Source organism: Eretmochelys imbricata, chromosome 13 (genome assembly GCF_965152235.1).
Source record: "Eretmochelys imbricata isolate rEreImb1 chromosome 13, rEreImb1.hap1, whole genome shotgun sequence".
In the NCBI taxonomy this organism is placed as follows: domain Eukaryota; kingdom Metazoa; phylum Chordata; order Testudines; family Cheloniidae; genus Eretmochelys; species Eretmochelys imbricata.
Genome location: NC_135584.1, coordinates 32,754,916 through 32,815,863, shown reverse-complemented (window position 1 = coordinate 32,815,863; position 60,948 = coordinate 32,754,916). Strand labels below are relative to the sequence as shown.

At 51.9% G+C, this 60,948-nt stretch overlaps 2 protein-coding genes and 2 non-coding genes across 4 annotated transcripts; 2 read left to right on the top strand and 2 right to left on the bottom strand.

Moving 5' to 3' along the window:
* The first annotated feature begins 8,790 nt into the window (after positions 1-8,790).
* On the top strand, positions 8,791-9,832 carry LOC144273751 (olfactory receptor 11A1-like). The gene has a single exon (XM_077832456.1). The coding sequence runs from the start codon at positions 8,864-8,866 to the stop codon at positions 9,830-9,832; it is 969 nt and encodes a 322-aa protein (XP_077688582.1). The 5' UTR covers positions 8,791-8,863.
* Positions 9,833-12,098: 2,266 nt separating this feature from the next.
* TRNAK-CUU (transfer RNA lysine (anticodon CUU)) lies at positions 12,099-12,171 on the bottom strand. Its single transcript has one exon. It is a non-coding gene; the product is annotated as a tRNA-Lys (tRNA).
* A 38,073-nt stretch (positions 12,172-50,244) lies between these two features.
* On the top strand, positions 50,245-51,286 carry LOC144273903 (olfactory receptor 11A1-like). Its single transcript, XM_077832616.1, has one exon. The coding sequence runs from the start codon at positions 50,318-50,320 to the stop codon at positions 51,284-51,286; it is 969 nt and encodes a 322-aa protein (XP_077688742.1). The 5' UTR covers positions 50,245-50,317.
* Positions 51,287-51,739: 453 nt separating this feature from the next.
* Positions 51,740-51,812, bottom strand: TRNAK-CUU (transfer RNA lysine (anticodon CUU)). Its single transcript has one exon. It is a non-coding gene; the product is annotated as a tRNA-Lys (tRNA).
* Between the last annotated feature and the right edge of the window lie 9,136 nt (positions 51,813-60,948).

The window sequence follows — 60,948 nt, the reverse complement described above, 5'->3', positions numbered from 1 at the left end:
AGTCCCAGCTCCTGGCAGTCAGAAATTCAGGGACACCCACAGCATGGGGTTGTGTCCCTGACCCTCTTGGCTAATAGCCATTGATGGATCCACCGTCCATGAACTTATCTCGTCCTTATTTCAACCCTGTTATACTTTTGGCCTTCACAACATCCGCTGGCAATGAGTTCCACAGGTTGACTATGCGTTGTTTGTCTGCCTAAGGTCAGACTCCGGATGGTCTCGGCAGTGTTACCCCAAGGGGGTAAAGTTCAGGAGACCTGAAGATCACAGGGTCTGCTCCTTGCTGGTTGCCCAGAGGGGGGAGAACCACCACTTGCTCCATGCTTTTGTGGCTTCCTCTGCACCAGTGTGCGGACCAGGTGAGCCACAGAGGGCTCCAACGATGCAATCTAGCCACAATTTGGCAGCTTCACATTGTCCCCAACATGGGCCCTGCTTGGCATCGTCTGGCTGGCCCAGAATGGACTGAACTGGGTCCCATCCCCTCTGAAGCTGGGGCTGGGAAGGCAGATGAACAATTGTTCCAGTGACAATTTTCCAAGCAACTCTGCTTGCTGTACAGTCACTGTGGCCAGCCAGCCACCCCCGGCATCCTTCTGAGGTCACCCCCATCACTTAGATTGACACTCGCTTTGGCTGGAGGGAGCTGGCCAGAGCTGGGGCGGGGGTGAGGGGCCCAGGCTGGAGAGAGCTGGCCAGAATGGGGGTGGGGGTGAGGGGCCCAGGTTGGAGGGAGCTGGCCTGAGTTGGGGTGGGGGTGAGGGGCCCAGGTTGGAGGGAGCTGGCCAGAGTATAAAATAAATATAAATTAAAAGGTTTCAGAGTAAGAGCCGTGTTAGTCTGTATTCGCAAAAAGAAAAGGAGTACTTGTGGCACCTTAGAGACTAACCAATTTATTTGAGCACTGTAGCTCACGAAAGCTTATGCTCAAATAAATTGGTTAGTCTCTAAGGTGCCACAAGTCCTCCTTTTCTTTTTATAAATTAAAAATCAATTAAAAGAATATAAAACAACATTTAAAAGCATAAAATAAAAAAATACATAATGATATTTTTAAATTTAAAAAATCTGCCGGGTGAGAGTCAATGGGACGTGTGCTGCTCTCCTCACACTAGAGGGGTGTCTGAGCACCCCACGTCCAGGCCCTCAAGGACAGGTCTAGACAGCAGTCTCACCCCGGCCCTGCGGCCACCCCAGCCCCAGTTGGCAATGAACTGTGAGACCCTCCAGCCTAAGGGAGTTAGACACCCAAATCCAATTAAAATCCCAGCCCTATTGAAAGTTAATGGGGGACTTGGGGTCTTAAGGTTCCTTGAGACCCCCTCCCATACAACCTTGTTGTCTACATGGGGGTCTGTCCAGACACGCTGGATTGGTTGGGTTGCCTTGAAATTTGACCAGCTGATAGGATTTTAACCTGCGTTAACGAACGTGATGAGACTGTCAATCCAAGTGACAACGGGGTGTCCGCAGAATGACACGGGGGTGGCTGGGTAGCTGAGCTCAGAATCTGGCCCCACTGCCTTCTACAGCAGAATGGCTCAGGTAACGGCCAGTGGAACCATTTTCCTTCAGACTTCAAAGCACCAGTTTCAGAGGGGCTGAGGTTCTGCTTTGGACTTTTAGTTCAGTCCATTCTGAGCCAGCTGAGGGTGCCAATGAGGCCCATATCAGGGACAGGGTGGAGCTGTGGCAGGATGGGTGGATAAAAGTAAACTTCATTACTGTTACCATCAAGCACCCTCCAGCTCCAGATCACAAGCACCTCACTATTAACCTGTGTGGACCGGACATTTAGCAGGGAGCAGCTGTCATCAGAGATGGGGCTGGAAGATGCTCAAAAGATGTGGACGCTCTCTCATACATCAGCGGCTGCTGCCATGTTCTGGGCATCTCAGTGATATCCGTGCGGACGTTATGACATCCAGCTTCTGGCATAGCTAGAGATATATGGAGCTGCGGTTACACCAACTCTGCTGTACCACCGTGAAACCAGGGCTCTGAGACAGGCTGAGAAGTGGCGGAATAATGGTTTTTGATTCTCGTTGTCTACTTTTAAGCGGGGGAATAGTCCCACTATTGTGGGGAACTTTCCTGGCTTCTGCACTACCCCGGTGAAGTGGGCTAGTGAAAGGATCTGAGTCCTCGCTCCCACTTCCTTTACCCAGTGGCTTCCCTGCCCTTGAGGACTCCTTTTCTACTCTCCTGTCTGGCAGAGTCCTTGTAACCCCAACAAGGCTGGGCCCAGGATTCCTGGGGGGCTCGACCCCCAACCCCGCTGTGATCACCTAGGACAGAGGCTAGGGTGTCCCCACTCCAGGGTGCTCTCTCTGTACTGGGCACTTCTCTGACCCACTGACCATTACATACAAGTTAAAGCAAATGCAAGTTATTTCATCAACAATTAATTTTAAAAAGAATAAGGGAAAATGGGAAAGGTTAAAGGAAACACATCAGCCCGCTCTGTGGCAGGGAACATCACAAACAGTGTCTCTGGAACGTCAGGGCAGTTCACAGCCTGTCCCTTGTAAGTCCCAGGCCTTCTTCTCAGGCCCTGGCTGTGCTGCAGGGATGCTGTGGGTTGGACACTTGCTCTGGTGGTGGCCACACGCTCTCAGGCTCTAAGTGGTAGGATCCTTCTTCCTAGTGTAGCCCCCGCCCTGTCGGGGTTACGATCCAAGCCTGGCCCGCAGAGCCTCTTGGCTGAGGCATCTCCCTGTGCTGGGCCCGCTGCCCAGGGTCCCCCTCGCTCTCCCAGGTGCTCACCGCACCCAGCTCCGGACTGCTCCAGCCCCAGCTCCATCACTCGGTCTCTGCATGGCTGCTGCTGCTCTGCCTCCAGCTCCTGGGCTGCTTAGAATCATAGAATCATAGAATATCAGGGTTGGAGGGGACCTCAGGAGGTCATCTAGTCCAACCCCCTGCTCAAAGCAGGACCAATCCCCAAATAAATCATCCCAGCCAGGGCTTTGTCAAGCCTGACCTTAAAAACTTCTAAGGAAGGAGATTCTACCACCTCCCTAGCTAACGCATTCCAGTGTTTCACCACCCTCCTAGTGAAAACCTTTTTCCTAATATCCAACCTAAACCTCCCCCACTGCAACTTGAGACCATTACTCCTTGTCCTGTCATCTTCTGCCACTAAGAATAGTCTAGAACCATCCTCTTTGGAACCACCTTTCAGGTAGTTGAAAACAGCTATCAAATCCCCCCTCGTTCTTCTCTTCTGCAGACTAAACAATCCCAGTTCCCTCAGCCTCTCCTCATAAGTCATGTGTTCCAGACCCCTAATCATTTTTGTTGCCCTTCGCTGGACTCTCTCCAATTTATCCACATCCTTCTTGTAGTGTGGGGCCCAAAACGGGACACAGTACTCCAGATGAGACCTCACCAATGTTGAATAGAGGGGAACGATCACGCCCTCGATCTGCTGGCTATGCCCCTACTTATACATCCCAAAATGCCATTGGCCTTCTTGGCAACAAGGGCACACTGTTGACTCATATCCAGCTTCTCGTCCACTGTCACCCCTAGGTCCTTTTCTGCAGAACTGCTGCCTAGCCATACGGTCCCTAGTCTGTAGCAGTGCATTGGATTCTTACGTCCTAAGTGCAGGACCCTGCTCTTATCCTTATTGAACCTCATCAGATTTTTTTGGCCCCTCTGGCTCTGATTCCTGCAGCTCTGCTCCCAGGGCAAGTCTGCTCTCTCTGGGCTGTGCCTCTGGCTTTGGGGCTGCAGCTCTGCTCCCAGCACAGGGTCTGCTCTCTCTGGATCTGGCACAGCTCTGCTCCCCAGCTCAGCTCGAACCCCTGCTTTCCCCTTAGCTCAGCCCCACTCTGTTCGACCCAGGCAATTCCAGCTTCCATGGAGGACGGGACCTCCCTGGCCTCCTGACCCCCTGATTAGCCTGCCCAGCCTGTCATTCAGGCTGACCTGGCCTCTCCCCATTCTCCATCGACACTTCCCCCTTCTTAGTACTGGGAGCTAACAACTAAAACACCCCCACTGAATTTCAGTAAGGGGGCAACAGTCCCCTTACATATGTCAGCTGCTCCGTATCAAGTGGCAGGACGAAATCAGGAATGAGGATGTTTGTAGCCAAACCCAGCAACTGCCTCCAGCCGCACCGGTTCGGTTCTGGCAGCTTTCTTGGTACAGACATATTGTCAGGCTGGATGACCAACAAATGCCGAAGGGGGTTTACCAAGCACTGCCACTGTATGATCAGCAGTCACACAGTCACCGAAAGCTTCAGTGGCATGATAAGGTCTCCAGTGATGGACATACACTGAACATCCAGCCAGAAGTCAGGGCCTAGCTAGAGATGAATCCAGGTGGCCAGAGCACATCAGGGCCTAGTTAGAGATGGATCCGGACAGACAGAGCACGTCAGGGCCTACCTAGAGATGGATCCGGGCATCCAGAGCGCATCAGGGCCTAGCTAGGGATGGATCCAGGCAGCCAGAGCATGTCAGGGGCTAGCTAGGGATGGATCCAGGAGACCAGAGGACATCAGGGCCTAGCTAGGGATGGATCCGGATGGCCAGAGAATGTCAGGGCCTAGCTAGGGATGGAGCCGGGTAGCGCCCAATGTGCAACGAATCTAGATCCACCCTATGGGATTGTTGCACTGATGCTCAAGTTGGTGGCTGGGTGAAAGTATTCCTAGCTACGCCAAGGCTGGGTTACCTTTGGGAATTGCCTCCATTCTCAGTGCCTCAGTTGTTTCGCCTGTGAAATGTGGATGGGGGCACTTGCCACCCTTTGCAACATACGTTGAGACCCATGTCTGGAAAGTGGTATGTAGGAGTTCAATCTGATCATTAAAGGGATTGAAGCCACTGTTGGATAACAGGACACTGAGCTAGATGGACCTTTGGTCTGATCCCATATGGCCATTCTTATGATGTTACACCATTTAAACATGGAACAAAGCATCAATTCCCCACTGCAGAGAACCCAGAGCATCGCTGGCAGCAGTCCCAGGGGATATCCCAACAGCAGTGGCAAGGCCCAGGGGGCAGCTGCTTTCGCTGATAAACCCAGCAAGAACCCAGAGCAGGACGCACTAACGGTCTGTGTGATGCCAACAATCACCCTGGGCAGCGAGCAGCCACAGGCAGAGGTCTGCCCAGCAACTGAGCTATGAAGGCTGACTGACACCAGCCCCCGTCCCTGGCCACGGAGAGCACGCTGCTGCATGCTGAGGATTGAAGGTGAGTGTCACTAGCCTCGGGGCAGATCTTCAGGTCCTTACACCTATGCAGCCCTTGGTCTGAGACACCCTCTCGTGCAGTGTCCTCACATGCTGGGAGCTCTGCCGGAGGAAGGACTTCAGAGTCAGTTTTTTTGTGGTTTGATGCTAGAGACACGGATGAATCAGAAAGGAGACCCAGCTCTCTTATCCCTCTGGCTGGCTGTCCCCCTCTGTCTCCCCGACGGCTGGTTGTTTGCTCAGGGACCCTGCCCCTCAGGTTCTCAGCTGCCTCTCCAGCCTTTCCTGGGGGGCAGATTCCAATCTACCTTCCTGGCCCAGTGCTGAGATGCTTCATGAGCGACTCCTCCGTGGCTTTCCGTGGGAGCAGAGAGGGTATCAGCATTTTGTGGGGGGTGCTGAGCTTCCCCAGGAAAGGGGTGTACGTTAGAACTGCACGGAACGGAGACTGGAATCCTTACAGGTCAGGAAGCAGTGCTCCCTGTGTCTGTGTCACAACCTTTGCCCGATCACTGACTGCTCTCCCTTCATTTCCCCCAGCGCGTGGGGCCCGCAGCTGTTAGGGCCCCAGCCTGTGACGGGAGACCTGGGGTCCTTTCTCTGCTCAGCCGCAGCCATGCTGGGAAACCTTGGGAAAGTCAGTTTGGATCACGTTTTGAAAGGTATTTAGGCACCGAGTGGGATTTTCAGAAGCACCCAAGCTCCCAAAGTTAAGTCACAAGAGTGGCGTGAAGATCAACAGGTTACAGATTGCGAGGAGCTCGGACACGGCAGTAACGGGGGCGGATGAGTACCGGGCACAGGCAGACTTTCCATTCTCCCCCCGTATCTCCCACCCCAGGCCCCGGCACCGCTGCAGTGAGAGAGCAGCTGGCAGGGCTGAGTTAGGGGGTCCCTATGGCAGCGCCTGGGGCGGCAAGTTATATCTCCACATGGTGCCTTGGCACCAGCAATATTCAGAGCCCAGGGGCCCAGCTCCACCATTATTTGGGGCCGGGTGTGTCCCCCCGGCCCACCTGCCACCCCCCCGTGCCTCCCCCGAGTGTCCCCCGGCCCCCCGCTTGCTGCACCCAGCCCCCCAGCATGCGTCCCGGGCCCCGGAGCAGAGCGTTCTGTGCAGCTCCATGTGCCCCACTTCTCGACTGCCAGGGCAGACTGACTCTGAGCCTGCCTTTCCACCTCAGACCCTTCCCTTTTCCGGCGGGACCCTCCACTACCACCGGGGGCTCCCCCACCCGCAGGCACCGCTCCTGCCCCATGCTGGGAAAGGAGGCAGCCCCATCCCTTACCCCCAGTGAGGCTACAGTCAGGGGCAGCAGCAGGGGAGGAGGCGCACGGAGCACCCCCGGCACCCACCACGGGGGAGGCCAGGGAGATTCCTGGACCTGAGAGGGGCCCTAGGAGCACATGCAGTGACAGTGATGAGTGTAGTGACAATGGTGAGTGTGCTGCTGGGGAGGTCGGGAAAGGGGGGCTCCTCTCCCAGAGCTCGCTGCTGCCGGCAGGGAAAGGGCTTCGGGGAGTCCTCCTCTCTGGCCCCTGTCCCGGAGCAGCATGCCTGCACCCCAAACTCATCCTCAGCCCTGCCCCACCCCAGAGCCCACACCCCCAGCCAGAGCTTTCACCACCCCCCACCACACCCTCAACCCTCTACCCTAACCCTGAGCCCCTCCAACACCACAAACACCTTATCCCCAGTCCCAGCCAGAGCCCTCATCCCCCTGCACCCTAACCCTCCTCCTGAGCCCCATCCAACACCACAAACCCCTCATCTTCAGTCTCAGCCAGAGCTCTCACCCCCCTCCCGGCACCCTAACCCTCGGCCCCAGCCCTGAGCCCCTCCAACACCCCAACACCTTATCCTCAATCCCAGCCAGAGCCCTCATCCCCCTGCACTCCAACCCTCTGCCCCAGCCCTGAGCCTCTCTTACACCCCAAACCCCCCAACCCTAGACAGAGCCCTCACCCACCACATTCCTACTCTCACCCGAGTCCCTCCCACACCCCAACCCCTCATCTGCAGCCTCACCCCACAACCCTAACCCCGGCACCCCCACCTTGCGCACCCCCTCCCATCCCCAAACTCCCTCCCAGAACCTGCACCCCCTTCCTCCGCACCTCCTCCCATCCCCAAACTCCCTTCCAGAGCCTGCACCCTACACCCCAATCCCCTGCCCCAAACTACGGCCTGCACCCCAGACCTCCTCCCCCACCCAAACTCCCTCCCAGAGCCTTGGGCACGTGGGGGGAGGAGTTTGGGCCGAGGCGGGTTCTGGCCACCACCAAAAATTATACAAACCTGCCGCCCATGCCTGCAGTTCCACCCAGCGCGCTCCGAGCCGTCTAGCAACTGGGAATTGTTTCTAATTGTTGGGTGTTTACACAGCACCCAGCGCAGTAAGGACCTGATCCCCTGCCACAACACAATCAGTGACTGACAGCCAGTAATTAATAGTTAACAGTCACAGCTGGTAATTCGTTATCAGCAGTGTCAGTGTCTCTGGACCAGTCACTACTGTGCTATGAAGGAGAGGAGTCTGCGTGTGCGTCTGCCCCGAGGGTGGTTTGATTTGTGCCCTGGTCACGGCCGGAGGCAGAGTCACTTTCCCGTCTGTGCTGTGGGTCAGCATCACTCCCTCTTCGCAGGCATGGCCATGGTGCCACCTCCCTCCTGCCCTTCCCCAGGGCAGCTCGTGGGTGTGACCATGGCCCCCATCACAGCATGGGTAGGGGCTACAGAAGGCGAGCAACCCAACATCAGCTCCCAGAGCAGTGGGGTGGGCCGTGGGCTGACGCTGTCCTTGGCTGTATAAACAGGGGAGCAGAGAATAGGAGCAGGGAGGGGGTTTCACCTCTGCAGACTGGTGACACCGATGCTGGAATACCATGTGCAGGGCTGGGGCCATGGTGTATCACAGTTGTGGAGAGATTGGGGAGGGTTCAGAAAAAAGCCACACAAATGATGTGTGGGCTAGAGGAAATACCTTCCAGTGAGAGACTTAAAGAGCTGGGTCTGTTCAGTGTATGAAGGAGAAGTGACTTGATTACAGCATCTCAGCACCTTCATGGGGACAAAACCCTGGTTACCAAAGGGTTCTTTCATTGCCCAGGAACAGGCATAGCCAGAGCCAAGGGCTGGAAGCTAAAGCCAGGCACGTTTCAATGGGAAATAAGGTGCACGTTTTCTTTATTTTTCCTGGTGAGGGTGATTATCCATTGGAAAAAACTGGCAAGGGAAGAGGTGGATTTTCAACTCCTCATATCTCCAGATCAAGACTGGCTGCCTCTCTGGAAGGTCTGTCTCAGCCAAAAACAACTTATTGAGATCAGTGCAGAGTAAGTGGGGAAATTACGTGCCTTTTGTTACATAGGGACTCAGCCTGGATGATCCAATGGTCCCTTTTGGTCTTAAATCTAAGAATCTGTGAATGAGAAATGTTGGGGTGTGGGACAGAAGAGTGGCAAATTAACTGGGTGGCAGTGCCCTGAGGTGGAAGTGAAGCAGTTTCTCTGGTCTGAGAGAATATAAACCCAGCTCTCTGTTTGCAGTGGGAACTCTTAGGGGATCAAATGATGGAAATCAACACAATTTCATGGTAAAGCCAAATCTTTCGATGCTCATTACACTTTCACTACCACAGGATGCAGCTCATGGAGAAAGGAGAAGGGAAAAATCAAACAGCCATCATGGAATTCATCCTCCTGGGGTTCGGGGATCTCCCTGAACTGCAGACCCTTCTCTTCCTCATTTTCCTGGTGATCTACATTGCGACCATGGCTGGGAACATCCTCATCGTTGCTCTAGTTGTGGCTGATCAGCACCTTCACACCCCCATGTACTTCTTTCTGGGAAACTTGTCCTGCTTGGAGACCTGCTACACCTCCACCATCCTGCCCAGGCTCCTGGCCAGTCTCCTGACTGGGGACAGAACCATTTCTGTTCCCGGCTGCATCACACAGTTTCATTTCTTTGGTTCTCTAGTAACAACAGAGTGCTCTCTCCTGGCAGCCATGTCTTACGATCGGTATTTAGCCATATGCAAACCGCTGCACTATGGAACCCTTATGAATGTCCAGCTGTGCCTCCAGCTAGCAGCTGGGTCTTGGATTAGTGGATTTCTAATTTGTACAATATTCACATGTGTTACATCACAGTTAATTTTCTGTGGCCCTAATGAAATTGACCATTTCTTTTGTGATCTCACCTCACTGATTCAACTCTCCTGCAGTGACACCAGCCAGATCACCCCACTTACTTATATACTTTCCTTCCTAGGTGTCATTTCCCCTTTTCTATTAACCCTGGCTTCCTATATTTGTATCATTGCGACCATCCTGGGAATCCCATCCACCACCGGGAGGCAAAAGGCCTTTTCCACCTGCTCCTCTCACCTCATTGTGGTGGCACTTTTCTATGGGACCATAATGATTGTCTACCTGCTACCAAAATCTGGTACCTGGAGAGCCCTGAACAAAGTGTTCTCCGTCTGCTACACAGTCCTGACGCCCCTGGCCAATCCGCTCATCTACAGCCTGAGAAACAGAGAGGTCCAGGAGGCCCTGAGAAACGCTGTCAGGAGGGCTGTGACCCTCACAAAGAATCCAGACTAGTTGAATGAAATGAAGATCAGTCAGTCTGGGTCCTATTGTGAAAGAAGGAGGGTCTCAGTGAGCCCGGATACAGAAATGCAGTATACAAGAGATGTTTGTGCACACACACACACACACACAATAAGGGGGAGACAGATAGTTGGGATTTTGTAGAGGAACGGGGTGGGAGAAGATTTTGACTTTTCATCAAAACAACTGAAACCTGAAAAATTTTGCTTTTTGGCAATTGACATCTGAAAACCTTCATAAAATATCAGGGTTGGAAGGAACCTCAGGAGGTCATCTAGTCCAACACCCTGCTCAAAGTAGGGCCACTCCCCACTGTTTGGCCCAGAACCCTAAATGGCCCCCTCAAGCATTGAACTCATAACCCTGGGTTTAGCAGACCAATGCTCAAACCACTGAGCTATCCTGGAGCTGCAGCTAGTGGGAGATGTTAAGAGTAACAAGAAGGGTTTCTTCAGCTATGTTGGCAACAAGAAGAAAGCCAAGGAAAGTGTGGGCCCCTTAATGAATGAGGGAGGCAACCTAGTGATGGAGGATGTGGAAAAAGCTAATGTACTCAATGCTTTTTTTGCCTCTGTCTTCACGAACAAGGTCAGCTCCCAGACTGCTGTGCTGGGCATCACAACATGGGGAATAGATGGCCAGCCCTCTGTGGAGAAAGAGGTGGTTAGGGACTATTTAGAAAAACTGGACGTGCACAAGTCCATGGGGCCGGATGAGTTGCATCCGAGAGTGCTAAAGGAATTGGCGGCTGTGATTGCAGAGCCATTGGCCATTATCTTTGAAAACTCGTGGTGAACGGGGGAAGTCCCGGATGACTGGAAAAAGGCTAATGTAACGCCAATCTTTAAAAAAGGGAAGAAGGAGGATCCTGGGAACTACAGGCCAGTCAGCCTCACTTCAGTCCCCAGAAAAATCATGGAGCAGGTCCTCAAAGAATCAATCCTGAAGCACTTACATGAGAGGAAAGTGATCAGGAACAGTTAGCATGGATTCACCAAGGGAAGGTCATGCCTGACTAATCTAATCGCCTTCTATGATGAGATTACTGGTTCTGTGGATGAAGGGAAAGCAGTAGATGTACTGTATCTTGACTTTAGCAAAGCTTTTGACACGATCTCCCACAGTATTCTTGTCAGCAAGTTAAGGAAGTATGGGCTGGATGAATGCACTATAAGATGGGTAGAAAGTTGGCTAGATTGTCGGGCTCTACGGGTAGTGATCAATGGCTCCATGTCTAGTTGGCAGCCGGTGTCAAGTGGAGTACCCCAGGGGTCGGTCCTGGGGCTGGTTTTGTTCAATATCTTCATAAATGATCTGGAGGATGGTGTGGAATGCACTCTCAGCAAATTTGTGGATGATACTAAACTGGGAGGAGTGGTAGATACGCTGGAGGGCAGGGATAGGATACAGAGGGACCTAGACAAATTGGAGGATTGGGCCAAAAGAAATCTGATGAGGTTCAATAAGGATAAGTGCAGGGTCCTGCACTTAGGACGGAAGAACCCAATGCACAGCTACAGACTAGGGACCGAATGGCTAGGCAGCAGTTCTGAGGAAAAGGACCTAGGGGTGACAGTGGACAAGAAGCTGGATATGAGTCAGCAGTGTGCCCTTGTTGCCAAGAAGGCCAATGGCATTTTGGGATGTATAAGTAGGGGCATAGCGAGCAGATCGAGGGACGTGATCGTCCCCCTCTATTCGACATTGGTGAGGCCTCATCTGGAGTACTGTGTCCAGTTTTGGGCCCCACACTACAAGAAGGATGTGGATAAATTGGAGAGAGTCCAGCGAAGGGCAACAAAAATGATTAGGGGTCTGGAACACATGACTTACGAGGAGAGACTGAGGGAACTGGGATTGCTTAGTCTGCAGAAGAGAAGAATGAGGGGGGATTTGATAGCTGATTTCAACTACCTGAGAGGTAGTTCCAGAGAGGATGGTTCTAGACTATTCTCAGTGGTAGAAGAGGACAGGACAAGGAGTAATAGTCTCAAGTTGCAGTGGGGGAGGTTTAGGTTGGATATTAGGAAAAACTTTTTCACTAGGAGGGTGGTGAAACACTGGAATGTGTTGCCTAGGGAGGCAGTGGAATCTCCTTCCTTAGAAGTTTTTAAGGTCAGGCTTGACAAAGCCCTGGCTGGGATGATTTAATTGGGTATGGGTCCTGCTTTTGAGCAGGGGGTTGGACTAGATGACCTCCTGAGGTCCCTTCCAACCCTGATATTCTATGATTCTATCCCTCCAAAGTTACTTGCTTTGCCCAACATGGGGCTTGAACCCATGACCCAGAGATTAAGAGCCTCATGCTCTTCCAACTGAGCTAGCCGGGCTGCTTATAATAGACTGCTCAGATGGAAACTGTCAAAAAAAAATGCCACACACTGTTGTGATTGTGTTTAAACCCAGATGTTACAGAGACAAGAGGGCTGAGTTAATACCTTTTAATGGACCGTCTTCTACTGGTGAAAGACACAAGCTTTCAAGCTTATACAGAAGAGCTCTTGTTCAGGTCTGGGGAACATACTCAGAATGTCACACGTGGAACAGATTGTTTAGCATAAGTAGTTAGAACATATTGAAAAGGACTGATATCAAGTGATCACTTTGTGAAAAAAGTGTTCACATCAGGTGATAGGGTGTTTTTGTCTTTTATCATTTTTCAGTGTCTTCATTTGAGAGCACAGTGATGGTCTGGTTTCATCCACATAATTGCTATTGGGACATTTAGTGCACGGCATGAAGTACACCACATGTTGTGATAGGCTTGTGTAGGATCCATAGATCTTGACAGGTATGTTGTGATGGGTGTTGATCATTGTAGCACTGGAGATATGGCTGCTGCTGTTGTTCTGGCCGGGTCTGGCATCGCTTTGAGTTGGTTCTGGCTGGGTCTGGTGGTCGCTTTGAGTCTGTAGGGAGCTGGCTCTGCTGATGAGGTTGGAGAAGTGAGGGGGTTGTTTGAAAGCCAGACGTGGGGATTCAGGAAAGATTTCTTTCAGGTTGTGATGCCCAACGAGTGTGGATTGCAATTTTTTAAGTGGCAGGTTTCAGAGTAGCAGCCGTGTTAGTCTGTATTAGCAAAAAGAAAAGGAGGACTCGTGGCATCTTTGAGCCTAACGAATTTATTTGAGCATAGGCTTTCCTGAGGTAGAGCTCACTTCATCGGATGCATTCAGTGGAAAATACAGTGGGGACATTTATATACACAGAGAACATGAAACAGTGGGTGTTACCATACACACTGTAAGTAGACTGATCACTTAAGATAAGCTATTACCAGTGGGAGAGTGGCGGCGGGGGGGAGAAAACCTTTTGTAGTGATAATCAAGGTGGGCCATTTCCAGCAGTTGACAAGAACATCTGAGGAACAGTGGGGGGGGGGAGGAATAAACGTAGGGAAATAGTTTTACTTTGTGTAATGACCCATTCATCCCACTCTCTATTCAAGCCTAAGTTAATTGTATCCAGTTTGCAAATTAATTCCAATTCAGCAGTCTCTCGTTGGCGTCTGTTTCTGAAATTTTTTTGTTGAAGAATTGTCACTTTTAAGTCTGTAATCGAGTGACCAGAGAGATTGAAATGTTCTCCAACTGGTTTATGAATGTTTTGTGTTACTGCGCAATCTGCTGCCGCAGGTTCTTCGGCAGAGCTGCTTTGTTTCTTGCCCCATTAATGGTAACTTTCCCACGCCACTGTGCCATCATAGATGGGGGGACCACTGCTGCACACAGGTGAGCTGCATGGGGCCTGGGCGGAAGCCACAGGCTTGGAGAAGACCCTCCCTTGATTCCCTGCTCACCCTCAGCAGTGAGATATCTTCCATAATGATCACCCCCTGTGTAAAGTGTGAGGACAGGAATGATTATCAGGGCCCCCCTACAGTGCTGGCTCTCCCCAAGAGCCACATGCCCAGTGTACAGGAGGCTCCGGGAAGAGTGGTTTACCCTGCCCCTGTGGCTACTCACCATTTTGGGGGTCTTGTGGCTCATGTGCGCTTGCCTAGGGTCAGACAGTTAGTGACAGGTGTGTGAGTACTTGCTGTGTTTTAAAGCACTGAATCAGTGTTGTCTGTGTTGCAAACAATACTGCTTCGTAAAATGTAGCATTTAAACTTCACAGAGATGACCTTGGGAACCCAGCCTCCCTCTTGGTTATTGGCAGCGGAACGGCTGGGCAGAATTAGAAAGTGTCCAAGAAGAACTAAGGAGGACTTTCTGCGTGAGGTTATGATGCACTCTGCTGCCAAGAAACAGGAACTGAAGGAGTAGCGGGACAGCAAAAAGAGGGACCAAAAGGAGTATGTGGCACGCCAGAATGAAGCCACGGAGAGGCTCTTGAAAGTTATGGAGCACCAAGTGAACACGTTCCAGGCAATACTAGCTCTTCAAACCGAGCAGCTCTGCGCCCGCCCTCCCCTGCAGCTGCCGTCGCAAAACTCTTTCCCATGCACCCCCCAGACAACGCCAACAAACTCTTATCAGCCTCCTGGCTCCAGTCTGTACCCGCGGCATTCCACTCCTCCCCGTCACAGTCCAGCCCTGCGGACTCCCAGTACCCACTGCACTCATCACCCGTCCCTCTGCAGTTTGGCCCTGCTGAAGTACAATACCCACCGCACTGTATTCCAAAGGAGGTTGGATATGATCCCTGGACATACACAAATCTTTCGCTGTCCTGGGACCCCTCCTCCTCCTGGGACCTTCCCGTTCCCCTCCCTGCTGATGTATTTTTTTCATTTGACTCTCTCCTCCAGTTGTTGTCTTTTAATAAAAGAATTGTGTTGGTTTTAAAGCAATCTTTATTCTCTTAATTGAAAGCAAAAAGAGCACTGCAAAGCAACATACAATTACGTTAAACCCCTTTATTGCATCGTGTGCACCAATCACCTCCTAGCATTACAAGCACTGCACTCCCGAGCATAGCAACACATATCAGTGGCTTTCAGCTCCAAATCGCTGCCTCAAGGCATCCCTGATCCTTATGGCCCCACGCTGCACCCCTCTAATAGCCCTGGTCTCTGGCTGTTCAAACTCAGCCTCCAGGCACTGAGCCTCTGCGGTCCAGCCCTGAGTGAAGCTTTCACCCTTCCTTTCACAAATATTATGGAGCATGCAGCGTGCGGCTTTAAGCATAGGAATATTGTCATCAGCCAGGTCCAGCTTCCCATAGAGGCATCACCAGTGGGCTTTTAAATGGCCAAAAGTACACTCACAGTCATTCTGCACTTGCTCAGCCTGTTGTTGAACTGCTCCTTGCTGCTGTCAAGTTGCCCCATGTATGGCTTCATAAGCCACGGCATTAAGGGGTAGGCGGGGTCTCCCAGGATCACAATGGTCATTTTGACTTCCCCTTGGGTGATCTTCTGGTCCAGGAAGAAAGTCCCAGCTTGCATCTTCCTGAACAGGCCAGTGTTATGCAACGTTATGCACGTTCTGCAAAGCTATCCACAATGTCATGCATGTTGCTCAGAGTCACGGTCTTTTGGAGCAGGATGTGATTAATGGCCCTGCACACTTCCATCAACACGAGTCCAGTGGTCGACTTTCTTACTCCAAACTGGTTAGCGACCGATCAGTAGCAGTTTAGAGTAGCCAGCTTCCACAGTGCAATCGCCACGTGCTTCTCCAATGACAGGGCAGCTCTCATTCTTGTGTCCTTGTTCCGAGTGAGCTCATCACACCCCATGAATGTGGCTTTCTCATCCGAAAGTTCTGCAGCCACCGCTCATCATCCCAGACGTGCATGACGATGTGATCCCACCACTCAGTGCTTGTTTCCCCCAGCCCAAAAGCGGCGTTCCACAGTGGTCAGCACCTCCCTGAATGCCACAAGCAATCTCGTGTTGTAGCTAGTACGCATGGCAAGATCAATGTCGCACTCCTCTTACCTTTGCAATTTAAGGAATAACTCCACTGCCACTCGTGACATGTTGGTCAGAGCGAGCAGCATTCCGGTCAACAGTTTGGGATCCATTCCTGCAGCCCGAAGGGGCAGGGCATGCAGTACACAAACTGTTGAAAGATGGCGCCAAATGTGGACAGAAGCACAGGGATTGCTGGGATGTGAAGCAATGCATCACGGGGCATTGGGACTGGACCCAGGATGCCCCACGACCCCTTCCACCTTCCCACAAGTCTTAGCAGCAGAAGAGAAAGAGGTGCTCTGTGGGATGACTGCCCAGAGTGCACCACTCCGAATACCGCTGCAAGTGCCACAAGTGTGAACACGCTATTGCGCAGGCAGCTGACAATGTGAACACACAACAGCGGTTTCCCTTCTGCACTCTCTGAGCGGCGCTGTAGCTGCCGGTGCTGTAACTTTGCCAGTGTAGACGTGCCCTAAGAGATGATACAAACAGGCTGCAGACTCTTCAGGGGAAATCTGCACTTGCTTACAGCTTGGAATCCCCAGGTGTTCCATTCACAGGCTAAAAATCCCTTTTGCCTGGGTCCAGCACTTCCCTCAGTTCAGTCTTTGTTCCTGAGGTGTTTCCAGGTGTGTTGTTGTAGAGAGAGTGAGTCCCAGCGTGATGTCATTTCCCCCTTTTATATCTTCTTCCCGCTTGCTGGAAAGCTCTTTTGCTGTGATCTGAGTCAAACAGTTCCCATTGTGTAGTGCTATCTCTGAGAGCTTTCTATTGTACATGGTTCCTGGGGTAATCCTTGTGCTTGTGTCATTTCCTCAGTAAGCCATTACCATTGTTTGTCCTTTGTACTGTTGTACCTGAAATGCTGCTTGTGGGTGCTTTCAATCTCACAATGTTTCAGTAACACATACATAGCCAAACTTCGTAACTTCACGTACAATGATAGCACATACAATCCAATGAGATATTACTATCTAGCAGATCAAGACTTTTCAAATGATACCTCACAAGGCCTACTTTGCACAAAACATATCCTGGGGAATATTGGGGTGCCAGGGTGTCACATCCTGCATGCCCCAAACCCCTTCCCCCCCACTGCTCACCATCCCCCAGCCCGATTCCTCAATAAACCTATTTCTTAAAACCTAGTACACCTCCATCCCCCACCATCCTCAAACCACTTCTTCCCCCCAAACCTCCCTCTGTCTTCACCCCAGCTCAGGGACCCTCAGGTTCTCAGCTGTTTCTCAGCTACCTCTCCAGCCTTTCCTGGGGGGCAGATTCCGATGCACCTTCCCAGCCCAGTACTGAGATGTTTCATGTCTCCTGCTGAGCATCTCCTCCATGGCTTTCCGTGGGAGCAGAGAAGTATCAGCATTTTGTGGGTGGTACTGAGCTCCCCCAGGAAAGGGATGTACTTTGGAAATGCACGGAATGGAGACTGGAATCCTTACAGATCAGGAAGCAGCGCTCCCTGTGTCTGTGTCACAACCTTTGCCCAATACTCAGAGTGTCACAGCTAAGTACAAGGTGGAACTGATTGTTTAGCATAAGTAGTTAGTACACATTGAAAGGGACTGAGATCAAATGATCACTTTGTGAATAAAGTGTTCACAGCAGGTCCAGAATTTTTTGATAAAATGTTGGTTTCATTTGTAAATGCTGATTCTTCAAAAAAAATTAAATTAAACATTAGTTTTGACTAAACTTTTGCCAGGAAGGTTTGAAAATTGCAACCTGAAACCAAATTTTGAAACACTGAAGATTTTCATAAAATTCAATTCTTATTTTCCACCTAGCAGTGGTAAGGGGCTGGATGGGTGGGTGCGTGAGTGGATGGATAGGAAAGCTGATATTTTCTGTGAAAATAAAATCTGAATGCTGAATAGAACTTCTTAGAAAATTTTAATTGCAAAAATTATTGAGGGAAGGATGAAAATCAAAAGCACCAAAGGGAATTAGGGACATAAGTTGATTTGAAACTCAGGGCTCCTAACTCCCTAACACACTTTTGAAAATTCCCCCAGAAGACACATAATTTATTTGTTTATTATTTATGTATTTATTCAACAATAGTTCAAGATTTTTTTCTTGTCCATTTTCTGGCCAGCTTTACTCATCCTGAACATGTCAGGGTTGGATTCTCAACAGTAGCTAGGGGCGTTAGGCACCCAACCGGACTATCAACAGGAACTACTGAGCACTTCCCTCTCTTAAAAAATAATTCCCCTAATCCACATTCCCACCCAAACCCCAGCACAGCCTCACGCCCTTCCAGGGGCTAAACTTCAATCTCTGAAGAGCAGGAAACAAAGCATTAAGGTACATGCCACCCGTGCAGAGTAACCTTAGCTCTGCCCCTTTTGAGCTGGCCCTAGCCATTGGGAGTGAATGGATTTAAATATGCTCCTGGGTGGCTATCAGAACATATAACACCCTTTGGGACCTTTAGAGTGACACAAACCGAACAGTGAGGGGGCAAGTCACAAAGTAGTGCCCTTAATTTGGGGCAATTCCAAAAGTTGCTTTTAAACAAGACAGGTCTGCTCAGAAAATGACAGTCTTGGGAGATTCCTCTTTAGCTCAAATACCACCATCTCTGGTTAATTTCCCTTTCGTGGGGGATAGATTCATTCAAGGCAATGACCTCATCATCCATCTAAATAATTCATTTTTATTTTAGGTCATTAAAAAAAGAAGCTATCACATAAGAAAGGTATGAATTTTCCATGCAAAAAGCAATGTCAAGCACATGTGTTTGACTTGTGAGTTTGCGCACAGGTGTTTGATGGGGAGTCCAGGGCTGTATTGCACAGTAATTGCTGGATGTGTTTGATGTAAGTTTTATGTGTCTGTAAAAGTCCTCATGTATGTTTAGAACTGTCATAAATATAAAGGGAAGGGTAACCACCTTTCTGTAGACAGTGCTATCAAATCCCTCCTGGCCAGAGGCAAAACCCTTTCACCTGTAAAGGGTTCAGAAGCTAAGGTAACCTCACGGGCACCTGACCCAAAATGACCAATAAGGAGAAAAGATATTTTCAAATCTGGAGGGGGGTGAGGAACAAAGGGTTCTGTCTGTCTGTGTGATGCTTTTGCCGGGAATAGATCAGAAATGCAAGCCTTCCAACTCCTGTTAAGTTAGTAAGTAATGTAGCTAGAAAATGCATTTGATTTTCTTTTGTTTAATGGCTGGTAAAATAAGCTGTGCTGGAGGGAATGGATATTCCTGTTTTTGTGTCTTTTTGTAACTTGAGGTTTTGCCTAGAGGGATTCTCTATGTTTTGAATCTGATTACCCTGTAAAGTATTTACCATCCTGATTTTACAGAGGTGATTCTTTTACCTTTTCTTTGATTAAAATTCTTATTTTAAGAACATGATTGATTTTTCACTGTTCTTAAGATCCAAGGGTTTGGGTCTGTGTTCACCTGTACAAATTGGTGAGGATTCTTATCAAGCCTTCCCCAAGAAAGGGGATGTAGGGCTTGGGGGGATATTTTCGGGGAAGACGTCTCCAAGTGGGCTCTTTCCCTGTTCTTTTTTTAAAATGCTTGGTGGTGACAGCATACTGTTCAAGGACAAGGCAAAGTTTGTACCTTGGGGAAGTTTTTAACCTAAGCTGGTGAGAATAAGCTTAGGGGGTCTTTCATGCAGGTCCCCAGATCTGTACCCTAGAGTTCAGAGTGGGGAAGGAACCTTGACATGGTGGCAGAGAGGTGGGATCATTTTGAGATCATTTTGAACCAGAAGCACAGCAGAATTTTAAAAGGTTTTTGTGACAAAGTTCCTCCTCTACCTTGGTGGGTCTTCCGCTTATTGGCGGGTTTGCTTGCCTTGGAACTTCACGGTAGCCCTCAGTTTGACCATTTTCGTGAACCCACAGTCCAGGTCAACTCCTCCTGTGTCTGACCAGGAGTTGGGAGGTTTGGGGGGAACCTGGGCCCGCCCTCTACTCCGGGTTCCAGCCCAGGGCCCTGTGGAATGCAGCTGTCTAGAGTGCCTCCTGGAACAGCTGTGTGACAGCTACAACTCCCTGGGCTACTCCCTCATGGCCTCCTCCCAACACCTTCTTTACCCTCACTATAGGGCCTTCCTCCTGGTGTCTGATAATGCTTGTACACCTCAGTCCTCCAACAGTCCACGTTCGCACTCTCAGCTCCGCACACACGCACCACAAACTGAAGTGAGCTCCTTTTTTAAACCCAGGTGCCCTGATTAGCCTGCCTTAATTGATTCTAGCAGCTTCTGGATTGGCTGCAGGTGTTCTAATCAGCCTCTCTGTCTTAATTGTCTCCAGAAGGTTCCTGATTGTTCTGGACCCTTCCCTGCTCCCTTACCCAGGGAAAAGGGATCTCCTTCATTTGCTGCTGGAGGTCCTTCACTTGCTTGCCCCCTGCCCTGGATTTTTCTTACTTTTTGACCCTGCTTTAGTTCCCCCCTCGACTGGGCCAGATGCTTTTTCTTCGTTTTGTTTGGGGGTTTTTTGCTGTTTTTTTGCTGCCGTTTGAGTGCTGGTCGGTTGCCAGCTTGCTGCCAGCCCCCCCCCCCCCCAACGCCTGCTCTCGGACACTGCTATTTGCTCCAGCTGAAACCCCCGGAGGGGGGGGCAGAGGACTGCCGACCCACTACCCGGAGGAGGGGAGTGGAAGCCCCCAGACCCAGCCTTTCTGCTGTATGTTTATGGCCGAGAGGAATCTTCTTATCTCTGCAACATTCTTGGCCTGCTGAAAGCCTTATTATAAAGCCAGAAGAGAAGACAGCTGACAGGAAAAATCACCAAGGGAAGCTACTAACCATCGTGGAGGGGGCCGTAAGACTGAGTAATTTTTGAATTATACACTCGTGTGGGGGGAGTTTGACTGTGTCTTAATTGCATTTGTAGGGGCACAGGGGGTGTAGCACAGAGCTGCCCCCCTGATCCATCGGTGCCCCCCCCAACACAATTACAACCGTCACGCCCCCCCCCGCCATCCATCCCTGCTGGCAACTTGCCATCTGCCTTTGGATTCAGCTGTTTGCTTTGAATTTTGCCGTTTCGGACCAGACACAACAGCCGACCAAACAAGACTCTTTGCACAAACGCGCGTGGGTCCACGTCCCCCCCACCACCACCCCAGACTGTTTACCCCACAGTTTGCCCCTATTACCGGACCCCAATTCCGGTTTTCCTCCCCCCATTCAGTCCAACCCATTTGGCACCCCCCCCCGCCTGCAGCCCAAGAGGGAGGAGTGGTTAATCTGCTTCCCCCTCCCCCCTCCTCCTTCTGGTATCTCCCCGTCTCTCCCTGCTCACAATGGCGGGGAATGAGAGGGGTGAGACCCCTCTAACAACCTCAGTTGCCCCTCCCCCACCTACCCCCCTCCCCAACCCCCAAGCCCCCCACCACCACTTTTGCCAAAACACCTGCCACCGCCCCCACTGGGGCATCGGCAGCAGGAGGCACCAGGGCGATTACTGCCGCTGCTACGCCCACCGCCCCCCCAGATTCTAGGAAACCCCCCGCAGTTGGCCGGAAAGGCCAGGGTGTGAAGAAAGGAAAGGACCCCGCTAAAACCACCAGGCCCTCCATGGCAGGGGTTGCCCCCGCCGCTGTGGCCTCATCATCCACCATGGCGTCCCTCCCCGCTGTTCCCTCCACCAGCTCTGCGAGCGTCCCTTCCCCGGCCCCCAGGACGTATGCCCGGGCAGTGGAAGCCCTCCCCATGCCTGCCGTCTCTTCATCTTGCCCACCCACGCCTCTGCTACCATCAATAGCGGCCAAGGCCCCTTTCCCACCATGACCAGGAAGCACGGCGTCCATTGCCTCCTGGTCCCCGCCTCGCCCCACGCGGAGACATACATGCAGGCATTGGCGAAGGTGGTAGGACCCACGGCTATCGTGGCGGCCTCCAAAATGTACAGGAAGGTCGTCTTTTTCTTAGCATCGGAGGCTGCAGCCCAGGAGGCGGTGGAGAAGGGCCTGGCAGTGGGGGTGGTGTTTGTCCCCCTGGAGCCGCTAGAGGACCTGGGCGTTCGCCTAGTCCTCCCTCTGTCCCTCCCTTTCTACCCAATGCCGCCCTGTTACCCGCTCTCTCCACCCTGGGGAAACTTGTTTCTGTCATCAGCCCTCTCCCGTTGGGCTGCAAGGACCCCACCATCCGTCACGTCCTCTCGTTCCGCCGGCAAGTGCAGCTTCTACCGCCAGCGGCAGAGCGTGACGGAGAGGCGCTCGAGGGGTCCTTCCTAGTCCCTATGAGGGAGCCCACTATCGGGTCTTTTACTCCACGGGAGAAGCCCGGTGCTACCTCTGCCGCTCAGCAGGGCATGTCCGAAGAGACTGCCCTTTGACTCAGAGGGGAGGGGCATCTGAGACCCCCAAGACCCGGCACGACGTCGGCTCCATCGTTGCCGACGCCCGTGGCCGCCCGGCACTTGAAACCACCTCTCCTCCTGCCCAATCCACCGCTGCTCCCTTCCGGGCCCAACCTCCCCTACAACGCCCAGACAAGCAAGGGAGTCCCACCCTTGCTATCAACAATCCAGCAGAGCCTACGGAGGAGGGTGCAGCAAAGATATTACCGGGTATAGGAGAGGGCCCACCCCAAGGAGAACCCCCCGCCCCCCATGCTGCCTCACCGTTACCCCCCCGAACCCCTGAACCATCACCTCTGCCCCCCGACACGACCCCTGCTAACCAACCCCCAGACAATGCTATGGAGGGCTGGACCCTAGTCCAGGGGAAGCGAGGCAAGCGGAAGGCTCGAGCTCCGCTGCACCCATCCGATGCGGAGGCCCCCCGGAAGACCAGGAAGGGAGGCACTGATACTGAGCCTTCCGCTATGCCCATGAGTCAGATCCATCCGCCGGTGTTGGGAGGGGAAGACAGAATGGCATTGGAATGTAGAATCTCCCCTCCACGGGAGACCCTCCCCTCCGAGACCCCTGAGGAAGCCCCTTCTATCCGGATACCACCCGAACCCCCCGCGAACCCCGAAGTGACCGTCGAGGCGGGCCCCAGAGGAGGGGGCCCCGGGGTAGCAGAAGACAAACTCTCCTCCATGTATGAGGAGATTGAGGCCCTAGGTTTGACCCCGGTCACCAGGGAGAGGATGACCTACTGCCGGCTGGCCTCGATCTGGGCAACCTCACCCCAGTCCCCCTTTCCCCATGCTCCCTCCCCCTAACCGTCTTCCCGGGCGGGCACCCTACAGAAGGTGGTCCACCACCTGATGCCATGGCCGCCAAATCCACCACAGAGCCTGCGCCTAGCATCGCTGGGAGCCCCTCCCCCAACCTCAACCCTCAAATCTGCTCAGAAGGCACCACTTTTCAGCTGCTTGCCTCCCGAAGACCAGAGCCTTGCCTATGCCCCCGCCCCCACCCTTGTCCCTGCCCAATCCACCTCCTCCTGCGATGCTATTACCACCCCTGGGGTTATTTCTTTCCCGTTTCTTGCAGATTCACCCCAGGAAGCAGCCTTTGCATTCTCCTGCCACGACCCATTAGGAGCTGCAATTTTCCCTCCACCATCCCCTTCTACCCCAAGGCATGAGATGGACCTAATAACTTTAGCCTGTCAGACGCCCCGTCGGTGGTCCTCACCCTGCCTGCCCGCCTCAGCGGACCACGAGGCTGCATCACGAGCCCCACCAGGGAACAACCTGGAAATCGCAACCCCACCCCCCCATGAGCTACGAAATGCATTGCGGAAGTTTTTACAAAACATCCGTGGTGCCCGCAACAGGGTACAGCTGGCTCTCCATCTATGGGGGGACTTTGATCAAATCCTCCAGGCCACAAGGGCCCTTATAAAGGAGGGTAGAGGGCAAGGAAGGCACGGTGCTGCAGCCTACGGGTGGGCCCGCGGCTTCCGTAATGATTTACTCACTTACGGGATGGGTCACAGATTGCTGCGCGACCCGCCAGGGGCCACGAACACCCCCACCAATAAGAACCCCCCACCCCCCCAGCCCTCCGCATGACGCCTCTCATTGCCACAACTTTGAACACCAGGGGCTGTAGGATGGCCCTCCACAGGTCCCAGGTGCTCTCTTACCTTCGGGAAGGGGGGTACTCTGTAGTTTTCCTGCAGGAGACCCATACGGATCCGACCGCCGAGGACAGCTGGCGGCTGGAGTGGGGGGACGGGGTCTACTTTAGCCACTTCACGATGTGGCAAGCTGGAGTGGCGACCCTGTTCTCCCCCAACCTACAGCCCGAGGTGCTAAGGGTCACTGAGGCCATGCTGGGCCACCTGCTGCATCTCCGAGTCTGTATGTAGGGGCTCGTGGTCAATTTTGTTAATTCTATGCCCCAACAACGAGCCCGAAACGGCCACAATTCTATCAGCGGGTGTCTGACTTCCTCAGCACCCTAGATTCTCACGAGTGCCTAGTCCTGGGAGGGGACTTTAACACCACCCTCGAGGAACGGGACCGCTCAGGGGCCGAGCTGAGCCCAGCCACTGCGAACATTCTCCGAGAAATAATCGAACATCACTCCCTAGTAGACGTCTGGCGTGACCACCACCCAGATGACACTTCCACGTTCACCTTTGTCCGGATGGAGGCCCATCGGTCACACTACTCTCGGTTGGACCGTACTTATTTATCCCATTTCCATCTTTCACAAGCCCAATCCTCCAACATCCGGCTGGCCCCATTTTTCGACCATCATTTAGCCACCATAACAGCCTACCTCCGTGCAGAGAGGCCGGGGCCGGCCTATTGGCACTTTAACAACAGCCTGTTGGAGGATGAGGGCTTCGTGACGTCCTTCCGGGAGTTCTGGCTGGCCTGGCGAGAGCAGCAGCGTGCCTTTCCCTCGGTGCAGTGATGGTGGGATCTAGGGAAGCGGCGCGGCAATGGTGGGATCTAGGGAAGCTGTGTGCCAAGAGTCTGGCCGCCAGCCCTGAGGACCCGTTCCTCTGCGGAGTGTGCCGGGAGAAGCGGGAGAAGCTCCGGGCCCTCGAGGACCATCACGCCCGAGATGCCTTTGTTCGATCCCGCATCCGCCTCCTTCGGGAGATGCATCGTGGCTCCCCTTTCTTCTATGCCCTGGAGAAAACGAGGGGGGCCAAGAAACATGTCATCTGCCTTCTAGCAGAACACGGCACCCCCCTCACAGATCAAGTGGAGATGTGTGGGAGGGCCCGTGACTTCTACACAAGCCTTTTCTCCCCAGATCCGACCAATCCTGGCGCTTGCAGGGTGCTCTGGGAGGAACTCCCCACGGTCAACGTGGGTGACCGAGACCGACTAGAGCTGCCTCTCACCTTGGCCGAGTTCTCAGAAGCGCTCCGTCGCATGCCCACCAATAAATCTCCGGGCATGGACAGGCTGACTGTGGAGTTCCTACAGTCTCAGACCTTTCAATTGGATCCCTACCCCATAGATCCCAACTAACCCCTCACCCTTTCACTACGAGCCGGCTGCATGAACTGCAGCCGGTCAGCTTCCAAACTGCGCCAAGGAAACATCTATACACACTCACGCTTCACACCCTTCACGCCCTCACCCTGGTGTCCCGCCCCCATACAAAGTGGCGGGACCTCCTGCCACCTTTGCAGGGTGAGCAGCCCCGGTGGGCCAACCTGTATTCCACCTTGGTCCCGAGACCCGTCGGGGACATCAGTTGGCGGCTCCTTCACGGAGCTGTGAGCACGGGCGTGTTTTTGACATGGTTCACCCCCATCCCAGATACTTGCCCTTTTTGCAATGTGAGGGAAACCCTGGCACATATATATTTAGTGTGCGCCAGCCTGCAGCCCCTTTTCCGGCTCCTCACAAATATTTTATTACGCTTTTGGCTGCATTTTTCCCCTCACCTTTTCATTTACACACTCCCCATCCGTGGCCCCACAAAGTCGCAGGATCTCCTGGTTAACCTCCTCCTAGCCCTAGCTAAAACAGCCATCCATAAAACCAGAGAGAGGAGGTTAGCCGATGAAGCTTCCTGCGACTGTAGGGCCGTTTTCCGATCCTTAGTACACTCACGTAGCTGGGCAGAGTTCCTCTGGGCGGCGTCCACCAACTCCCTTGATGCCTTCGAGGAGCGGTGGGTGCTGTCTGAGGTTCTCTGCTCAGTGATCCCTTCCGGTTCCCTCTGTCTGACCCTTTGATTGAGGAGAAGAGCGAGATACCCCAGCCCCAGCCGTTGCTGCTGTGGATACCATCATCACCATCACCTAGGAGGGGCCCTTTCACATGTGGGTGCACGCCCCCCCCCCAAACTGCCCATCCCGCAGCCTTCCCCATCTTGTTGGGCACTCTCAGGAGAGGAATAGTTGGTAACACTGGGCGTGGCACTAGGTAACTCGAGGGCGTTGAAGACCATGAGCATCGAGGAAGACCCCCCGCTCTAGGCCACCAGGTAACTCAGGAGGGTGGAAGACCATGAGTGTTGAGGAAGCGCCCCTGCTCTGGGCCCAGGCAAGCCTGAACACTTCTCTCCCCTGAAGGCTGCTGTGTTATACATTGCGTTTGCTTTTGTTTTATTGCATAGTTTTGTTTTATCTTCTTTGGGGATTTGTGTAAGAGTGTTATGCAAATAAATTTTTTTCTGCTTTATAAAAAAAAAATTACTCTCCTATAGCCATCTGGCCCGACCCTGTCACAATAGATAGAATGAATATGGGAAATACCAGTGGCAAAATCAGCCCTTTGGTAGGTGGTGCATTTTCCTCACTAAGTTCAGTCCCTGATCTCTGCATGGTGACCGAGGCAGTGGGTGAGCCAGCAGGTTAGAGACATTCCAGGATTTAACTATGGACAAATGCCAAAGGGACCGTGTACTGGCTGAAGCACGGTACCTTGGCGCTGAATGTGTCTTGTACGTAATTAACCTTCCCAGATGTTCAGGAGCCAGCAGGAACATTTCCCCCCTTGATATTCCCCCACCCTTTTGTTTTGTTTTAAACAAACAATTGTACAAAGCAAACAGACCCGCTTGTGCTACTTCATCCCTTTTGCTAAGCGAAGAATCGCGTTGGCAGCAGTACTGCTGATCTTCCCTGCGTGCTCTCATTCCCACTACAACCTGCTCATATTTAATGGGCCTCCTCCTCTTAATACACTGGGGACTAACATCAGAGAGTCGCTGTTTACTGGAGAAAACATCAGGCATTAGTTAACTCTGACTGGTCTCCCCAGTGTGAATATTTTGCTTTTTGTTGGGAGAACCCCTTCTCTGTTGGCTTCCATGCAACATATAATCGTGCAATAGCTTCATTGTCTGTCTATCCATCCAGTGGTGAGCTGGAGCCAGTTTGCCCCGGTTCGCTGAAACCAGTTGTTAAATTTAGAAGCCCTTTTACAGTTGTCCGCGGAGGCGGAGCGGAGGGGAGCTGGGGCGGGAGGGTGTGAGGAGGGCCGCCCGCACAGCAGGAGGTAACCTGTGGGGGGGCGCGCGCAGGGGAAATGCTCCCCGCCCCAGCTAACCTCCACCTCCCTGGGCCTGAGCGCGAAGCTGCCTCTTGCTTCTCAGCCCTCCCAGGCTTCCTGCGCGAACAGCTGATTCGCGGGAAACCACGGGGGGGAGCGGAGAACAGAGTGGGGTGGCGCATTCAGGGGAGCAGGCAGATCGCAGGTGAGGTGAGCTGGGGCCAGGCGAGGAGCTGCCAGTGGGTGCTCTGCACCCACCAAATTCTCCCGTGGGTGCTCCAGCCCCAGAGCATCCAGGGAGTCGGAGCCTAAGGTGCCACTTTTGATGTGATCGGTGGGGGGAGCAGCTGCTCCCCCTGCTCCCCCGCTAGCTACGCTACCCCACCTCTAGGAGCCAGAGAGACCTGCCGGATGCTTCCTGGGAGCCGCCCCAGGTAAGCACCGCCGGGACTCCCCACCTTCCCCCCCCACAGGTCCCTCTGACTCTTAGGGGTGGAGCACGGTGGGCACCCACTACAGTGGCCCACAAGACCCTCCTGCCCGGTTCTGGGGGCAGTCAGGGGACGGGGGAGTGGGGTGGATGGGGCAGGGGTCCCGGGGGGGATGTCAAGGAACGCAAGGAGTTGGATGAGGCAAGAGTCCCGGGGGGCGGGGGCAGGCCACGACCCCCTTGTGGGGTGAGGAGGGAACCGGTTGTTTAGATTTTGGCAGCTCATCTCTGTATCTATCCATCCGTCTATCAGTTTGTACGGTGCCTGCCCATCCTGATATTATCTGAGGCCTCCCAGGGACACAGACTGGCATAACAGAGTCCCTACTGGACTTCACTGAGGTGGCTGCCCTTCCCCTGGTTATGCTCAGATGCTGAAAACAGCTATTAGGACAATCGGGGGAATGGAAGGCCTACCTTCTGAGAGGAAACAGGAAGAGGCTGTCTTGTTTAGTCTAGTGAAAAGAAGGCAGAGATGGGGTCTGAGTGCTCTGGATAAATACACTGGGTGGAGGTTAAATACTGGGAGAGGGGTGAAGAGCTATTGAAACTAAAGGACAAGGCTGGCTCCAGACAGGGGTGAAAGTGAGCCGGTACGGGCCAATACGGCATACCGGTAAGAACCTGCACCTGCCCGTAGCCAGCCCACATTAAAGCACTGCAGCAGCAGCGTCCGGAGCCCCGGACCCTTTAAATCAACACGGGAACCCCCGGGCAGTGCGGGCCAGGCAGCCTGGAAGGTTGGCTGGGGAATGCTGACCCCCCCAACCCCTCCCCTCCCCCCCAAAGGCCCCACCCCTTCCAGGGGCCAGAGCCACCCCGGACCCATAACAGTAAGTGTCCTGTGTTACTTTCACCCCTGGCTCCAGAACAAATGGAAATGAACTGGCCATGAGCAAATTCAGCCTGGAAATGTGAAGTTGGTTTCTAACCACCAGAGGGGTGAGATTCTGGAGCAGCCTCCCAATGGGAGTTGGGGGTGGGGGAAAACAACTGAATCAGTTTTAAGAAAGAGCTGGAGAAATTTCTCAGTGCAACTGTGAGACAGGGCTGTGTGTGGTGGGGGGCAGGGCTCAGCAGCCCCGGGACTCACTTCTGATTTATATCTCGTGTTCCCACAAGCTCATGCATCAGAATTTCCACCAAGCACCCGCAGGAGTCAGGAAGGGATTCTCCCCCTTCTATAAATTTGTGACGGGTTCTTCCTGGGGTGCCACCTGGAACTAGGGTGCCGCTGAGCCCCCTGACACACCAGCCTGGGCTCCCTCTCCCACTGTACTGCTGTGACGAGTTGCAAAGCCCTCCAAGTTTGCACTTTCACCAGCATTTACCCAGGTAGGGACACGACACACCCAGCTGCAGTCACATGCAGGCTCTCTAACCACCAGTCTAGGACCCCAAAGCAGTACCATCCTGCCCTGGTCAAGTCTGGCCAGTATATGGATTTAATACCCGGTCCACCACTCCTTCAATGTGAGGAGGACCATGCAAACTGGTGATAACCAAGCTGAGACTTTCCCCAGACACCTCAGTAAAAAGCACACTGGTTTGGATTAAAACATAAAATAAGGTTATTAACTACAAAAGGATAGATTTTAAGTGATTATAAGTGATAGCAAACAGATCAAAGCAGATTACCTAGTAAATAAACAAAACTGCAAACTGAGCTCGTATAACAATGAAGGAAAACGCTTTGTGGTTTATGTATTCGTGCTCCTTGATGAGGGCAAACTATGGGCTCGTGAGTCCCATCAGTGGCCCCGGATCAGTGTCAGGAACACCAATCTCTCAAAACCAGCCGTTATTTCAGATATGCCCACCACCTTTGGGTAAATCCCACACCTCATCGCCTCAGAAACCACGGCCACCACTTTGCCTTCCAGTCAACTTTCCAACTCCAAACTGGTTAGCCACAGACCCGTAGCAGATTTATTAACTACAGAAAGAGAGATTTTAAGTGATTATAAGTAGTAGGCTTAAAAGGTCAGAGATAGTTATCAAAGAAAATAAAAGATAAGTGCATAATCTAAATCTTAAACCTTATTACACTAGGCAGTATTTAGAAGAAGCAATTTTCTCACCCCACTGGATGTTACAGTTCACAATACACAGGCCTCTTGCTCAAGCCTGGGTCCAGTCTCCTCTGTTGAAGTCTTCTGTCTCTCCAGCATTCTTGTTGCTCCCAGCATAGATGAGGGAGGAGAAAGGCCCAAGCATGATGCCCCAGTCCTCTGTTTTATGTCTTTACTTCATGTGCCTCGAAGACACTTGTCCAGATATGTCCTGGTGGGTGTTGCTGAGTCACAGTGATCCAGTAAACCCCCATTGTGGTGGACTTGTATAACTGAGTCATAGAGTTGATCAGTGGTTGGTTAACACCCACCTGGCAGTAGAGGCTCTCAAACTTACAACATATTTCAGTGACAACAATATAGGAAAATCTCATAATTTCAGACACACTAACAACATACATATTTGGATAGAACAACAGGTTTCAGCAGATCATGACCTTTCATATGATATCTTACATGGCATACTCTGTATAAAATATCACAACCATCTATGAATGATGAACACGGGGGTTACAGGGCACTATTTTGAGGTACAGTGTGTCACACCAGGCTCTCATGTTTTCAGGGTTTCTGGTGAAAGAACTCTGAGAATGCTCCATAGTTGCCTTGCTGGGCAATGGCAGACACATATAAACCACAAAGGACTTTAAGGAGGATGGCTGGCTTTTTGCTGACTTGCTCATTTTTGTCTAGCCCTTTTCTTTTATTTTTCTTCTTTAGTGCTCCTTTAGCTCACTTGGAAAGTTCCAGTTTAGAAGCCGTTCTCTGGGCTCCCATAATTGAAAGTCTTGGCCACAGAATTACCTCTCTTAAAGAAATCTAAGCACAATCTCTGTTTGTATTAATTCATCTCCTGAATCTTTCTCCCTCCACACCAGTACTCTCTCTCTCTCTCTCATTCTCTCAATGCAAATGCTGCAGAAAGAAAAGGGCAAGTTGTGTGCAAGGTGTGCTTTTGGCGAGAGATAAATGATTAACAGATCGCAAGGCCAGAAGGACCATTGTGGTCATCCAGTCTGACCTGCTGTATAATATAGGTCATTATAGATCCCAAAATAATTCCCCAAGCAGATCTTGATTTAGAACAAATCACATGTTGATTTAAAAATTGTCAATGATGGAGAACCAGCCACAAACTTTGTTAAATTGTTCCAATGGCTCATTGCCCTCATTGTTAAATATTGATGACATATTTCTACTTTTATTTTTAAAAATGAAGGCTCAAAAACTAACAGGAAAATAAGAAAAAAAACCTATTTTTTGTATTTTGAATAGCTTTAGAGAGTTTAAGGCAGTGGTTCTCAAACTTTTTTACTGGTGAACCCTTTCACATAGCAAGCCTCTGAGTGTGACCCCCCTTATAAATTAAAAACATGTTTTTATATATTTAACACCATTATAAATCCTGGAGGCAAAGTAGGGTGTGTGGGAGAGGCTGACAGCTCACGATCTACCATGTAATAGCCTCATGACCCCCGAGGGGTCCTGACCCCCCAGTTTGAGAACCCCTGAAGGTCAGACGGAAGCATTATGCTGAAAAATTGGGTTCAGAGAAGAGTCACGAGAATGATTAAAGGATTGAAAAATATGTCTGATAGTGATAGACTCCTGGAGATCAGTTATTTAGCTTAACAGAGAGAAGATTAAGTGTTGACTGGATCACAGTCAATAAGTACGTACATGGAGAACAGAAATTGAATCATAAAAGGCTCTTCAATCTAGCAGACAAAGGTGTAACAATAGCCAATGGCTGGAAGTTGAAGCTAGACAAATTTAGACTAGAAATAAAGTGGATATTTTTAACAGGGAGGGTCGTAAACCATTGGAACAACTTGAAATGTTTAAATCAAGTCTGGATGTGTTTCTAAAAGAACTGCACTAGATCAATCACAGCTGTTGCCCTTGAAGCAGTAATTAATTCATAGAAGTCCAGTGGCTACAATGCTGAGCTGAGAGGAGCAGGTGGAAAAGGCCTTTTGCCTCTCACTGATGGATGGGATTCGCAGGACGGTGCACATGACACCAACGTCAAGGTTAATAGAAATGGGGAAAGTGCATCAAGGAAGATAAATATATAAAGAACCAGGGTGATCAGGCTGGTGTTGCCGCAGGAGAGTTTTAGCAGCGGGGTGAGATCACCAGAAAATGGGCCATTTCATTGGAGTCTGTGATAAATGAAGGGAGGGGAAGCTCCCTTTTATGGACACCCAGCCAGACAAGGGTTAAAAACTCTCCCTGGCTAGGTCAAAGAAAGGGAGTGGTCACCTGACCAAAAGACCCAGTGGGACGGCTAGAATGTTTTAAAATTGGAAAAAAAACTTTCCCTTTGTGTGCTGTTGTTGTTCTCCAGAGAGCAGAGACACAGAGAAGCAACGCTGTAAGCAACTTTGAAACCAGGTATAAAAAAGAATCAATTCAGACCTCGAACCACTTATTTTACAACCCAGATATGTAAATAGATCAGGAATGTTTAGAAAGACGCGATTCGGTTTATTTCTTATTGGCTTGTGGACTCCCCTGTGCTATCCTCAAATCCTTTTTCTTTTGCTTGTAACCTTTAAGCTGGACCTCAAGAAGATTATTCTTGATGTTTAATTTTTGTAAGTGAGTTTTTTAAATCTAGCAAAAGCCTAAGTTCCAGTTGTATTTTCTTTCTTTTTGTTTTTAATAAAAATTTACCTTTTTTAAGAACAGGATTGGATTTTTGGTGTTCTAAGATGTTTGTGCACATGTTGTTTAATTAGCTGGGGGCAACTGTAGGCCCCCAAGGTCTTCACTCGAAGAACCAGAGTGGGGAATGACATGGTGACAGACTGAAAGCACAGGCCTCAGGATTTTAAAAGAACTCATTTTTCCTTTTTGCTGCTTGAAAGCCAGGGAGGGGTTTTTTCCATTCTTTTCTTTTCTTTACTGCGTAAGGGGGAACAGGGACGCAAAGGGTTCAACCTGCAAAGCCAGGGAGTCCAACAAGCAGTTTTGGTTTTTTTCTAGCTTCGTGGCAACAGAATAGCTAGGCTAGAGTAGGGCATCCCTGTGCATGAGATTGAGGTTGGGCACCAAAACCCTAGAAAGACCAGTCTTCCCAAAGCAGCACGCCAGGGAGAAGACACACCCAGATCAAGCCCAGACATCCAGCTCCATGACAGAAATGCAGGGAGGGGATGGGGGACCAGGAACTTCCCAGGAGGGAAGGGTCAGCCCTCCCCAACCCAAGATCCAGATGCCAGGATGGAAGGATGCCTTTAACTCAGGCCGAGTTCTAACTGAAACAGAAAGGAATTTCTTCCTAGAGATGAAGCACTTGGAAGCGGAGGACAAGCGCTTGGAGGCGTAAGTGGAGGCAAAGTACTGGCAGGCAGAAGCGGAGACAAAGAGCTTGGAGGTGGAAGTGGAGGAGAGGAGAGAGGCAAAGTGCTTGGAAATGAAGCGCTTGAAGGTGGAAGCGGAGCAAAGCGCTTGGAGTCGGAAGCGGAGGAGAGGAGAGAGGTGAAGCACTTGGAAGTGGAGCTGAAGCTCTCAGAGCTGGAAAGGGCTAAGCTGGATCAATCAGGGAGCCCTAACAATCCTTATCCAGGTACCACTCCCCACTCCAAAAAATTCCCCACATACAAGGTAGACGATGATACAGAGGCCTTCTTAGAAAATTTTGAAAGGGCCTGCCTTGGGTACAACATCCCTATAGAGCAGTATATGGTGGAGCTAAGGTCACAACTCAGTAGACCCTTAGCAGAGGTGGCAGCTGAAATGCCTAAAGAACACATGAATGAGGACAAACTTTTTAAACACGAGACCAGAATTAGGATGGGACTAACACCTGAGCATGCCCGTCGGCAGTTCAGAGCCCTAAGGTGGAAACCAGATGTGGCATTTTCCCGACACGCATATCACATTGTAAAAAATTGGGATCACTGGATATCAGGAGCAAATGTTAAATGTCTGGAAGATCTGTCTCTCCTAATAAAAATCGATCAGTTCTTAGAGGGTGTTCCTAAGGAATAGAAAGGTACATCCTAAATGGGAAGCCCAAAACAGCAATCAGGGTGGGGGGCGGGAGATCACAGCCAAATGGGTGGAGGTGGCGGACAAGAAGAAAGCTAGTAGCAGTTGGAGCAGATACCAGAAGGGGCAACCCAAAACAGCATCCCACCAACAAAGTCAGCCAAAGTCCCCCCTCACAAGGAGGAGCCCTCCACACAGCCAGGGAGACCCCAGATGCCCTCTTGTCCCAACCACCCACCTCACACCAGCCCACAGTCAGCTGGGCGATGCTTTAAATATAATGAGCTGGGGCATGTGAAGGCAAACTGCCCCAAGAGCAGCAGCAGACTGCAACTCATTGCCCGGAGTCCCACCAAGAGCCTTCAGGCCCAGATGCCTCTCAAATTCCCCAAAAGTGAAGGGAAAATGTGAGTGTAGGAGGGAGGAAGATTATTGCGTGGAGAGACACTGGTGGTGTAAGGTCCTTCTCTTACTGTGACAGTCTGAGGTCCTGTTCTTAGGCTAAGGCCTTTGGCTAAGCAACAGAGGCAGCCATAAACTGGGAAGCGACAGGTCACATCCTCACATTCCAAACCAGTCACATTGATATCAGGTGCTATTGGGCTGTTAGGAATACAATCCTGTCCTGATAATGCCTATCGCCTCCAGAGAAAGAGAAGTGCTGAGAAGATGTAAAAGGAAACTTAGTTTGATAGCATCCTGTCTGGCAAGAACTCACTTATCGATAGCTGGGATGTGAAATCCTCACTTCTGTATTGTTTTGTCATTATACTTCCCACTTTGCTATTGTTTGTCTGTATAATCTCTGTCTGGTTCTGTGATTATTCCTGTCTGCTGTATAATTAATTTTGCTGGGTGTAAACTAATTAAGGTGGTGGGATATAATTGGTTAAATAATCATGCTACAATACGTTAGGATTGGCTAGTTAAATTTCAGGGAAATGACTGGTTAAGGTATAGCTAAGCAGAACTCAAGTTTTACTATATAGTCTGCAGTCAATCAGGAAGGGAATGGGGTGTGTGGGGGGTGGCGGAGAAATGGGAAGAGGGAATGGGGGTAAGGAAATTGGAATCATGTTTGGCTAAAGGGGGAAATGGGAAGAGGGAATGGGGGTAAGGAAATTGGAATCATGTTTGGCTAAAGGGGAAAATGGGAACAGGGAATGGAGGTAAGGAAATTGGAATCATGTTTGGCTAAGGGCAGGAATGGGAACAGGGACACAGGTGTAAGGCTCTGTGGTGTCAGAGCTGGGAAGGGGGACACTAAGGAAGGAAACTAGAATCATGCTTGCTGGAAGTTCACCCCAATAAACATCGAATTGTTTGCACCTTTGGACTTTGGGTATTGTTTCTCTCTGTTCTTGCGAGAAGGACCAGGGAAGTAAGTGGGTGAAGGAATAAGCCCCCTAACATCTATGACCCTTATCCCATCCCCATGCTACTGGGAGAAGACTTAGCCAACCATGTGAGGCTAACAAAAAGGGTGGGGCTGGTCACCCGCAGCCAGGCTAAACAGGCCTCCACACCTAACTCCATTCCTGAGCCTCCTACAGGGATTCAGCAACCTGACCCCAAACCATAGTCTATGGCAGCAGTTATAGATCCAGTTGCTGGGACCCAGCCAGAACCAGCCCAAGAATCAAAACTGGTGGAGCAGTCAGCACCAGAGCCCGTGCTTGCAACCCCACCAGAGTCAGGGGAGCCAGCACCAAGGGGCACCACAGAGCCTGTACCTGAAGCAGCAGCTAAACCGGAGTAAGAAGCTCAACTGGAGCCGGAAATACAACCTAGTGCACCAGCAGAGAGCAATTCACAGTCAACGGCAACACTCCCATCACCTGCATTGCGTCCAGTGGGATCAAGCCCAAGTCCACAACTCAGCAAGGAACCAATGTCTCCAGCATCAAGGGAGCAGTTCCAGGCAGAGCAGGAAGCAGATGAAAGCCTCAAGAGAGCTTGGACGGTGGGACGGAGCGACCCACCGCCTCTCAGCTCTTCCAGTAGGTCCAGGTTTGTTGTAGAAGGAGGACTCTTATGCAAGGAAACCCTTTCTGGTGGGCACAAGGAGGACTGGCATCCTTAGAGACACTTGGTAGCTCCAACTAAGTATAGGGAAAAGCTCTTGAGCTTAGCCCACAATCAACCTAATGGCCATGCTGGGGTGAACAGGACCAAGGACCGTTTGGGGAAGTCATCCCACTGGGAGGGGATGGGCAAGGACATTTCTACCTATGTCCAGTCTTCTGAGGTGTGCCAGAGGGTTGGAAAGCCCCAAGACCAGGTCAAGGCCCCTCTCCAGCCACTCCCCATCATTGAGGTTCCATTTCAGTTCTGGGTCCTTTCCCTAAGAAGACCCCCAGAGGAAAGCTGTGCATACTGACCTTCACAGATTTTGCCACCCAATGGCCAGAAGCAGTAGCTCTAAGCAACAACAGGGCTAAAAGCATAAGCCAGGCATTGGCAGACATTTTTGCCAGAGTATCACAGAATCATAGCATATCAGAGTTGGAAGGAACCTCAGGAGGTCATCTAGTCCAACCCCCTGCTCAAAGCAGGACCAATCCCCAACTAAATCATCCCAGCCAGGGCTTTGTCAAGCCTGACCTTAAAAATATCTAAGGAAGGAGATTCCACCACCTCCCTAGGTAACGCATTCCAGTGTTTCACCACCCTCCTAGTGAAAAAGACTTTCCTAATATCCAACCTAAACCTCCCCCACTGCAACTTGAGACCATTACGCCTTGTTCTGTCATCAGCTACCACTGAGAACAGTCTAGAGCCATCCTCTTTGGAACCCCCTTTCAGGTAGTTGAAAGCAGCTATCAAATCCCCCATCATTCTTCTCTTCCACAGACTAAACAATCCCAGTTCCCTCAGCCTCTCCTCATAACTCATGTGTTCCAGTCCCCTCATCATTTTTCTTGCCCTCCGCTGGACTCTTTCCAATTTTTCCACATCCTTCTTGTAGTGTGGGGCCCAAAACTGGACACAGTACTCCAGATGAGGCCTCATCAATGTCAAATAGAGGGGAACGATCACGGCCCTCGATCTGCTGGCAATGCCCCTACATATACATCCCAAAATGCCATTGGCCTTCTTGGCAACAAGGGCACACTGTTGACTCATATCCAGCTTCTCGTCCACTGTCACCCCTAGGTCCTTTTCCGCAGAACTGCTGCCTAGCCATACGGTCCCTAGTCTGTAGCAGTGCATGGGATTCTTCCGTCCTAAGTCCAGGACTCTGCACTTGTCCTTGTTGAACCTCATCAGATTTCTTTGGCCCCTCTGGTTCTGGTTGCTGCAGCTCTGCTCCCAGGGCAAGTCTGCTCTCTCTGGGCTGTGCCTCTGGCTTTGGGGCTGCAGCTCTGCTCGCAGGACAGGGTCTGCTCTCTCTGAATCTGGCACAGCTCTGCTCCCCAGCTCAGCTCGGGCCCCTGCTTTCCCCTTAGCTCAGCCCCACTCTGTTCGACCCAGGCAATTCCAGCTTCCATGGAGGATGGGACCTCCCTGGCCTCCTGACCCCCTGATTAGCCTGCCCACCCTGTCATTCAGGCTGACCTGGAGCATTGGCCTCTCCCCATTGTTCCTGGGGGCTGTCAGTCTCAGGGTCCTGATTCCCCATCGACACTTCCCCCTTTTTAGTACTGGGAGCTAACAACTAAAACACCCCCACTGAATGTCAGTAAGGGGGCAACAGTCCCCTTACATACGTCAGCTGCTCCGTATCAAGTGGCAGGACGAAATCAGGAATGAGGATGTTTGTAGCCAAATCCAGCAACTGCCTCCATCCACACCAGTTCGGTTCTGGCAGCTTTCTTGGTACAGACATATTGTTAGGCTGGATGACCAACAAATGCCGAAGGGGGTTTACCAAGCACTGCCACTGTATGATCAGCAGTCACACAGTCACCGAAAGCTTCAGTGCATGATAAGGTCTCCAGTGATGGACATACACTGAACAGCCAGCCAGAAGTCAGGGCCTAGCTAGAGATGGATTCGGGCAGCCACAGCACGTCAGGGCCTAGCTAGGGATATATCCAGGCGGCCAGAGCACGTCAGGGCCTAGTTAGGGATGGATCCAGGCGGCCAGAGCACATCAGGGCCTAGCTAGAGATGGATCCGGGTGGCCAGAGAATGTCAGGGCCTAGCTAGGGATGGAGCCGGGTAGCGCTCAATGTGCAAGGAATCTACATCCACCCTATGGGATTGTTGCCCTGATGATCAAATTGGTGGCTGGGTGAAAGTATTCCTAGCTACACCAAGGCTGGGTTACCTTTGGGAATTTCCTCCATTCTCAGTGCCTCAGTTGTCTCGCCTGTTGTGACAATTTGACGCAGCAGAGAGCGGGGAGTGTTGACCTGGGAATGTGCCCTGGGGATGGGAGACTTGAGAGCCTGTTACCTGAGCCAGGAGGGGGCGGGGGAGGTAACAACTCTGCACAGGAATGTGGACAGAGGCTGCAGGAGAGAGCCTGCTGTGGGGAGTTAGTTTCAGTTTGGTGCTGGGTGGAGGAATGCAGGGAACCCCAGCGCTGGGGTCTAAGCTCCCTGCTCCCCCAGAAGGACTTGACTGAGGGGTCCTGGCTGTACCCACAAGCTCTGTTTGAGACTGTGTTCCTGTGGTCCAATAAACCTTCTGTTTTACTGACTGGCTGAGAGTCTCAGTGAATCCCAGGAAGAGGGGTGCAGGGCCTGGACTTCCCCACACTCCGTGACAACTGGTGGCAGAGGTGGGATGTACTGCACCCCGTGAATGGCGCTTCCTGCAGTAAGTGACTGGGGAAGAGTAAAACAAAGGGGGATTGACGGGGACCAGGCGTGCTGAAGATTCAGAGAGAGACAGTTTCAGTGGGCGGTTAACCCCTGGGAGTGTGTGACCAGAGAGAAGGACTTTTACAGTAACAGGGTCCCCCCGGGGGATTGCAGCGAGCGGTCCCAGGGGCAGAGGAGTCTGCAGCTCGACCCTGGCAAAGAAGTGGTGACCTCAAGAAGGACTGGCACACTAGGGGTTTTTCCTGGAAACTGTGGAAAGCTGCTCAGCCTGCGAGTGCCCAGCAGGGAGATGTACGCTAAATGCCTTAAGAGTGACCTGGTGGAGCTGTGCAGGCAGAGGGGGCTGCGCATTGGGAGGTCTACCATGGAACAGCTGATTGCCCTGTTGGAGGCAGTTGGAGGAGAGGGATCGCTTGGATGACGCGATCCCTGTCCCTGAGGGAAGCCGCCTGGTGGATGCAGCGTGGGCCCTGGGGCCTGACCGGGCTGGTAGGGGTCAGATTGCTGCCGAGGACATCCCGAGACCCTTCCTACCTATGCCTGGGGGAGGGGTTGGGGGAAGCCCAGCGAATACTGAGGGCACCCTGACCCCGGCAGCCAGCAGGGGATCCTCCTGGCGGAGCTCCCCATCCCTGGAGCGGATGCGGCTGGAATGGGAGAGGGAGATGAAAATGAGGGAGCTGGAGGATCATGAAAAACAACATCAACATGAACGTCAGGAGAAGGAGAAACAAAGACAGCATGAACTGGTGCTGGTCAGGCTGAGGAGCAGTGGGCCCCCGGCTGCGGAGAGTGAGGGGGGACCCAAGACTGCAAGGAGCTTTGATAAGTGCTTCCTGGCCCAGCGGAAGGAGGGGGAGGACATAGATAGCTTTCTGACGGCCTTTAAGAATACCTGCGAGATGCACAGGGTTGACTCTGCAGACAGGCTCCAGTTTCTCACCCCCTTACTGGACCCCAAAGCCGTGGAGGTGTACAGCCGAATGACAGGGGTGGAGGCAGCGGACTATGAACTGTTCAAACAGGCCCTGCTCCGTGAGTTTGGGCTGACCCCCGAGATGTACCGGAGAAGGTTAAACGCCTGAGATCACATACCTACAACTGGTCAACCGGATGCAGGGATATGCCCGCAAGTGAACAGCTGGGGCCCAAGCTAAAGCGGACCTGCTTGACCTAATTGTACTGGAGCAATTGTATGAACAGTGCCTTTCCGACCTGAGGCTATGGTTGGTGGACAAAAAGCTAGAGAACCCCCAGCACGCAGGGCAGCTGGCCGACGAGTTTGTGAACAGTCGGTCAGGGGGTAGCAGGAAGGAGTCCCAAAAGAACAGGCCCCCCCCAATGCAGAGAGAGAGTCACCATGGGACCTCCCAGCGGGGAAATAGGGAGAACCCCCTCCCAAGGGGAACGCCTGGCATTGGGCCCCTCCGACCCGCTCGAGGGGACCAACGTGACCTGAGCTGCTATCACTGTGGCCAGAGAGGCCACGTACGGACCCAGTGCCCCAGGCTCAGGGACAGACTGAGCAGACCCAACCTACCCAGGGTTAACTGGGTAGGGACCCAGCTGGAAGAGGGGCAGACGACCCAGGCAAGGGGGGCTGCCAGTTTACCACCTGCTCAGGAGGGAAGAGTACCCCAGGCCAGCTCCGCCAGAGGGCTGGATGCTCTGGACTCAGGGTGCTCGGTTTACAGGGTGGGTGCGGGGCTGTCCCTCCGGAGAGAGTGCCTTGTTCCCCTGGAGGTGGATGGGAGGAAGGTCAATGGATACTGGGATACGGGCGCGGAGGTGACGCTGGCCCAGCCCGAGGTGGTGGCCCCAGATCGGGTGGTGCCCAACACCTACCTGACCCTGACAGGGGTGGGCGGGACCCCATTTAAGGTGCCCGTGGCAAGGGTACACCTGAAATGGGGAACCAAGGAGGGCCCCAAGGATGTGGGGGTACACCACCATTTGCCCACTGAGGTTTTGATGGGGGGAGACCTAGAGGACTGGCCAAGCAAGCCCCAGACCGCCCTGGTTGTGACCCGTAGCCAGAGCCGGCGAGGGGCACTGCGCCCTGACCTTGAGGACGGTACCACACTGGAGGTGCAGGACCCTACCCTGGTGGGGAGGGAGCGCCGAGGGGCACGGCTCAGAGAGGCTGTGGCCTCAGACCCGGCCAATGAGAGGGAACCGGTCCCCATCCCTTCCCCAGTCGCTGAGTTCCAGGCCGAGTTGAGGAAAGATCCCTCCTTGCGGAAGCTCAGGGATCTGGCCGACCTCAGTGTGGGACGGACCATGAGGAGAAGTTGCCAGGAGAGGTTCCTGTGGGAGAAGGGGTTCCTGTACCGAGAATGGGCTCTCACAAGGGAAGTAGAGTCCTGTGGGATCAGGAGGCAGCTGGTGGTCCCCCAGAAGTATTGCAGCAAGCTACTGTACCTGGCCCATGACATCACCCTCTCAGGGCACCAGGGAATCCGGCGCACCCGGCAGAGGTTGCTACAGAACTTTTACTGGCCCGGGGTCTTTACCACCATCCGGCAGTATTGCCGATCCTGTGACCGCTGTCAGAGGCTGGGGAAGGCCCGGAACAAGGGGAAAGCGGCTTTGAGACCTTTGCCCATCATAGAGGAGCATTTCCAGAAGGTGGCCATGGACATCGTGGGGCCTCTCAGCAAGACAACCCGGTAGGGGAAGAAATACATTCTGGTGGTGGTAGATTTTGCCACCCACTACCCTGAGGCAGTGCCCTTAGCTTCCATTGAAGCAGACACCGTGGCAGATGCGCTCCTGACCATTTTCAGCCAGGTGGGGTTCCCCAAGGAACTCTTGACAGACCAAGGGTCCAACTTCATGTCGGCCCTGCTCCGGTGCTTGTGGGAGAAATGTGGGGTCCGGCACAACTGGGCCTCAGCTTATCAACCCCAGTCCAATGGGCTGGTGGAGAGGTTCAATGGGACGCTAAAGATGATGCTGAAAACCTTTATGAACCAGCACCCGCAGGATTGGGACAAGTCCTTACCTCACCTGCTGTTCGCGTACAGGGAGGTGCCCCAGGAGTCTACCGGATTTTTGCCTTTCAAACTGTTATATGGAAGAAGGGTGAGGGGCCCCCTGGACCAGATGAGAGACGAGTGGGAGGGGAAGGCCACTCCCAATGGAGAGTCAGTGGTGGAGTATGTCCTGATCTTCCGAGAGAGACTGGCTGAACTCATGGGCCTGGCCAGGGAGAATCTGGCCAGAACCCAGAAGAAGCAGAAGGTCTGGTATGACCGCACGGCGCGGGCCCGTGCCTATGCCACCGGGGATCAGGTGATGGTTCTCATCCCCGTGAGAAAGAACAAACTACAGGCCGCCTGGGAGGGCCCTTTCAAGGTTGTCAAGCAGCTCAATGAGGTAAACTATGTGGTGGAGCTGTCGAACCGGGCGCACCACCGCCAGGTGTAACATGTGAATATGATGAAGCCATATTATGCCAGGGGGAATGTGGTGTTGGCCGTGTGTGGACAGTGGGAGGAGCAGGGAGATGACCCTTTAGTAGATCTATTCCCTGGGACCAGAGCTGGTTCCCCCTAGAAACAATTCCCGTCTCGGATCAGCTAACCCCTGCCCAGTAAGCTGAGGTCAGGGGGGTGCTGCATCCGTACCGACAGCTGTTTTCCAACCAGCCTGGACGCACTAATCTGACTGTCCACCGGGTGCAGACAGGGTCGCACCCGCCAATAAGATGCTCCCCCTTCTGAGTCACAGGGAAAACTGCTCAGGACCCGGAAAGAGAGGTCCGGGACATGCTGGCTTTGGGGGTGATCCAGCCATCTGCCAGCCCTTGGGCCTCACCGGTGGTGCTGGTCCCCAAAAAGGATGGGTCGGTCTGGTTCTGTGTGGACTATCGGAAGCTCAATGTCATCACTGTATCTGATGCCTACCCCATGCCCAGGCCTGACGAGCTCCTAGACAAGCTGGGAGGAGCTCGGTACCTTACCACCATGGACCTTACAAAGGGCTACTGGCAAGTGCCGCTGGATGCAGATGCCTGGCTGAAATTGGCCTTTATCACCCCTCTGGGGCTCTATGAGTTCCTGACCCTGCCTTTCGGCCTCAAGGGAGCGCCGGCCACCTTCCAGCGCCTAGTGGACCAGCTACTGAGGGGGATGGAGAGTTTTGCCGTGGCGTATATTGATGACATCTGTGTCTTTAGCCAGACCTGGGAAGACCACGTGTCCCAGGTTAGACAAGTGCTGGACTGACTCCAGGGGGCTGGGCTGACTGTAAAAGCGGAGAAGTGCAAGGTGGGGATGGCTGAAGTGTCTTACCTGGGCCATCGGGTGGGGAGCGGCCGCCTAAAGCAGGAACCAGCCAAGGTGGAGGTGATCAGAGACTGGCCCACTCCCCACACCAAAAAGCAGGGCCAAGCCTTTATTGGGATGGCAGGATACTACCGAATATTTGTGCCCCACTTTAGCGCCATAGCTACCCCCATCACTGAGCTATGCAAGAAGGGGAAGCCAGACAAGGTGGTCTGGACCGAGCAGTGCCAGGAGGCTTTCTGGGCGCTGAAGGAGGCTCTGGTCAGTGGCCCAGTTCTGGCAAACCCAGACTTTGACAAGCCCTTTGTGGTGTTCACCGACGCCTCAGACACGGGACTGGGGGCGGTGTTAATGCAGGAAGATGAAAAGGGGGAGAGACACCCCATCGTGTACCTGAGCAAGAAGTTGCTACCCTGGGAGCAACACTACCCGGCCATCGAGAAGGAGTGCCTGACTACGGTGTGGGCCCTCAAGAAATTAGAGCCCTATCTCTTCGGGCGACACTTCACCGTCTACACTGACCACTCTCCCCTGACCTGGCTGCACCAGATGAAAGGAGCCAACGCCAAGCTCCTGAGATGGAGCCTGCTCCTGCAGGATTACGACATGGACGTGGGCCACGTGACAGGAAGTGCCAACCTGATAGCGGATGCGCTGTCCCAGAGAGGGGGCCCCGAACTTCCCCAAGTCACTGGTCACAGTGACCCCGCTCAGTTCAGTCTCGAAGGGGGGAGAGATGTGACGATGTGACGCAGCAGGGAGGGGGGAGTGTTGACCTGGGAATGTGCCCTGGGGATGGGACACCTGAGAGCCTGTCACCTGAGCCAGGACGGGGAGGGGGAGGTAACAACTCTGCCCAGGAATGTGGACAGAGGCTGCAGGAGAGAGCCTGCTGGGGGGGGGTTAGTTTCAGTTTGGTGCTGGGTGGAGGAACGCAGGGAACCCCAGGGCTGGGGTCTAAGCTCTCTGCTCCCCCAGAAGGACTTGACTGAGGGGTCCTGGCTGTACCCACAAGCTCTGTTTGAGACTGTGTTCCTGTGGTCCAATAAATCTTCCATTTCACTGGCTGGCTGAGAGTCTCAGTGAATCCCAGGAAGAGGGGTGCAGGGCCTGGACTCCCCCACACTCCGTGACACCTGTGAAATGCGGATGGGGGCACTTGCCACTCTTTGCAACATACGTTGAGACCCATGTCTGGAAAGTGGTATGTAGGAGTTCAATCTGATCATTAAAGGGATTGAAGCCACTGTTGGATGACAGGACACTGAGCTAGATGGACTTTGGTCTGACCCCGTATGGCCGTTCTTATGAAGTTACACTGTTTAAACATGGAACAAAGCATCAATTCCCCTCTGCAGGGAACCCAGAGCACCTCCGGCAGCAGTCCCAAGGGAAATCCCAACAGCAGTGGCAAGGCCCAGGGGGCAGCTGCTTTCGCTGATAAACCCGGCAAGAACCCAGAGCAGGAGGCACTAACGGTCTGTGTGATGCCAACAATCACCCTGGGCAGCGAGAGGTGCCTGTCCGAGAAGCCACAGGCAGGGGTCTGCCCAGGAACTGAGCTATGAAGGCTGACTGACACCAGCCCCAGTCCCTGGCCACGGAGAGCACGCTGCTGCATGCTGAGGATTGAAGGTGAGTGTCACTAGCCTCGGGGCAGATATTCAGGTCCTTACACCTATGCAGCCCTTGGTCTGAGACACCCCCTCGTGCAGTGTCCTCACACGCTGGGAGCTCTGCCGGAGGAAGGACTTCAGACTCAGTTGCTGTCATAAATATAAAGGGAAGGGTAAACCCCTTTGAAATCCCTCCTGGCCAGGGGAAAGCTTCTCTCACCTGTAAAGGGTTAAGAAGCTAAAGGTAACCTCGCTGGCACCTGACCAAAATGACCAATGAGGAGACAAGATACTTTCAAAAGCTGGGAGGAGGGAGAGAAACAAAGGGTCTGGGGCTGTCTGTATGCTGCTTTTGCCAGGGACAGAACAGGAATGGAGTCTTAGAACTTTTAGTAAGTAATCTAGCTAGGTACGTGTTAGATTATGATTTCTTTAAATGGCTGAGAAAAGAACTGTGCTGAATAGAATAACTATTTCTGTCTGTGTATCTTTTTTGTAACTTAAAGTTTTGCCTAGAGGGGTTCTCTATGTTTTGAATCTAATTACCCTGTAAGGTATCTACCATCCTGATTTTACAGAGGTGATTTCTTTCCTTCTATTAAAAGTCTTCTTGAAAGAAAACTGAATGCTTTTTCATTGTTCTCAGATCCAAGGGTTTGGGTCTGTGGTCACCTATAAAAATCGGTGAGGCTTTTTATCCAACATTTCCCAGGAAAGGGGGGATGCAAGTGTTGGGAGGATTGTTCATTGTTCTTAAGATCCAAGGGTCTGGGTCTGTAGTCACCTAGGCAAATTGGTGAGGCTTTTTACCAAACCTTGTCCAGGAAGTGGGGTGCAAGGTTTTGGGAAGTATTTTGGGGGGAAAGACGTGTCCAAACAGCTCTTCCCCAGTAACCAGTATTAATTTGGTGGTGGTAGCTGCCAATCCAAGGACAAAGGGTGGAATATTTTTTACCTTGGGGAAGTTTTGACCTAAGCTGGTAAAGATAAGCTTAGGAGATTTTTCATGCAGGTCCCCACATCTGTACCCTAGAGTTCAGTGTGGGGGAGGAACCTTGACAGTTGCTTTGTGGTTTGGTGCTAGAGACACGGATAGATCAGAAAGGAGACCCCGCTCTCATATCCCTCTGGCTGGCTGTCCCCCTCTGTCTCCCGACGGCTGGCTGTTTGCTCAGGGACCCTGCCCCTCAGGTTCTCAGCTGCCTCTCCAGCCTTTCCTGGCGGGGAAATTCCAATGTACCTTCCTGGTCCAGGATTGAGATGCTTCGTGAGCGACTCCTCCGTGGCTTTCCGTGGGTATCAGCATTTTGTGGGGGGTGCTGAGCTTCCCCAGGAAAGGGGTGTACGTTAGAACTGCACGGAACGGAGACTGGAATCCTTACAGGTCAGGAAGCAGCGCTCCCTGTGTCTGTGTCACAACCTTTGCCCGAGCACTGACTGCTCTCCCTTCATTTACCCCAGCGCGTGGGGCCCGCAGCTGTTAGGGCCCCAGACTGTAACGGGAGACCTGGGGTCTCTTCTCTGCTCAGCCGCAGCCTTGCTGGGCGACTTTGAGTCAGTTTGGATCATGTTTTGAAAGGTATTTAGGCACCGAGTGGGATTTTCAGAAGCACCCAAGCTCCCAATGTTAAGTCACAAGAGTGGTGTGAAGATCAACAGGTTACAGATTGCGAGGAGCTCGGACACGGCAGTAACGGGGGCGGATGAGTACCGGGCACAGGCAGACTTTCCATTCTCCCCCCGTATCTCCCACCCCAGGCCCCGGCACCGCTGCAGTGAGAGAGCGGCTGGCAGGGCTGAGTTAGGGGGTCCCTATGGCAGCGCCCAGGGACGGCGAGTTATATCTCCACATGGTGCCTTGACACCAGCAATATTCAGAGCCCAGGGGCCCAGCTCCACCAATATTTGGGACCGGGTGTCCCCCCGGCCCACCTGCCACCCCCTCCCCCGTGCCTCCATGCTGGGCAAGGAGGCAGCCCCATCCCTTACCCCCAATGAGGCTACAGTCAGGGGCAACAGCAGGGGAGGAGGCGCATGGAGGACCCCCAGCACCCACCACGGGGGAGGCCAGGGAGATTCCTGGACCTGAGAGGGGCCCTAGGAGCACATGCAGTGACAGTGATGAGGGTGAGTGTGCTGCTGGGGAGGCTGGGAAAGGGGGGCTCCTCCCCCAGAGCTCACTGCTGCCGGCAGGGAAAGGGCTTGGGGGAGTCCTCCTCTCTGGCCCCTGTCCCAGAGCAGCCTGCCTGCACCCCAAACTCATCCTCAGCCCTGCCCCACCCCAGAGCCCGCACCCCCAACCGCACCCTCAACCCTCTACCCAAACCCTGAGCCCTTCCAACACCCCAAACTCCTTATCCCTAGTCCCAGCCAGAGCCCTCATCCCCCTACACCCTAACCCTCCCCCTGAGCCCTGAGCCCCCTCCAACACCACAAACCCCTCATCTCCAGTCCCAGCCAGAGCTCTCACCCCCCTCCCACACCCTAAACCTCTGCCCCAGCCCTGAGCCCCTCTAACACCCCAAAACCTTATCCCCAATCCCAGCCAGAGCCCTCATTCCCCTGCATTCCAACCCTCTGCCCCAGCCCTGAGCCTCTCTAACACCCCAAACTCCCCAACCCTAGACAGAGCCCTCACCCACCACATTCCTACTCTCACCCTGAGTGCCTCCCACACCCCTACCCCTCATCTGCAGCCTCACCCCACAACCCTCACCCCGGCACCCCCACCCTCCGCACCCCCTCCCATCCCCAAACTCCCTCCCAGAACCTGCACCCCCTTCCTCCGCACCTCCTCCCATCCCCAAACTCCCTTCCAGAGCCTGCACCCTACACCCCAATCCCCTGCCCCAGACTATGGCCTGCACCCCAGACCTCCTCCCCCACCCAAACTCCCTCCCAGAGCCTTGGGCACGTGTGGGGAGGAGTTTGGGCAGAGGCGGGTTCTGGCCACCACCAAAAATTATACAAACCTGCCGCCCATGCCTGCAGTTCCACCCAGCGCGCTCCGAGCCGTCTAGCAACTGGGAATTGTTTCTAATTGTTGGGTGTTTACACAGCACCCAGCGCAGTAAGGACCTGATCCCCTGCCACTGCCACAACACAATCAGTGACTGACAGCCAGTAATTAATAGTTAACAGTCATAGCTGGTAATTCGTTATCAGCGGTGTCAGTGTCTCTGGACCAGTCACTACTGTGCTATGAAGGAGAGGAGTCTGCGTGTGCGTCTGCCCCAAGGGTGGTTTGATTTGTGCCCTTGTCACGACTGGAGGCAGAGTCACTTTCCCGTCTGTGCTGTGGGTCAGCATCACTCCCTCTTCGCAGGCATGGCCATGGTGCCACCACCCTCCTGCCCTTCCCCGGGGCAGATCGTGGGTGTGACCATGGCCCCCATCATAGAATCATAGAATATCAAGGTTGGAAGGGACCTCAGGAAGTCATCTAGTCCAACCCCCTGCTCAAAGCAGGACCAATCCCCAACTAAATCATCCCAGCCAGGGCTTTGTCAAGCAGGACCTTAAAAACTTCGAAGGAAGGAGATTCTACCACCTCCCTAGGTAACGCATTCCAGTGTTTCACCACCCTCCTAGTGAAAAAGTTTTTCCTAATATCCAACCTAAACCTCCCCCACTGCAACTTGAGACTATTACTCCTTGTCCTGTCCTCTTCTACCACTGAGAATAGTCGAGAACCATCCTCTCTGGAACCACCTCTCAGGGAGTTGAAAGCAGCTATCAAATCCCCCATCATTCTTCTCTTCTGCAGACTAAACAATCCCAGTTCCCTCAGCCTCTCCTCATAACTCATGTGTTCCAGTCCCCTAATCATTTTTGTTGCCCTTCGCTGGACACTCTCCAATTTATCCACATCCTTCTTGTGGTGTGGGGCCCAAAACTGGACACAGTACTCCAGATGAGGCCTCACCAATGTCGAATAGACGGGAACGATCACGTCCCTCGATCTGTTCGCTATGCCCCTACTTATACATCCCAAAATGCCATTGGCCTTCTTGGCAACAAGGACACCCCGCTGACTCATATCCAGCTTCTCGTTCACTGTCACCCCTAGGTCCTTTTCCGCAGAACTGCTGCCTAGCCATTCGCTCCCTAGTCTGTAGCTGTGCATTGGGTTCTTCCATCCTAAGTGCAGGACCCTGCACTTATCCTTATTGAACCTCATCAGATTTCTTTTCGCCCAGTCCTCCAATTTGTCTAGGTCCCTCTGTATTCTATCCCTGCCCTCCAGCGTATCTACCACTCCTTCCAGTTTAGTGTCATCCGCAAATTTGCTGAGAGTGCAATCCACACCATCCTCCAGATCATTTATGAAGATATTGAACAAAACCGGCCCCAGGACCGACGCTTGGGGCACTCCACTTGACACCGGCTGCCAACTAGACATGGAGTCGTTGATCACTACCCGTTGAGCCCGACAATCTAGACAACTTTCTACCCACCTTATAGTGCATTCATCCAGCTCATACTTCTTCAACTTGCTGACAAGAATACTGTGGGAGACCGTGTCAAAAGCTTTGCTAAAGTCAAGAAACAATACATCCACTGCTTTCCCTTCATCCACAGAACCAGTAATCTCATCATAGAAGGCAATTAGATTAGTCAGGCATGACCTACCCTTGGTGAATCCATGCTGACTGTTCCTGATCACTTTCCTCTCATGTAAGTGCTTCAGGATTGATTCTTTGAGGACCTGCTCCATGATTTTTCCGGGGACTGAAGTGAGGCTGACTGGCCTGTAGTTCCCAGGATCCTCCTTCTTCTCTTTTTTAAAGATTGGCACTACATTAGCCTTTTTCCAGTCATCTGGGACTTCCCCCGTTCGCCAAGAGTTTTCAAAGACAATGGCCAATGGCTCTGCAATCACAGCCGCCAATTCCTTTAGCACTCTCGGATGCAACTCGTCCGGCCCCATGGACTTGTGCACGTCCAGCTTTTCTGAATAGTCCCTAACCACCTCTTTCTCCACAGAGGGCTGGCCATCTACTCCCCATGTTGTGATGCCCAGCGCAGCAGTCTGGGAGCTGTCCTTGTTAGTGAAGACAGAGGCAAAAAAAGCATTGAGCACATTAGCACGGGTAGGGGCTACAGAGGGCGAGAAACCCAACATTAGCTCCCAGAGCAGTGGGGTGGGCCGTGGGCTGACGCTGTCCTTGGCTGTATAAACAGGGGAGCAGAGAATAGGAGCAGGGAGGGGGTTTCACCTCTCCAGACTGATGACACTGATGCTGGAATACCATGTGCAGGGCTGGGGCCACGGTGTAAAACAGATGTGGAGAGATTGGAGAGGGTTCAGAAAAAAAGCCACGCAAATGATGTGTGGACTAGAGGAAATACCTTCCAGTGAGAGACTTAAAGAGCTGGGTCTGTTCGGTGTATGAAGGAGAAGTGACTTGATTACAGCATCTCAGCACCTTCATGGGGAGAAAACCCTGGTTACCAAAGGGTTCTTTCATTGCCCAGGGACAGGCACAGCCAGAGAAAAGGGCTGGAAGCTAAAGCCAGGCACGTTTCAATGGGAAATAAGGTGCACGTTTTGTTTATTTTTCCTGGTGAGGGTGATTATCCATTGGAAAAAACTGCAAGGGAAGAGGTGGATTTTCAACTCCTCATATCTCCAGATCAAGACTGGCTGCCTCTCTGGAAGGTCTGTCTCAGCCAAAAACAACTTATTGAGATCAGTGCAGAGTAAGTGGGGAAATTCTGTGTCTTTTGTTACATAGGGGCTCAGCCTAGATGATCCAATGGTCCCTTTTGGTCTTAAATCTAAGAATCTGTGAATGAGAAATGTTGGGGTGTGGGACAGAAGAGTGGCAAATTAACTGGGTGGCAGTGCCCTGAGGTGGAAGTGAAGCAGTTTCTCTGGTCTGAGAGAATATAAACCCAGCTCTCTGTTTGCAGTGGGAACTCTTAGGGGATCAAATGATGGAAATCAACGCAATTTCATGGTACAGCCAAATCTTTTGATGCTCATTACACTTTCACTACCACAGGATGCAGCTCATGGAGAAAGGAGAAGGGAAAAATCAAACAGCCATCATGGAATTCATCCTCCTGGGGTTCGGGGATCTCCCTGAACTGCAGACCCTTCTCTTCCTCATTTTCCTGGTGATCTACATTGCGACCATGGCTGGGAACATCCTCATCGTTGCACTAGTTGTGGCTGATCAGCACCTTCACACCCCCATGTACTTCTTTCTGGGGAACTTGTCCTGCTTGGAGACCTGCTACTCCTCCACCATCCTGCCCAGGCTGCTGGCCAGTCTCCTGACTGGGGACAGAACCATTTCTGTTCCCGGCTGCATCATGCAGTTTCATTTCTTTGGTTCTCTAGCAACAACAGAGTGCTCTCTCCTGGCAGCCATGTCTTACGATCGGTATTTAGCCATATGCAAACCGCTGCACTATGGAACCCTTATGAATGTCCAGCTGTGCCTCCAGCTAGCAGCTGGGTCTTGGATTAGTGGATTTCTAATTTGTACAATATTCACATGTGTTACATCACAGTTAATTTTCTGTGGCCCTAATGAAATTGACCATTTCTTTTGTGATCTCACCTCACTGATTCAACTCTCCTGCAGCGACACCAGCCAGATCACCCCACTTATTTATATATTTTCCTTCCTAGATGCCGTTTCCCCTTTTCTGTTAACCCTGGCTTCCTATATTTGTATCATTGCAACCATCCTGGGAATCCCATCCACCACTGGGAGGCAAAAGGCCTTTTCCACCTGCTCCTCTCACCTCATTGTGGTGGCACTTTTCTATGGGACCATAATGATTGTCTACATGCTACCGAAATCTGGTACCTGGAGAGTCCTGAACAAAGTGTTCTCCATCGGCCACACAGTCCTGACTCCCCTGGCCAATCCACTCATCTACAGCCTGAGAAACAGAGAGGTACAGGAGGCCCTGAGAAACACTGTCAGGAGGGCTGTGACCCTCACAAAGAATCCAAACTAGTTGAATGAAATGAAGATCAGTCAGGCTGGGTCCTATTGTGAAAGAAGGAGGGTCTAAGTGAGCCCGGATACAGAAATGCAGTATACAAGAGATGTTTGTGCACACACACACACACACACACACACACACAAAATAAGAGGGAGACAGATAGTTGGAATTTTGAAGAGGAAAGGTGGGGGAGAAGATTTTGACTTTTCATCAAAGCAACTGAAACCTGAAAAATTTTGCTTTTTGGCAATTGACATCTGAAAACCTTCATAGAATATCAGGGTTGGAAGGGACCTCAGGAGGTCATCGAGTCCAACCCCCTGCTCAAAGCAGGGCCACTCCCCAATTTTTGGCCCAGAACCCTAAATGGCCCCCTCAAGCATTGAACTCATAACTTTGGGTTTAGCAGACCAATGCTCAAACCACTGATCTATCCCTCTGCCTCCACCCCAATGTTACTTGCTTTGCCCAACATGGGGCTTGAACCCACGACCCTGAGATTAAGAGTCTCATGCTCTACCAACTGAGGTAGCCCGGCTGCTTATAATAGACTGCTCAGATGGAAACTGTCAAAAAAAATGCCACGCACTGTTGTGATTGTGTTTAACCCCAGATGTTACAGAGACAAGAGGGGTGAGTTAATACCTTTTAATGGACCGTCTTCTACTGGTGAAAGACACAAGCTTTCAAGCTTATACAGAAGAGCTCTTCTTCAGGTCTGGGGAACATACTCAGAGTGTCACAGGTGGAACAGATTGTTTAGCATAAGTAGTTAGAACATATTGAAAAGGACTGATATCAAGTGATCACTTTATGAAAAAAGTGTTCACATCAGGTGATGGGGTGTTTTTGTCTTTTATCCATTTTCAGTGTCTTCATTTGAGAGAGCAGTGATTGTCTGGTTTCATCCACATAATTGCTATTGGGACATTTAGTGCACGGCATGAAGTACACCACATGTTGTGATAGGCTTGTGTAGGATCCATAGATCTTGACAGGTATGTTGTGATGGGTGTTGATCATTGTAGCACTGGAGATATGGCTGCTGCTGTTGTTCTGGCCGGGTCTGGCATCGCTTTGAGTTGGTTCTGGCTGGGTCTGGTGGTCGCTTTGAGTCTGTAGGGAGCTGGCTCTGCTGATGAGGTTGGAGAAGTGAGGGGGTTGTTTGAAAGCCAGACGTGGGGATTCAGGAAAGATTTCTTTCAGGTTGTGATCCCCAACGAGTGTGGATTGAAATTTTTTAAATGGCAGGTTTCAGAGTAGCACCCATGTTAGTCTGTATTAGCAAAAAGAAAAGGAGGACTTGTGGCACCTTAGAGCCTAACGAATTTATTTGAGCATAAGCTTTCGTGAGCTACAGCTCACTTCATCAGATGCATTCAGTGGAAAATACAGTGGGGAGATTTATATACACAGAGAACATGAAACAATGGGTGTTACCATACACACTGTAAGTAGACTGATCACTTAAGATGAGCTATTACCAGCGGGAGAGTGGCGGGGGGGAGAGAAAACCTTTTGTAGTGATAGTCAAGGTGGGCCATTTCCAGCAGTTGACAAGAACATCTGAGGAACAGTGGCGGGGGGAATAAACGTGGGGAAATAGTTTTACTTTGTGTAATGACCCATTCACTCCCACTCTCTATTCAAGCCTAAGTTAATTGTATCCAGTTTGCAAATTAATTCCAATTCAGCAGTCTCTTGTTGGAGTCTGTTTCTGAAGTTTTTTTGTTGAAGAATTGTCACTTTTAGGTCTCTAATCGAGTCACCAGAGAGATTGAAGTGTTCTCCAACTGGTTTTTGAATGTTTTGTGTTACTGCGCAATCTGCTGCCGCAGGTTCTTCGGCAGAGCTGCTTTGTTTCTTGCCCCATTAATGGTAACTTTCCCACGCCACTGTGCCATCATAGATGGGGGGACCACTGCTGCACACAGGTGAGCCGCATGGGGCCTGGGCGGAAGCCACAGGCTTGGAGAAGACCCTCCCTTGGTTCCCTGCTCACCCGCAGCAGTGAGATATCTTCCATAATGATCACCCCCTGTGTAAAGTGTGAGGACAGGAATGATTATCAGGCCCCCCCTACAGTGCTGGCTCTCCCCAAGAGCCACATGCCCAGTGTACAGCAGGCTCCGGGAGGAGTGGTTTACCCCGCCCCTGTGGCTACTCACCATTTGGGGGTCTTGTGGCTCATGTGCGCTTGCCTAGGGTCAGACAGTTAGTGACAGGTGTGTGAGTACTTGCTGTGTTTTAAAGCAGTGAATCAGTGCTGTCTGTGCTGCAAACAATACTGCATCTGTAAAATGTTGCATTTAAACTTCACAGAGATGACCTTGGGAACCCAGCCTCCCTCTTGGTTATTGGCAGCGGAACGGCTGGGCAGAATTAGAAAGTGTCCAAGAAGAACTAAGGAGGATTTTCTGCGTAAGGTTATGATGCACTCTGCTGCCAAGAAACAGGAACTGAAGGAGTAGCGGGACAGCGAAAAGAGGGACCGAAAGGAGTATGTGGCACGCCAGAATGCAGCCACGGAGAGGATCTTGAAAGTTATGGAGCACCAAGTGAACACGTTCCAGGAAATACTAGCTCTTCAAACCGAGCAGCTCTGCGCCCGCCCTCCCCTGCAGCTGCTGTCTCAAAACTCTTTCCCATGCACCCCCCAGACAACGCCAACAAACTCTTATCAGCCTCCTGGCTCCATTCTGTACCCGTGGCATTCCACTCCTCCCCGTCACAGTCCAGCCCTGTGGACTCCCAGTACCCACTGCACTCAACACCCGTCCCTCTGCAGTTTGGCCCTGCTGAAGTACAGTACCCACCGCACTGTATTCCAAAGGAGAAGGTTGGATATGAACCCTGGACATACACAAATCTTTAGCTGTCCTGGGACCCCTCCTCCTCCTAGGACCTTCCCGTTCCCCTCCCTGCTGATGTATTTTTTTCATCTGACTCTCTCCTCCGATTGTTGTCCTTTAATAAAAGAATTGTGTTGGTTTTAAAGCAATCTTTATTCTATTAATTGAAAGCAAAAAGAGCACTGCAAAGCAACATACAATTATGTTAAACCCCCTTATTGCATCATGTGCACCAATCACCTCCTAGCATTACAAGCACTGCACTCCCGAGCACAGCAACACATATTAGCGGCTTTCAGCTTCAAATTGCTGCCTCAAGGCATCCCTGATCCTTATGGCCCCACGCTGCACCCCTCTAATAGCCCTGGTCTCTGGCTGTTCAAACTCAGCCTCCAGACGCTGAGCCTCTGCGGTCCAGCCCTGAGTGAAGCTTTCACCCTTCCTTTCACAAATATTATGGAGCATGCAGCGTGCGGCTTTAAGGAATATTGTCATCGGCCAGGTCCAGCTTCCCATAGAGGCATCACCAGTGGGCTTTTAAATGGCCAAAAGTACACTCACAGTCATTCTGCACTTGCTCAGCCTGTTGTTGAACTGCTCCTTGCTGCTGTCAAGTTGCCCCATGTATGGCTTCATAAGCCACGGCATTAAGGGGTAGGCGGGGTCTCCCAGGATCACAATGGTCATTTTGACTTCCCCTTGGGTGATCTTCTGGTCCAGGAAGAACGTCCCAGCTTGCATCTTCCTGAACAGGCCAGTGTTATGCAAAGTTATGCACATTCTGCAAAGCTATCCACAATGTCATGCATGCTGCTCAGAGTCACGGTCTTTTGGAGCAGGATGTGATTAATGGCCCTGCACACTTCCATCAACACGAGTCCAGTGGTCGACTTTCCTACTCCAAACTGGTTAGCGACCGATCAGTAGCAGTTTAGAGTAGCCAGCTTCCACAGTGCAATCGCCACGTGCTTCTCAAATGACAGGGCAGCTCTCATTCTCGTGTCCTTGTGCTGAGTGAGCTCATCACACCCCATGAATGTGGCTTTCTCATCCGAAAGTTCTGCAGCCACTGCTTATCATCCCAGACGTGCATGACGATGTGATCCCACCACTCATTGCTTGTTTCCCCCAGCCCAAAAGCGGCGTTCCACAGTGGTCAGCACCTCCATGAATGCCACAAGCAATCTCGTGTTGTAGCTAGTATGCATGGCAAGATCAATGTCACACTCCTCTTACCTTTGTAATTTAAGGAATAACTCCACTGCCACTCATGACATGTTGGTCAGAGCTAGCAGCATTCCGGTCAACAGTTTGGGATCCATTCCTGCAGCCCGAAGGGGCAGGGCATGCAGTACACAAACTGTTGAAAGATGGCGCCAAATGTGGACAGAAGCACAGGGATTGCTGGGATGTGAAGCAATGCATCACGGGGCATTGGGACTGGACCCAGGATGCCCCACGACCCCTTCCGCCTTCCCACAAGTCTTAGCAGCAGAAGAGAAAGAGGTGCTCTGTGGGATGGCTGCCCAGAGTGCACCACTCCGAATACCGCTGCAAGTGCCACAAGTGTGAACACGCTATTGCGCAGGCAGCTGACAGTGTGAACACACAACAGCGGTTTCCCTTCTGCACTCTCTGAGCGGCACTGTAGCTGCCGGTGCTGTAACTTTGCCAGTGTAGACGTGCCCTAAGAGATGATACAAACAGGCTGCAGACTCTTCAGGGGAAGTCTGCACTTGCTTACAGCGTGGAATCCCCGGGTGTTCCATTCACAGGCTAAAAATCCCTTTAGCCTGGGTCCAGCACTTCCCTCAGTTCAGTCTTTGTTCCTGAGGTGTTTCCAGGTGTGTTGTTGTAGGGAGAGCGAGTCCCAGCGTGATGTCATTTCCCCCTTTTATAACTTCTTCCCACTTGCTGGAAAGCTCTTTTGCTGTGATCTGAGTCAAACAGTTCCCATTGTGTAGTGCTATCTCTGAGAGCTTTCTATTGTACATGGTTCCTGGGGTAATCCTTGTGCTTGTGTGCATTTCCTCAGTAAGCCATTAGCATTGTTTGTCCTTTGTACTGTTGTACCTGAAATGCTGCTTGTGGGTGCTTTCAATCTCACAATGTTTCAGTAACACATACATAGCCAAACTTCATAACTTCACGTACAATGATAGCACATACAATCCAATGAGATATTACTATCTAGCAGATCAAGAATTTTCGAATGATACTTCACAAGGCCTATTTTGCACAAAACATATCCTGGGTGCCGGGGTGTCACATCCTGTATGCCCCAAACCCCTTCCCCCACCACTACTCACCATCCCCCAGCCCGATTCCTCAATAAACCTACTTCTTAAAACCTAGTGCATCTCCATTCCCCACCATCCTCAAACCAATTTCTCCCCCCAAACCTCCCTCTGTCTTCACCCCAGCTCAGGGACCCTCAGGTTCTCAGCTGTTTCTCAGCTACCTCTCCAGCCTTTCCTGGGGGGCAGATTCCGACGCACCTTCCCAGCCCAGTGCTGAGATGTTTCATGTCTCCTGCGGAGCATCTCCTCCGTGGCATTCCGTGGGAGCAGAGCAGTATCAGCATTTTGTGGGTGGTACTGAGCTCCCCCAGGAAAGGGATGTACTTTAGAAATGCACGGAATGGAGACTGGAATCCTTACAGATCAGGAAGCAGTGCTCCCTGTGTCTGTGTCATAAGTATAAAGGGAAGGGAAAACCCTTTAAAATCCCTCCTGGCCAGAAGAAAAATCCTCTCACTGGTAAAGGGTTAAGAAGCTAAAGGTAACCTCACTGGCACCTGACCAAAATGACCAATGAGGAGACAAGGTACTTTCAAAAGCTGGGAGGAGGGAGAAAAACAAAGGGTTTGTGTCTGTCTGTATGCTGCTTTTGCCGGGGATAGACCAGGAATGGAGTCTTAGAACTTCAGTCAGTAATCTAGCTAGGTATGTGTTAGATTATGATTTCTTTAAATGGCTGAGAAAAGAACTGTGCTGAATAGAATGACTATTCCTGTCTGTGTGTCTTTCTTGTAACTTAAGGTTTTGCCTAGAGGAGTTCTCTATGTTTTGAATCTAATTACCCTGTAAGGTATCTACCATCCTGATTTTACAGAGGTGATTTCTTTCCTTCTATTAAAAGTTGTCTTGTAAGAAAACTGAATGCTTTTTCATTGTTCTCAGATCCAAGGGTTTGGGTCTGTGGTCACCTATGCAAATTGGTGAGGATTTTTACCAAACCTTCCCCAGGAAGGGGGGTGCAAGGTTTGGGAGGATTTTGGGGGAAAGACGTGTCCAAACTACGTTTCCCAGTAAACCCAGTTAGAGTTTGGTGGTAGCAGTGGAGATCCAGGGACAAAGGAAATTAATTTGTACCTTGGGGAAGTTTTAACCTAAGCTGGTGAAAGTAAGCTGAGGAGGTTTTCATGCAGGTCCCCACATCTGTACCTTAGAGTTCAGAGTGGAGGAGGAACCTTGACAGTCTGTGTCACAACCGTTGTCCAATACTCAGAGTGTCACAGCTAAGTACAAGGTGGAACTGATTGTTTAGCATAAGTAGTTAGTACACATTGAAAGGGACTGAGATCAAATGATCACTTTGTGAATAAAGTGTTCACAGCAGGTCCAGAATTTTTTGATAAAATGTTTGTTTCATTTGTAAATGCTGATTCTTCAAAAAAAAATAAATTAAACATTAGTTTTGACTAAACTTTTGCCAGGAAGGTTTGAAAATTGCAACCTGAAACCAAATTTTGAAACACTGAACATTTTCATAAAATTCAATTCTTATTTTCCACCTAGCAGTGGTAAGGGGCTGGATGGGTGGGTGGGTGAGTGGATGGATAGGAAAGCTGATATTTTCTGTGGAAATAAAATCTGAATGCTGAATAGAACTTCTTAGAAAATTTTAATTGCAAAAATTATTGAGGGAAGGATGAGAATCAAAAGCACCAAAGGGAATTAGGGACATAAGTTGATTTGAAAGTCAGGGCTCCTAACTCCCTAACACACTTTTGAAAATTCCCCCAGAAGACACATAATTTATTTGTTTATTATTTATGTATTTATTCAACAATAGTTCAAGATTTTTTTCTTGTCCATTTTCTGGCCAGCTTTACTCATCCTGAACATGTCAGGGTTGGATTTTCAACAGTAGCTAGGGGCGTTAGGAACCCAACCGGACTATCAACAGGAACTACTGAGCACTTCCCTGTCTTAAAAAAAAATAATTCCCCTAATCCACATTCCCACCCAAAACCTTTGTTGGTGCAGAGTTCAGGCACCCAGCACAGCCTCACGCCCTTCCAGGGGCTAAACTTCAATCTCTGAAGAGCAGGAAACAAAGCATTAAGGTACATGCCACCCGTGCAGAGTAACCTTAGCTCTGCCCCTTTTGAGCTGGCCCTAGCCATTGGGAGTGAATGGATTTAAATATGCTCCTGGGTGGCTATCAGAGCATATAACACCCTTTGGGACCTTTAGAGTGACACAAACCAAACAGTGAGGGGGCAAGTCACAAAGCAGTGCCCTTAATTTGGGGCATTTCCAAAAGTTGCTTTTAAACGAGACAGGTCTGCTCAGAAAATGACAGTCTTGGGAGATTCCTCTTTAGCTCAAATACCATCATCTCTGGTTAATTTCCCTTCTGTAGGGGATAGATTCATTCAAGGCAATTACCTCATCATCCACCTAAATAATTCATTTTTATTTTAGGTCATTAAAAAAAGAAGCTATAACATAACAAAGGTATGAATTTTCCATGCAAAAAGCAATATCAAGCACATGTGTTTGACTTGTGAGTTTGTACACAGGTGTTTGATGGGGAGTCCAGGGCTGTATTGCACAGTAACTGCTGGATGTGTTTGATGTAAGCTTTATGTGTCTGTAAAAGTCCTCATGTATGTTTAGAACTGTCATAAATATAAAGGGAAGGGTAACCACCTTTCTGTAGACAATGCTATCAAATCCCTCCTGGCCAGAGGCAAAACCCTTTCACCTGTAAAGGGTTAAGAAACTAAGGTAACCTCACAGGCACCTGACCCAAAATGACCAATAAGGAGACAAGATACTTACAAATCTGGAGCGGGGGTGAGGAACAAAGGGTTCTGTCTGTCTGTGTGATGCTTTTGCCGGGAACAGATCAGAAATGCAAGCCTTCCAACTCCTGTTAAGTTGTCACCCAGGGAAGCTACAAATCATCGTGGAGGGGGCCGTAAGACTGAGTAACTTTTGAACTGTACTCTCGTGTGGAGGGAGTTTGACTGTGTCTTAACTGTGTTTGTAGGGGCACAGGGGGTGTGGCACGGAGCTGCCCCCCGGTCCATCGGTGCCTCCCCAACACTACTACAACCGTCACGGCCCCCCCACCATCCGTCCCTGCTGGCAGTTTGCCATCTGCCTCTGGATTTAGCTCCTTGCTCTGAATTACGCCTTCCGGACCAGACACAACAGCTGACCAAACGAGACTGTTTGGACAAACACGCGTGGGTCCACATCCCCCCCGTCCCCAGGACTGTTCACCCCACAGTTTGCCCCTATTACCTGACCCCAACTCCTGTTTCCTCCCCCGTCCAGTCTGACCCATTTGCCCCCCCGCCCCCACCTGCTGCCCAGCAGGGAGATGTGGTTAATCTGCTTCCCCCTCCCCCCTCCTCCTTCTGGTGCCTCCCCATCTCTCCCTGCTCACAATGGCGGGGAACGAGAGGGGTGAGGTCCCTCTAACAACGTCAGATGCCCCTCCCCCACCTACCCCCCTGCCCAACCCCCAAGCCTCCCCCACCACCACTGCTGCCAAAACACCTGCCACCGCCCCCACTGGGGCATCGGCAGCAGGAGGCACCGGGGCGACTACTGTCGCTCCGATGCCCACCGCCCCCCTGATTCTAGAAGAGCCCCCCAGTTGGCTGGAAAGACCAGGGTGTGAAGAAGGGAAAGGGCCCTGCTACAAACACCAGGCCCTCCATGGCAGGGGCTGCTCCCAACCGCTGTGGCCTCATCATCGACCCTGGCGTCCCTCCCCGCTGTTCCCTCCACCAGCTCAGCGAGCGTCCCTCCACCGGCCCCTAGGGCATATGCCCGGGCGGTAGCATCCCCCCCCCCGCGTGCTGCCTCATCATCTCGCCCACCCACCGCCTCCGCTACCATCAATAGTGGCCGGGGCCCCTTTCCCACCATAACCAGGAAGCACGGCGTCCGTTAGCTCCTGGTGCCCGCCTCGCCCCACGTGGAGACATACGTGCAGGCGTTGGCGAGGGTGATAGGACCTACGGCTATTGTGGCGGCCTCCAGAATGTATGGGAAGGTCGTCTTTTTCTTAGCATCTGAGGCTGCCGCCCAGGAGGCGGTGCAGAAGGACATGGAGGTTGGGGGAGTGTTCGTCCCCCTGGAGCCGCGAGAGGACCTGGGGGTCCGCCTAGTCCTGATCTCCGTCCCTCCTTTTCTACCCAATGCCGCCCCGTTACCCGCTCTCTCCACCCTGGGGAAACCCATTTCTGTCATCAGCCCTCTCCCGTTGGGCTGCAAGGACCCCAGCCTCTGTCACGTCCTCTCGTTCCACCAGCAAGTGCAACTTCTACCACCGCCGGCAGCGCGTGACAGAGAGGCACTCGAGGGGTCCTTCCTAGTCCCCTACCAGGGAGCCTCCTATCGGGTCTACTATTCCACAGGAGAGGCCCTGTGCTACCTCTGCCGATCAGCGGAGCATGTCCGAAGAGACTGGCCCTTGGCCCGGCTGGGAGGGGCATCCGAGACCCCCGAGACCCGGCAGGACTTCGGCTCTGTCATTGCCGACGCCCCTGGCCGCCCGACACCTGAAACCACCTCT

Bases quoted from the DNA above. Each gene is read 5' to 3' on its own strand.
- LOC144273751 (XM_077832456.1), top strand. From the start codon at position 8,864: ATGCAGCTCATGGAGAAAGGAGAAGGGAAAAATCAAACAGCCATCATG.
- LOC144273903 (XM_077832616.1), top strand. From the start codon at position 50,318: ATGCAGCTCATGGAGAAAGGAGAAGGGAAAAATCAAACAGCCATCATG.